Genomic DNA, 60,328 nt, shown 5'->3' on the forward strand with positions numbered 1-60,328 from the left:
GTCTGATCATGGCTCCCAGGGCACATGCCAGGAGCTGGGAGCAGCCCAGGGGCGTCGAGGGCTATTACTGTGCCCTTCCAGGCAGCCTCCCGGGCCACCCCGTCAGGTCAGGGTCCAGCCATGCGACCCCCGTGATGTGGTGCACGGCACGGCAATTGCCCATCAGATTGGTTCAATCAGCGCAGGTGCATTGAGGACGCCCGGAGGGGAGGGGGCGTGGATCCCCTCGGAGGACCTGGGGGATGTCGCCCTCTCATCTCATAGACGTAAATGCCCACATTGGGGGGGGGGGGGGCATTTACTGGCCTCCCAAGGGTGGGCAGCAGACAGATCGCTGTCCACACCCAGGGCCAGCTAAGGGCCGTTGTCCAGATCTGGAAGGCTTGGGGGTCCACCTCAGCCTTGAGAACCCCCCAGCTGCTGTGCACCCTCGAGAGACGGGACCCCAACCCAGTACAGGGCGCCCCTACCCACGCCCCCCAGCCCCTCAAGAACGCAACAATGTGGCGTAGGCCTCCGGGGCGCACGCGGGCGGTGACCCCACAGAGGGGGGCCACGCCCGTGGGAGAGGCCGGGTGGGGTCCGCGGGCCGCGCCCGCAGCTCGCCCAGCGCTGGCCCTCGGTGCGCGCGGCCCCCCAAGCCTCTGCAGCCTCCAGCCAGCCGGCCCCACGGACACGCGCAAGGGCAAGGGGGCGGCCTCGCGGCGGCGGGCCGGTCGTCGGAGGGCGCCCTTCACGTCCAAGCCGCCTCCCAGGGGCCCCGCCATGGCCCGGGGCGGCTCCAGCCAGACCTGGCGCTCCGGGGAGGCGGAAGGGCGGCCGGCGGAGCAGGCGGCCGAGGACTCGGGGTGAGCGGGCCGCCGCCGCCGCCGGAACCTCCGCGAAGGTTCTGGGCCTCTGTGGCGTCACCGGCTCCTTGCGGAACCTTCCGCCGGCGCCCAATAAAACCCGCGCGGAGGCGCCGGCGGCTCGAGTGCGGCGGTGCCGGGCGCGGAGGTCGGCCCGGCGGGCGGGCGGGCGGGCGGCTGAGGGGCGGCGGCCGCGACCGTGACCGCGACCGCGACCGCGACCGCGACCGTGACCGTGAGGCGCGGGCGGGCGGGCGGCGCGGGCCAGGGCCCCGGCGGGCGTCCCGGCCGCGCTGACCGGCCTCGCCCGCCCCGGCCCGCAGAGACAAGATGGTGAAGGAGACCCAGTACTATGACATCCTGGGGGTGAAGCCCAGCGCCTCCCCGGAGGAGATCAAGAAGGCCTATCGCAAGCTGGCGCTCAAGTACCACCCGGACAAGAACCCGGATGAGGGCGAGAAGGTGCGGGCGGCGGGGCCGGGCCGGGCGGCGGGGGCGGGCGAGGCGCCGCGGGAGCCCCTGCGCGGCCGGCCCCCGCTGCGGTCCGCTCGTCCAGCGAGCGCGGGTCGCCGGGGCTGAGCCCTGGGAGCCCGTGCTGGGCATCGCTGCGGGAGAGGCAGCCGGCGAACGGGGAAACTGAGGCACCCGGGGCCAGAAGTTGTGTCCTTGCCCGGGGACGCGCGGGATGGAAGGCGTTTTGTGCTCCTGGTCCCAGTGGGTGCGGAAACCCTAGGGCTGAGCCTGTGCCTGGGACCAACCCGGGGTCTCTTTTGAGAAGGTCAGGGTGCGAAGGGCCCCGACCTATCAGCGCATCGCATTCGAGGCTTCCTGTGGATCCTGGGTACCAAAAATAAGCCGCAAAGGGCTCCGCGTTGTAGGCGACTGGATTAATCTTTTTCACCGTGTTTTCAGGAAGTCTGCTTTTTGTCCCAAAGGAGGCACTCGAGCCACCTGAACAGGTGACTTGAAGGTGCCTCCCGGCTCCTTCTTCCGCCTGACGTTTTCCTGTGAAACTGTGGATGTCCCAGATGGGTTTTGAGAGGTGGGGCGGTTGCAGTAGCTGACAAGGTCCGCTCCCCACCCCCCACCCCCACCTGCCTGGTGTGGAGAGCCGATGGAAGCACCTGTCCTGGTGGTTATCCCAGCTGGAGGAAGCTTGGAGGGTGGTAGCAGTGATCAAATATTTATATTTAGCCACATCTGCCGATTGTGGCCATCACCAGGTTGAAATGCTTCCCTCCCAGACCGTGTGCCTGCCCCCACCCCCTCCAGCCCTTTCTCATCTATATTTAGGTGGGTTACTGTAGCTTTTAAAGCCCTTGGCTTTCTCCCTCGGGTTGGTGATTCATAGACACATTGCGTGCGTGCATCGTAGTTGGTTTCTCACCAGCTCCTGTAAGGAAAGAGCCTGGGCTGGTCGTGGCCTGAACAGCTGGCTCGTGGCTGCCTGTGGGCCAGCCTTGTGACCCTGGGCTCAGGTCAGACCTCATGCTCGCCAGGAGTTCGTGCCTGGCTGTGTGCGTGCACGGGTGTGTGTTTTTGGTGTTCCAAAGTTTGTCTGTTTACACTAGACTTGTTTTAAACTGAAAATTATTTATAACCAAGCAGCGAATTAGTGTCACATAAATGAGGCTCTTAGGAGTGGGGACTTTCAGGTCTCTCCTGGATTTTTTTTTTTTTTTTGGAGGGGGGACATGCTACTGCCAGGCGTATTCTCCTCTGCCTGTGTTTATGAAAGTAATAAACCTGTTAGTGTAGTTGTCAGGAGGTGGGTTCTGAAACACCGGTCCACTGCTTAGCCTCCGTGGACACTGGTTGCTCGTGTGATACCCGTATTCCATGCTGTGATGTGCCCAGGCCAGAGGCTGTGTCCCCACGCCTGCTCCTGAGCCGAGGGTCCCACTGTGCAGGGTCGGTGTTGGGAGGGTCCCTGGCTGGCCATGGGACTGAATGGCAATGTGATGAGAAGAAGTGAACTTTAAGAAATGTCGGGTGGGACCGGAGGGCAGAGAGCCCGGTACAGGTGCAGACAGGCAGGGGATTGGGGGGAGGTCTGCAGAAATCAACGGGGAGGGGGTGACGAGATGAGACGGGGGCTCCTCCTCTGCTCCTACTGTGTGCCGGGCGCTTTGCAGGCCTCTGCTTTTCTGTGTGTCTGTATGTGGCTCTTTGCGCTTTGCCTGTCTCAGGTGGAACCTTGGGGTTTTTTTCCTCCTGAGTTTGTCACTGTATTATTCATGTCTCTTCAAAAATAGACTCAGCCAGTCCCGTCCCCCTTGTTCTGGGACAGCTGAGACGGCCGTTGGGGTGCCGGTCTTTGTTTTCTGCTCTGTTGTCCCCCGTTGCTAGGCACTGGGTCGCCCGCATTTGTTGTCAGACGCGCTGCTCTGCTCGGTGTGGAGTCGCTACTTGTCTGGTCTGCGTGTGGTTGGTTTTCTGCAAGACACGGTGGGTGGCCAGTGGCCGGTCAGCAAGGCAGTCCCTTTCCGGGGCCAGCGATCAGGGGAGTGTTCTGGGCTGTGGCTCTGTTGAGATGAATTTGGTCTTTTGATTGATTTCGTTGTAACTTTTAGTTTGCATAATAGAGTTTGATGTTAAAGGGTCTTGAAAGAGCCCAACAGTGCAGGAAATCCCAAAATCCGAAGGCGAGCCCACCCTGGACACATCCGCTACACGCACCCTGGGTTCTGCCTTCCAGGCTTTTCCCGGCGGGGAGCCTGCGTGGTCGTCCTGTGCATAGACTTTAGTTTTCCTCTCTTTGCTTGGTATTTGATCACAAGTCAGGACGCAGCCTTCAGACCGTTTGCCCTGGCTGCAGAGCGAGCGCTTCCAGTGCCGGTCACGGGCAGGGCACTGGTTAGACTCGGAGGGCGGGGTCCCTGGAGGTTGAGGGGCCCCTGCTCTGGGTGGTCAGTGCCCCCACCCCTGCGGGATCTGATCGAACCCATCCCCGGGGTGTTCTTTTTCCACCCTTAGAGGGCTTCTGGCAAGTGCGAGTGCTGTGCATGTCCAGGTATTTGGTGAGTGTGTCTAGTGGACACTGTTATCTGTGTGTGCCCTGAGCTACACAGGGGCCCAGGAACGTTCCAGGGGCCTCCTTGTCCCGTTGCTTTCCGATCTGGGGGTGCAGAGACTACCTGCACCCCAAATTTGCTGCGGGGGGAGGGGGCCTAGTGACTGAGACCTACGCAGCAGAAGTGGTACGGAGAATTAATGTATCCAAAGACCGTGTGCCTTGTGCAGGGCGAGACTGAATTTCCTGGCCGGCTACTTTGGCGGGTGGGCTCTGCTTCTCAGATGTTGATCAGCTCCCTGGCAGGGGCCGGGGGCCAGGGGCGCTCCAGCACCTTGGTCAGTGTCGGTGTTTGGTCCTCGTGGCCTGGGCTGCACTGTTGGTCAGACCGAGCTGGACCCCTCTCCTTCATGTCTCAGTTTTCAGGACCCAGCCATTTGTTTACCAAATACATCCCCAGTGCCTTCTGTGGACTGCACACGGTTCTAGGCTCAGGGCTGACAGAGCCCCCAGCCCCGTGGTCATGAGGCTCGGGTCGCAGTGGGCACGCGGCATAAGCAGTGAGGATGGGAGTGGGCTTAGCTGTGGCCTTGGTCAGGGCGATGGCAGTGATGGGCAGAAGGGTGGTTGGCGTAGGTCAGTGTGCTGGTGTTTATACCTGTGGAGGAGATGGGTGTGGCACAGTGAGCACCTGCAGACCCTCCCCTCAGCTTTGCATGTTGGCTTCAATCATCTCTACAATGGATTGCACATCCCTGCCCATCGGAAGCTTCTAGAGCCTGGATTTTCAGATTGGGGTGCTCAGCTACTAACATCTATGCAAATATTCCAAAGTCCAAGAAAACCCCAATCCTGAAATGCACGTTTAAGACAAGTGTCTAACACAAGGGGTGCTCAGCCTTAAAGCAAGCTGCGCATGTCACAACCATGCAGCCCCAAACACATTTCTCCTGGGAGCAAGCGTCCTTGTATTTAACCATCGTGTAGATACTACAGCCAAAACGTCTAACGTGGAGAAAGTCACATTTCTTCCGTCGTCCCAGCAGCCATTGTCTCCCAAGCGTGGAGCCAGCACAGGACCCAGGCGGATCCAGCTTCCTTGTGTAGCAGTGGTAGGAGGCAGCATTGCAGTGTTCAAGGTGGGGTAGTAGGGAGCTGCTTGGGTTTGACCTGGAGGCTGGGATGCCACGTGGGACACGGGGTGCCTGGGTTCGAGTCCCGGCTCTGCGCCTGGTCCCTGGAAGGCCTCGGGTGACGGCTCAGTTGGTTGGGTCCAGGTCATTCACACGCAGACCTAGATCGAGCGCCTGACTCCTGGCTTCAGCCTGGCCCAGCCCTGTGCATCGTGGGTGTTTGAGAAGTGAACCAGCGGGTAGGACATCTCTTTCTCTCTGCCTTTCAAATTAAGTAAAATAAATGAATTTTAAAGTTTATGGAAAATTGAATTAAAAGAAGCTTATTTTGGTGCAAAAATGTTTTAAAATCCACGCGTCGTTGTTTTTTCATGATGCAATTTTTTCCCCACGAACTTTTTGACTCCCCTCACACGTTTCGGCGGGAGGCTGCACGTGGTGTTGTGTCCGCTTCGGTTCCTCCGGGCACAGGCTTGAAGGCAGAGGCAGTAGCAGGAGGCCAGGTGCGGAGAGGCGAGATCGGCGCCCGAGGCCGGGTCTGCAGCAGCACCTGGCCGGCCCGTGGACGCTCACAGGTGCCGGTAGTGGAAGTCCACGCGGTAAACCGGCAGAGCAGCCGTAGCCCCCGCGGCCCTATTTGGCTTTAGACTTGGGCCCTGGCACCACCTCAGTGCATCGGAACCGGGCTCTGCTGCTTCCTGCCGGCTGCAGCCAGAGGGGGGCGGCACCCCTCCCCGCTGCTTTCTCTCCCTGCGCCCCTTCCCCAGGGAGTAGGTGGGAAAGGTGGTCCCAGGGGACCAACTCTAGCCCGGGCCTGCCCGTTACTGTTTTGTATTTCTGTCACAGGCTTGCTTAGTGACACAACCCAAACCCCTCCGTGTCATAACCTCTCTCCTCTCTTTTCTCTTGCGAAGTTTAAACTCATATCCCAGGCATATGAGGTGCTTTCCGATCCAAAGAAAAGGGACATTTATGACCAGGGCGGAGAGCAGGCCATCAAAGAAGGCGGCTCGGGCAGCCCCAGCTTCTCGTCGCCCATGGACATCTTTGACATGTTCTTCGGCGGCGGCGGACGGATGGCCAGAGAGAGGAGAGGTAAACGCGGGGCCGATCTGGGTGCTGGCGCGGCGGGGGACCGTGCTTCGCGGGCATCGTCACGTCCAGGGTTCCTTGGCTTTGACCATTTTGCCACCTGTCTGGCGTCCAGGCAGCCTGCGAACTCTGAGTGTGCTTCGGGGTTGTGGGACACCCTCCAGACGCCACGTGGGAGGGGGTGTGGCAGTGGGTACAGAGGTTGGCTTCACCTTGTCCTCTTTCCCTCTGTGGTTGGCGCCAGCACCCGCGTGTCCGGGTGGGCGGCCGTGGCACCTGCTGGGGTCCTTTGCGATGCCTCTGCCGAGAGTGCCTCTCTCCTCCTCCCCAGCCCCTCCTTGTGACAGGGCGCCAGGGCCGGCGACCCCTCTGGGGCTGATGGGCTTGGCTGGGCTCCGTGTGGCCTGGTTCTCTCAGCCTTCCACGGCAGCTTCGTGCCATTGATTGGGCACTGGGTTTGCACAGCTGCCCCTCCCCCCGGCCTCTGCCCCGTCTGCCGTACTCCTCCTTGGGATCCAGAAGCCAAGTGGGGGACCAGGCTGGGTGGAACTCTAGACAAAGGCAGGCAACATCAGCTGTGCAGGGGGTTTTGGAAGTCTGGTTTTGGTCACTGAGGGGCCCCTGGATAAATGAAGCTATGTTTGTTCTCACACTGTAATTCGCTTTGGGCTTTGAAAACCCGGGGTGCCAATGCTGTGGACGTGGTGTGCGACAGCGGCCAGGCGAGCGGCAGGGCCCAGTCTTCCCTGGCCTCTGATCTGCTGCCTGCGCCTGTCATCAGTGCTGTGGCCGTGCTGTGTCCTACCCAGCTCTCTCACCGACTTGAGATGGAAAACTTCACGCCGTTAATTACATCATCTCTCAAAGGTGGCAGCCAGTCAGCCAGGACAGCTTGTACCAGAGACCGGGAGAGCCACGGGCCGTGTGGGGAGGGTCCTCATGCCTCCTGGCCGGACAGAAGGGCAGAGCCCGGAGCAGACAGACCCCCAACCTGGGACAAATGCAGAAACCAGATCTCGGCAGAGGAGAGCACTCCTGCATGGCCGCGAGCCACCAGAGGGCCCCCGAGAGGGAAGCACCTGCCGGCCCGAGGAGGAGCCGCAGGACACCCTGGGCCGCCCCTGCTATGTGGCCTTCATCCCCCTACTGGGACAGGGCCGGCCTCTCCCTGGGAGGTCTCGGACAGACGGGGGGTGGGGGGGGGTGGGGGTGGGGGTGGGGTGTCCCTGCGCGGCCCGCCTTCGCCTTCTCCCCGTGTGAGCGCTCTGTCCTCAGATTTGATAAAGACCTCGATAAATGACTAATTGGCTCATAGCAAGAGAGGCCGAGAGCTCTGGTGGCTGGCGCAGGGCCAGGCTGCGGCCATGGAACCCGCTTCCAGCCGGGAGACCAGCCGGGACCCAGCGCGGGGCTCTCTGGAGGCCCCCAGGCACGGGGCGGGTGGGCGATGTTCACGCGGCAGGCCGTTTATCGTGCGAATACTAACCCGGTTTTTTTCTCCCTTGGCAAGGCAAGAATGTTGTGCACCAGCTGTCTGTAACCCTTGAAGATTTGTATAATGGAGTTACAAAGAAATTGGCCCTCCAGAAAAATGTAATTTGTGAGAAATGCGAAGGTAAGGTAATTAATTAATTAAGTAAGTTTTGAGTGACTCTCACAGTCCCGAGCCCTAGATCCAGGGACGTGTGTGTTTTATGATTCACAGAAAACTTATTTCTCTTTTCACTTGTGGGCCTCAGGCAGAGATTGAGTGGGGCCCGAGGCCCGGGGCTTTCTGTCCCAGGGCAGGGTTGATTCCGGCCGGCCGCATAGTCCCTCCGTGTGTTGACAGTTATTTGAAGCGTTTAAAAACCAAGTCAGGGCCGGCGCCGTGGCTCAACAGGCTAATCCTCCGCCTTGCAGTGCCGGCACACCGGGTTCTAGTCCCGGTTGGGGCACCGGATTCTATCCCGGTTGCCCCTCTTCCAGGCCAGCTCTCTGCTATGGCCCGGGAGTGCAGTGGAGGATGGCCCAAGTCCTTGGGCCCTGCACCTGCATGGGAGACCAGGAGAAGCACCTGGCTCCTGGCTTCGGATCAGCACGATGCGCCGGCCGCAGTGGCCATTGGAGGGTTAACCAACGGCAAAGGAAGACCTTTCTCTCTCTCTCTCTCACTATCTACTCTGCCTGTCAAAAAAAAAAAACCTTAAAAACCGAGTCAGTCCACCTGGCCCCACGGTTGGCAAACCCTCCTGTCAAGGGCCGGGCAGTTAAGCGTCCCAGGCTCTGTGGCCCTCCCTGTGCTGCCATGGCCCGGATCTGCCATCTCAAGGCTCAACCGGCCCTTGAGTTTTCATGAAAATTCCGGTCTGGTGACGTCAGACCAGAGCACCCCATGGAGGGACGGCTGAGCCACGCCCCGCGGCCCCGGTGGACAGGCCCCCACGGCCCCTGCCGCTGCAGGCACTGGTGGGCATGGATGGCTTCACCTGCGGGAGCGGGAGTGGAATACAACACGTGTGATGAGGCTGACACAGCCCAGACCACACGTGCTTGTGAGCGGATGCCGTCATCCGGAGGTGGTCCGCCGGCCAGGCTCAGCCAGAGCCTCCCACGTGAGGACCCCTGCCCCAGGGCCCGGGCTCGGCTCGCTGCCCTTCCGCCCGGTGCACAGGGAAGCCGCAGCTGTGTTCCTGTGGTCTGTGCAGGCGTCGGCGGGAAGAAGGGGTCGGTGGAGAAGTGCCCGCTGTGCAAGGGCCGGGGCATGCAGATCCACATCCAGCAGATCGGGCCGGGCATGGTGCAGCAGATCCAGACGGTCTGCATCGAGTGCAAGGGCCAGGGCGAGCGCATCAACCCCAAGGACCGCTGCGAGAGCTGCAGCGGCGCCAGGGTGACCCGCGAGAAGAAGATCATCGAGGTCCACGTGGAGAAAGGTGAGGCCGTGTGGGCCCCGCCTCCCGCCGCCCGCTGCTGCAGCGCGGTGGGGGACAGGGGGTGAGCCGCGTCACCGCCCCGGCCTCTTGCCGTCCTGCGTCCTGAGACCACAAACAGCCTCTGTCTAAGCGTTTCCGGGGCTCAGGGTGTCACGTGGCCCCGTTGTGGAAAGGGCCCTCCTCCATCTCAGAGATCCCCTGGGACCCTTGGGGCGCTCTTGCTGAGCTGGGTTGTCCCGTGACTGAGGGGACACGGTCGGTTCTGTCCTCCGCCTCTCTCCCCACTGCGGTCCCTCCTCCATGCAGCGCCTCCTGCCCCAGTCCCCGTGGCTTCCTAACCTGGTGAACAAGAGAGAATCCACACCCGCCGCCGCGGGCGCTGTGGAGGGATTTCACGCACACGCGTGTGCCCACGCCAGCTCTCGGAGGGGGCCCGGGCTGGCCGCCCCGCAGCCGTGGCCAGAGCCGTGCGCTGAGAGTGGGTGGTGGCAGGAGGCAGCAGCGGGCCAGGGCAGGCACACCGTGTGACCGTGCTGCCTGGCCGCTCGGGACCCCGGCCCCCGCCTCTTTCCTCGGCCCCTGCCGCCCCAGGCCTGGCTGCGGGTGGGAGGCTGGCCGACTGCGACCCCCGAGCCCGTGAGGCGCTAACCGCGGGGCGTGCTGTTCCGTAGGTATGAAGGATGGGCAAAAGATTCTGTTTCACGGCGAAGGCGACCAGGAGCCTGAGCTGGAGCCTGGCGATGTCATAATTGTGCTTGATCAGAAGGATCATAGTGTCTTTCAGAGGCGAGGCCACGACCTGATCATGAAAATGAAAATCCAGCTCTCTGAAGCTCTGTGTGGCTTCAAGAAGACGATAAAGACGCTGGACGATCGGACCCTGGTCATTACGTCCAAGTCAGGTGAGGCCCGGGCGCCGCGGGCCCCCAGCCCAGCTCCGGGGCACCGCAGCATCAGGAGTTCTTTATTCTCTCCCAGAACAAAACAGCCAGTGTCAGCGGGGAGGGGCCGCGGCGGGAGTCTTGGGAGTCGCAGATTTGAGCTGAATCTGCCCATCAAACTTGTAAAAAAATGTGTTTTTGAACCAAACAGCTGAGGACAGGCACAGCACGCGGCTCAGCAGTGGGCGGCAGCGTCCGCGGGCGCGGCGGTGGCTGGGCCGTGAGCAGTGCTGCTGGGCGGGGTTGCTGTGCCTCTGGCCGTCCGAGGGTGGAGGCCACGGCAGGTCCGGGAGGGCACGGCAGCGTGCTGGCTTGGGCCGGTGCTGAGGGTGGACAGGCCATCAGGCACAGGGGCCGCCGTGCCCCCTGCCCTCCCTGCCTGCACCCCCCTTTCTGGCCTGGCTCCCTCTGTCGCCCACCTCTTTTGTTCTTCTTCCGCCCCCCTTTCCTGGGGATAATGTGAGATGACATTTTAGATCCAGGCCTTGAGCTTGTGGGGGTTTTTAAAACTTGGGCTCTCCAGTTTGGGGCAGAGTCTGACATTTGCAGAGCGTGTGCGTGTGTGTGCGTGTGCACACGTGTGTGCGTGCTTCATCGAGGACTGGAGGAGGGCCGCTGTGGGCGGGACTCGCTCCAGCATTTACAGCAGACACCTAGGGCCGCAGTCCACACGCCTCCCAGGTGCCCGCTTTCTCCCTCGCGGGAGGAGGAGTTCGAGGCCACAGGCTGCCCGTGCGCGGTGTGGGGCCCAGGCCCCCATGTGTCAGCGGCACTGTAGGCCGTGGGGGCTGGGCCACGTCTGCGTGCAGCTTCTGTGGGAAGGCCCGTCCCGGGCCATGCGTGGATGCTGAGGTCTTGGGTCAGCCTGCGGGACTGGAGCCCGGCACCTCCACCGGAACCAGGGAGCGGCAAACCCCGAGGGCCCTGCTCTGGCTGCAGCGCAGGAGGGGCTGGGTATCCCCAAACTTCCTGCTGCAGGCACTTTCTGGGGCGATTCTCTGCTTTTTCTGGGCTCTCTCTTCACCCTTTCCTGTCTGCGCTCCCCCCCCCCCCCCCCATTCCTGCTCCTTCCTCTCCTCTCCCCCTCTGCCGCCTCCTACTGGTGGCCTGCCACGCCTGCTGGAGCCCGGCTTCTCCCCCAGCACCAGTCTTCCCTGCGTGGTCTCACAGCTTCCCCTGAGCAGCAGCAGGTGCCCGACAGGGACTGAGAACAAACTCAATTCCAGAGACGGACCAAGGACACAGAGCCCTGGCCGCCGCGGCTCCTTAGCCCTGGCCGCCCTGCCCTCTGCTGTCCCCCGCCCAGCCTTTCTGTCCCTGTGTGCGTCCAGACCCTTCCGTCCGTCCTGGGAGGTCTCGAGGCCTCAGAAACCGAGTGGGGGGGCCACTTGCTCCCCTGCAGAGGAGCCCCCCCAAGGAGCCAGGGAGGAGCCTGCAGGTGGCCCCCAGCAGCTCTCAGGAGGGTCCCCGTCGTCGTGGGTGGGATCCTGTTTGGCAGGTCATGGGGACGGAGCGGGGGCCCTGGCGCAGAGGCCCCGCCCGTCTGACAGCCGCCCTCCCCCCCCCCCCCCCCCCGCAGGTGAGGTGGTAAAGCATGGGGACCTGAAGTGCGTGCGCAACGAGGGCATGCCGGTCTACAAGGCGCCCCTGGAGAAGGGCATGCTGATCATCCAGTTCCTTGTAAGTGCGTGACCCCGCGACCCCGCGACCCCGCAGCCTCAGCCTTGGCCCAGGCAACCAGCAACTCCGTGCGCGCTCTCCCGCAGGTGGTCTTTCCCGAGAAGCACTGGCTTTCCCCAGAGAAGCTGCCCCAGCTGGAGGCCTTGCTCCCGCCCCGGCAGAAGGTCCGGATCACGGACGACATGGAGCAGGTGGAGCTGAAGGAGTTCAACCCCGGCGAGCAGAGCTGGCGCCAGCACCGGGAGGCCTACGACGAGGAGGACGACGGGCCCCGGGCCGGAGTGCAGTGCCAGACGGCCTGATGGGCGCCAGCGCCGCGGCGTGGCCAGCACGTGGTGAATGTAACGTTGGCACAATGAAAATGGCCTCGCTTTCACGGCCTCGTGTTTGGGGTGTCCTGTGTATGTGTTCAGCATCCTCCACTGCTGAGTGTCCTCTTGGTTTTTTTTTTTTTTTTTGGTTGTAACTTAAGTTATAGCTTAATTTATATTTAAATGTTTTAAGTGTCAATCACCTCTCGTCTCCATATGCAATCTGTTCATTTCCATCCTCAGGATCTCCGCTTCCTGCGGCCGTGCCGACCGGTTCTGGCTCTGCCGGGGAAGCACAGCCCGGGCCAGCACAGCCCGGGCTGTGGGGCCTGCGGCCCGGCCCATCCCTGGCTCTGTGGCTCCCCCTCGCCCGCCCTGCCTCCGTGGAGGGCGTGGTCTCGGGGCTGCGGCTAGGACACTGGGAACCTCCATTCTAGGGGACCCTGGGTGGGACTTGCTTCGCCGTGCCCGGTTCTCACCATACGGGCTCTGCCCCCGGAGTCTCAGGCGCCTTAGTTCTGCTCTCTGGGCCCTGCCTGGAATGGCTTTGGCCGACCGTCTCCTGGCGGTTTTGGAACCTGCCAGGTCCTGCGGTGAGGACAGACCGTGTTCTCAGTGGTGGCCCCGCACGTGTTCTGTGTGTTTGATGACTTTCTGTTGACAGCCTTTGCGATGCTCTCCCACCCAAGTGCTTACTTGTAAACATGAAACGTGCCCACGCGCCCAGCAACCTGAGGGCCCAGCAGAGGCCCTGGGCGCAGGCTGGTGTCGGCCCCACAGCACCGCCAGCCTCCTGACCGGTGTCCCGGGTGGCTGCGGGGTCTGGTGTTGTCACCTCTCTCCCAGACTCTCCCTCCCAAGGGATAGTTGCCCATTGCACAGCCGTATCACCCGGGGCTTCCTGCACACTAGGCGCTGCGCGCCGGGCCTGTCTCCGAGAGCTCGCTGGGGGACAGGTCTCTCCTCTGGGCGGGCAGGCGACAGCTTGAGTTGGGGTGACCTCAGCCTTAGCCATTACTCTTTCCCTCACTCATGAAGAGCTCACTGCCTTCGAGAGGTGGGACCACCTGCCAGGTGTACCCTGGATTCCTCACGTGGCCCAGACCTTGGTGGGGGCGGTCAGAGGGCAGCTGAGATGGGCGGGTGGGGCGAGCCGGCCGCATGGACAGTGCTAGCAGTGGGCTGCCGTTTGCTCCAAGCACGGAGCCCACCTGCGCCCACGTGGACCCCCAGTCAGCACAGACAGAACCCACTCCTCCAGCTGAGCCCGGGTGAACGCCCGCCCCCCGTGGCCCACGGCTCCAGGCTGTCGTCTGTGCTGTGCCTTCCTAATAATTGTTGCTAAAGAATACTGTCTGGCTGGCGCTGGAGCAGTTACGTGCAGCTCCTTCCTGTCCGAGCGGAACCTGGAGGGGTTGTGATTGACTTACTCCACCTGTGCACCTGTCACTTCCGAATTAAAATGGAGCTGGATGAGACACAGCGGCTCTGCCTCTTCTTCCTGGGAACACAGACGAGCAGCGTTCAGGGCAGCCACCTCCACTCAGGGCCGGCGGGGAAGCTCCCACCCTTGAGGAGCTCATGTGGGGGGGTGGGCTGACCGCACGCACGGGCCGCTCGTCCTGGGAAGAACCAGAGGAGCGAGAGGGGCAGGGGGGAGGGAGGAGCCAGGGTGGGAAGGAGGCTCGCTCGGCCTGACAACGAGCTGAAGCGAGCTGCCCACTGATGGCAGCCCGGGCGGCGCCAGGTGAGGCAGCGAGACAGGTGAGGCACGCCCAGTCCCTGGCTGCCCAGAGGACAGTGCGGCCGCTGGACCGCGCCAACTCCTCTCGCTGTCCCGGCAGCCACAGGGTAGGTGAACAACGAGCGTTTTCAAGAAGGCGCTGTTTGCATTAAGAATGCTTTATTCACGTTAGGGTACGGACAGCATTCCCAATGCAATGGAAAGATTTGCACTGTATCTACAAAACTCGAGTCTCGGCGGTATTTCTGTACGGAGAGCCTGGCAAGGACGGGAATGTCATGGCGGAGCCTTCTCGGCGCAGCCCGGGCGCGCGGGCTCCGCTCACACGGGACAGTCGTAGACGTGGATCTCCTGGTCATCACCAACAGACACGACCTTGGAGCCATTTCCGTTGTACTTTACTCCCCAGACCTAAAATAAAACAAGAAACACAAAATGTGCCCTGCTGAGGCCTTCATTCCTCACTCGGGAGCTTGTGAACAGCAGCCTCGCTGTCTGCCCACTCTGAGTCTAGATGTTCCTGCGCTCTCCGCACCGGAGAGAACAGAGCCCGCGCCAGCCCCGTCCCTGTCAGCCCACAGGAAGGGCTGTGCCGCAGCAGAGACCACATCCGGGAGGAAGCCTGCCAGGCCCCGAGCTGCTGCCTGCGCTCCTCACCCAGCCCTGTGCCCCGGCCACAGCGTCCAAGGCCCGGCGGCTCAGGTGCTTTGTGGGCCACCGACTGTACCTGCCACGTGAGTGAGCAGGTTCACACCTGCTCCCCAGACAGCACTGCCGTGGCCACAGTTTCCCTCAGGAGTAACAGGTGGTCGGCCTGTCACCTTGACCTTGGTGTCCAGCCCTGAATTCACATGATGGCCTCACTGCCACACTGGCCCCTGCGTCCAAGGTGAACAGCCAGGACTGTGCCAGGCAAGACTCCAGGAACAACCCTGCTAACTTTAAGCTGCACTCTGCTAAGTTCCCCAGGGCCTCTGCGGCTCAGTGGCTGGGACCAGCAGCCCCGGCGTCACCTGGGAGCTGGTGAGAAATTCACCATCTTAGACCACGTCAGCCCCGGCGAGTCGGACTGCCCCCAGCCCAGCGCCCCGGACACAGAAGTTAGCAAGGCCAAGGATGGCGAACGAGCTCCAGTGTCTACTAGCTTAAAAAAAAAAAAATTTCAATCTCCTATTTAAAAAAAAAAAAGTGACGGGGTCAGAGCAGCAGAGCCCAGAGGGCAGGCCCCTCCCGAGCTGCCTGGCTGGTGGTGCGCCAGGGCCTGCGGCGGCAGTCTCTCGAGCAGACACTTGAAGGCTGTGCTGCTAGGGACAGGCCTCATGGGTCACTAGGCTGACGCCACCCACCCACCCCGCCACTGCACAGGAACATGGCAGTGGCCAGAGCAGTCAGGGTCTGCCACCCTCGACTCTATAGCAAGGCGGGGAGAGGAAGCTGCTGGCACCGCGGCTGAGCGCGCCAGCCACCCAGACAAAGGAACGTCAGGGTGCTTACGTCATACCTGATCCTGGTGATCAAAGAAGGTGTGCACGCAGGTCCTCGTGCCAACGTCCCAGACCTTCACACTCTTGTCAGAGGAGCTGTTTAACAGAGCGAGTGGCGCTATCAGACAGCAGCTTGGCAGATCTGAGGCTGGAAGGCGTTCGACCCGGAGGCTCCTGCTCGCTCCCTCCCTGGCTTACCCCTCCCCCCCAGCTCGCTGGGCTGGAGCAGGTGGCTCCCTCCCCATGCGGCAGCCGCGTGCCTGACCAGACCGCCTGCCCTGCCCGGCCTCTCACTCCATGCCCTGGCCGGCTCAGACACCCACCTGCTCCCCAGCGGGGGGAGGTCTGCTTGAGCTTCACAGTTTCAGGGTGTGGCCCCCAAGGCAGCAAACTACTGAGCAACTTTTTTTTCCTTTTTTTTTTAAGATTTATTTGAAAGGCAGAGCAACAGAGAGAGGATGAGAGGGAAAGAGAGAGATTCTGATGCACTGGCTCACGCCCCAGATGGCCACAAGAGGTCTGGGCCAGGCTGAAGCCAGGAGCCTGGAGCCAGGAGCCCGGCCTCCCACAGGGCTGCGGGGAACCAGGCACGTGGGCCATCCGCCACTGCCTTGTCGGGGCGGTTCTCTGACACAGGATGCTGGTGTCGCAGGTAGCGGCGTACGCCAGTGTCTTCCTGTTTCCAGCTGTGCCGACCGCCCTGGGCCGGAGCAGCAGTGAACACGAGGTCTATCGGGGTGGGCGATGTGGCACGGTAGGGGTGGGTGATGGGGTACAGTAGGTTACACCGCCACTAGGGACACCCGTCAGGTCCCGCCTCAGCTTGCAATCCAGATTCCTGCTGAAGCGCCTGGGAGGCAGCAGATGGCACAAGTGCTTGGGTTTCTGCCAACCCCAGGGAGACGCTGAGGGAGTTCTTGGCTCCTGGTTTTGGCCTGGCTCAGCTCCTGCTGTGGCAGGCATTTGGGGAGTGAACCAGCGGACGGAAGATCTTTTCATCCTTCGTCTCTCCCTCCATCTCTGTTGCTTCGCCTTTCAAATAGTAAAATTTCAAAACCACTGCATCTATCCACGTGCACAACACCTTACAAAGAGATCTGTATGTACCGCTGGAACACAGGTGCGTCTTAGAGTATCTGTAGGTAGAACCTAGATTTCTAAGAAAAAGCGGAGGCTGTGCTAGAGAATGGGGCTTTATCCTAGTTATGGACGACCGACCTCACGGCTGAAGCTGCAGAGGACAAAGGCTCCCTGGGTTTTAAAGAGTCCCACAGCTTTCAAATCTGAGGGCGACCGACACAGAAGCCAGGCCTCCTCGCCCTAGCGCTCAGACGCAGCTGAGAACTTTCCGTACCTGGAAACAAAGTGCGTGTCGTCGGGACAAAAGGCGACGTTCAGCACCCAGGAGGCGTGTCCGCTCAGCGTGCCAGCCAGGTTGGCGTGCTGCCTGCAAGGGGAGAGGCGCCAGCAACTCAGACCCGTCAGCACGTGCATGTGCTCACACAGTGAGTGATCACTGACCCTGCCCAGACCCCTGGGCCGCACCTGCGCTCCTTCTCACGCACGACGCAACACCAGGAACCCCACTCCCAGTGCAGTGGCGTCATGGCTGGCAGAGACCAATTTTCCTGCAGCACCAAGCCTGCCAGGGCTGACTGATGCTGCCGAGAGTTGGATCCAGGTCAGGCAGTGCCCAGGCGCCCAGGGCCACTGAGCAGGGTGTGCGTGGGCCGTTCTGTGATGCCAGCACCCTGTGCACAGGGCCCACAGCCTCCCAGCCAGGCAGAGCGCCAAGAGGGACTCTACTGCCCACGTGGCCTGGCCTGGCCCACGCGCACAGTGCATTTTCTAGGACAGGGAAACCAATACCTATGGCAGGAGCGCAGCCCGGGGCCCAGCTAGGTCAGCAGTTTTGACTGGGTCAGGCCTCGAGGGAGGAAAGGGGGCCCACCTTCCGCTGGACCCCTCGTCTACAGATGGGGCCGGCTCTCTGGCTGTTGGAGGAGCAGTGCCACGGTGGCAGCCAGCGGCATGAACGGAAGCCAGACATCTGGGAACCGCCACCATCCATGCTGGCCCCGCCGCCGAGCGAGTACGAGCCCAGACGCTGTCCGTGTGGCCAGCGCCCTCCTCAGCTCTAACTGCCCACGCTCAGTTCCACTCCATGCTACTGGACAACTTCCGGCCAGCAGCGGGCGCCCACACGCAGGGCAGCAGCGCCGTGCTCGGTGGGCATCCCTTAGTGTGAAGAGCAGAGGGCGGGGCACAGCGGGGAGGGGGGGCTGCACAGGCTCCCCGGGAAGAGCCCTCAATGCTCAGGGACGACCCCTCCCTCTGACCCCAACAGGCAGGAGCCTGCACAAAGAGGCCCCACCAGACCGAGGGCACACACGCAGGCACGGAGTGTCCCTGCCACCGGAGGCCGGCGATAGCCCACGCTCCATTTCCTCGAGCGCACAGCACTGCCTCACCCAGAGAACGCGGTCGGTGAGAGCCTCGGCCGAGGATGAGCGCCGCCGGCCCCTCACCTCCCAGGCACCTGTGCTCGGCCCCCTGCACAAGCCCTGAGCGCCAGACTCCAGCAGGCCGGGGGGAGGGGGGGGCGCTCCTGCTACCAGTAAGAGCGCAAGGCGGGCACCAGAGCGAAGGGAGACACCGCGACCCGCACAAGGCCACTTACACATCATAGATCTTGATGTAGCCGTCGTCTGAGGCCGTGACGAGGAGCTGCGAGTCCGGGGAAAAGGTTAAGGAGCGAATGGGCATGGCGTGGCCTGGAATCGAGAAGCCCGTTAATCTGGGTGGTCGCCTCCGCACAGCCCCTGCGCCTCACCCCTTTCCACGGGTCTCCAGCCGGCGCCCTGCCTCCTGCAGAAGCGGCAGCTCACCCTCCACTCCCTGCCCGGGCCCACGGGCCTCCACACACGGGCAGACGGGGCCTCCACGGAGCGCCACACGGCTGCTGGGGCACGAGATGCGCCTTCCCGGCCCAGTCCTCTGTGGCAGGACACGGGGGCTGGGATCCCCCCGCCAGAGGCCAGCAGAGTGGACAGCAGCGCGACGCCTCCATCGGCTTTCACAGCCTCGGCAAAGAGGGCTGTGTTGCAGCCACAGAGTTCTCTCGAACCAAGAAACAAGCCGCTCGGCAGCTGAGACAGGCCAACACGTCAATCAAAAGCAAGCTAAATCACGAAAACCCACAGTTCACGCTGCCCTAACTACGGATCTGTCTACTGCAAACTACGCTGACAACACTGAGACGTGGAGGCCTTCCGGCTTCCCCAGACTGACGACAATCCGTGGACCTAAGGCGTGGAGCCAGCAGGAGGCCGCCCGCCCCGGCGACCCGGTCTGCACAGAGACACGGAGCGATACCTTCCAGCGTGTGCAGAAGCTTCCCGGTGGCAATGTCAAAAATATTGATGATGCCGTCGATGGCTCCGCTGGCCAGGTACTTCCCGTCGGGACTCTGTTCAGAGAACACAGGAAGGCGCTGAGACCCCGTGTGTTACGCTTTCCCCATCAGACCCAGGCGAGCCTCCTGCGGGCTCCAGGCCCAACGGGCTGGCTGGCAAACGCCAGCAGTGGACAGCGGCTGCCCCACGAGACCCCTGCCCGGTCTGCGCCAGGGGCCAGAGCAACCTGAAGACGCAGCCAGAGAGAAGAAGGCAGAGCTTCCTTACGTAAGCAATACTGAGAATGAATTTTCCTCTTGTGTCCAAGGAATACTCCTTCTTCCCACTTTCCACACCAAAAATGTTCACTTTCCCTACGTGAGTTCCTGTGGCCAGATACTGGGAGTCGGGAGAGAAGGCCAAAGTCCAGGCATCCACTGCACAGAGAAAAGAGAAAATATGGAAAGAAGAGATCCGACCCGAAGACACAAATTGTTTTTAAACTGCAGAAATGACGTCTTGCTTTAGAAAACAGTTGGGAAGATGTTAATTTTTTTCTTTTTTTTTTTTTTACCAAGTTTAATTTTAGCCTAAGTTAGTCTATATTCTGTTAGTTTTAACAGAAACAGGACAACACCAAGTGCTAACAAGTACGTGGACAACAGGGCTGGCACCTTGTAGCTCAGCAGGTTAAGCTGTCTCCTGGACGCCACGCCAGCGTCCCACGAGTGAGGGCGGGTCCAAGTCCCGGCTGCTGTACTTCCAAGCCAGTTCCCTGTTAATACCCCAGGAAAGCAGTGGAAGTTGGCCCAAGTGCTTGGGCCTCTGTTCCCATGTAGGAGACCCAGATGGAGTTCCAGGCTCCTGGTTTGACCCAGTTGAGCCCTGGCTGTTGCAGCCATTTGGGGAGTGAACTAGCGGATGGAGGACCTCTCTCTGTAATTCTACGAATAATTCTCTGTAATTCTTTCAAATAAGTAAATACATATTAAAAATAAAAAAAGACAGACAGACTATGGACCAACAGAGCCCCCCCTACGCTGGCGAGAACGCACAGAAGGGCGGCCCCTCTGAACACGGGCCCACGGTGTCTTCAGCGGAAACACTCCCCCGACACCCAGCAGCTCCACTCCCCGGCAGCGAGGGGAACAGGAACAAGCGCCACACGGAGAAGAGTCCACCGGCGTCCCGGCGGCTCTACTCAGAGCAGCCCCACCCTGGAACCGGGCAGCGAGTGGAGCCCAGAGCGGGCTAGCCCACCCGTGGACACCACCCGGCAACCGAAGGCAGGCCGGGCTCCACCCAGATGCTGCAGGACAGGAGCCCCAGGGCAGCACAATTCCACGCCGCGTGATTTCACACAAGGCAGGGCTGCAGCGGCACAGGGCAGACCCGCGGCTGCCGGAGGCGGCGAGGGAGGGGAGCGTGGGGAACTTGGGGAGCACGGAGGTGTCTAACACCGCGCTGGGGCAGCGACGGCACAACCGCGGAAATTAGGAATCACGCCGCCACGGCGGGCTTCACGGTGCACGCGCAGGGCCCATCTGACCCCAGTTAGGCCACAACAGGGTAGGTGCAGCAGAAACACCCCAGGCGGGGGTGACTGACAGAGGTTTGCCACAGAAGAGGGGAGAGCAGCTGTCTAACAGGGCTCGTGCCCAGTGATGCGGCACTGCCAACTGTCGCCTCCCATCCAGGCCTCCGGGGGCACCAGGGCACCTCGGAGAGCTCGCGGAAGCCACCACCAAGATGCCACTGGTGGTCTGGAGCCACGGCCTCTCTTCAGTCCTCTCCTGCGCTTCTCTCCGGCCCACTGGTTCACTCCCTCAGATGAGAGACAACCCAGGGCTGGGCCAGGCTGAAGCCAGGAGCCAGGAGCTTCTTCCGGGTCTCCCACGCAGGTGCAGGGCCCAAGCTCTCGGGCCGTCTTCTGCTTTTCCTGTCCTGCATTAGCAGACAACTGCACAGGAAGTGGAGCAGCTGGGACACGAACCAGTGCCCATGTGGGATGCCCGCGTCCCAGGCAGTACCTTAACCTGCTGCGGCCAAGAAGCCGGCCCCTTGAGTTCTCTTTAAAATAAAATTTTCCTGAAAAATGTTACACACATACTCAATAATAAGTCATTTATCTTTTCGTTTTACTTATGAATAGTTTGTTTCACAATTGAAATTTACTTCAAAGGTGCGCAATTAACCAGCAAGACCTAAAAATGACGTATCTACCTGTCAGAGAGCTGCTTTTTAACTTTTATATTTATTCCCAAATGAAGGCGCGTTTATGCCAACAGGAATATGTTTTCCTTTAGTCCTATTGTAACTAGTCACTTGCAGGAGTAACAGTTTTTGTTCTGCAAAGTTTAAAAACCCCTTCTAAATTATTTTTACATTTCCCAACTGTTTGGCGATACAGAACTTTTAGTACCAAATGTTCTTATGCTCAAAATAGAAGGAACAAATTTTATCCCTCAGTTAAACCTTGCACTCTAAGATTTCAGAATCTGATAATATGTTAACTTTTTTATCTGAGAGGCAGACAGAAGGACAAAGACAGAGCTCTCTCTGCTCGTTCAGTCCACGACAGCTTGGGATGGGCTGGGCTGAAGCCAGGACCTGGGAACGCCCTCCAGGTCTCCCATGTGTGTGGCACAGAGCCAGCTACCGGAGCCGTCACTGCCTGCCGCCTGCAAGGCCGTGCGTTAGCAAGCAGGAAGCTGCAGCCGGGAACTGGAGCCAGGACTTGAACCCAAAGCCCGGCACTCTGAGCAGGGAGGCAGGTGTTCCCACCGGCACAGCACGCAGTGAGCACCTCGATGACTGAGCTCGTTGATCATGGAGTGGCCGTCCTGAACCACCTGGCACTCGGGGCTCTCTGCTCCCACCTCATTTCTTCAGGGTGGCCGCTGGGCAGCTCCAGCCTGGCTCAGGGCCCCGGCAGGATCTCCCTCATCTCGGCTTTCTGGTCCTCACTTTCTTCAGATCTGGGGCGGTTCTCTTCCTTTTGGCGAGCTCACATCCTCCACACGTTCAAGTCGGGTGTTCAGTGTCCACCTCCCCACTTGGACGAGACCCAGGGTCCTGAAAGGGCCCATCAGATGAATCCAGCGGCCTGCAAGCTGTCCCAGGCAGCGCCCGCTCCTGTCACTCAACCAAGGAACTGTTTACTGTTTAACGGCCTGGTCTAGCCTCGCGGACCATCTAAAAAGAAAATGAACCCGAGCCCTTCGCCCTGCTCAGCGTCTTGTTCAGTGCTAGCAGCAGCGTCCCCAGCCTTGCCTCAAGACGTCCAGGACAGGGCGCTGCTGTAGGACACACGCACCAGCCTTGCACTCGGACCAACCCAGCACTCACACCTTCGGCCGCGGTGTGCCCACACAGGGACATGGCCTCACAGGCCCTGGGCCTCAGGGGCCCAGACGAAAGCATAGTAACTGGGCAGCCTCTTCGGAGCAGAGCCTTAGGAGTCTGTCCAGGACAGTGTGGGGCCCAAGCGCCTTGGAAGCCATCAGCAGGACAAGGGCACAGGGGATGATGGCAAGTCTCTGGGGAGCCAGTGTCTGGGTCGCTCTTCCAAATACACAACCCAGCAGATGCTTGGAAAACTGTGTCAGTGGATCCCAACCAGGGACCGGAGAGGCATATTCTTTAAAAAAAAAACAAAACCCTCTATAGGAGTCAGAGTCACAGATAAGGACCCTGCTTTGAGGGAAAATGAACTTGGTTTCCAGAGCTCCCGGCCTCCTTGCCAACTCTGGGAACTTTTCTGTCAATACAGGGAGAGCCTCGAGTGGCCACTGGGCACGCCTGGCGGGAGGCAGACCACAGTGTTCCCGAGACACCAGGCAGCCCGGTGGGCTCTGTGCGCCCTCCACAGCCGCCCCCGCTTGGGCAGAACGTGCCCTGCAGTCCCTCAGAAAGCGACCAGAGGCTGAAGGCTCCAGGAAACACAATGCCGCGTGCTCCACGCTGACCCGGCCCACTGAACTCGCTCATGCCCATACAGACGCCAGACCAGAGGATGCGACCCTGCAGCACTCAAAAGTCACTGACATTGTTTCTTGCGAAGTGTCCCTCCCACCACAAACTAGAACTCAGAACCTGAACCGTGGTGAGCAGTGTGACCACAACACACAGCCGTGAGGACGCAGGTTTGACATCCCAGCTTCTGCCAGCAGTGAAAGTTTGACTCGGAACAGCGTGAGCGGGGGCAGGCACCCGTGAGTGGCTGAAACGCCACGCGGGATGCCCACTCCCGTGTCAGAGTGGCCGCGTGCCAGTCTCGGTTCTGCCCTGGATTCCAGCTTCTGGCTAATGTGCACCTGGGAGGCAGCAGATGACCGCTCAAGTGGTTGGGTCCCTGCCACCATGTGAGACCTGGACTGATTTCCCAGCTCCTGGTTTAGGCCTGGCCCAGCCCCAGCTACTGCAGCCATCCGGGCAGTGAGTCAGCAAAGAGGAGCCTTTTTTGCTTTGTCTCTCTAATAATTAATAATAATAATAATAATACAGCCGGTGTGGTGGTGCAGTGGGTAAAAGCCACCACATGTGACACTGGCATCCCATATGGGCACTGGTTCATGACCCGGCTGCTCCACTTCTGATCCAGCTCCCTGCTAATGTGCCTGGGAAGGTAGCAGAGGATGGCCCAAGTGCTTGGGCCCCAACGCCCACATAGGAGACCCAGACGGAGTTCCAGGCCCCTGGCTTTGGCCTGGCCCAGTCCTGGCTGTTGTGGCCACCTGGGAGTGAACACCAGATGGAAGGTCTCTGTCTCTCTTTCTCTCTCTGTAACTTTTTCAAATATCAATCTTAATGGAGGCCCTCTGGGCCATCCAAATACAGGTTTACAATCTACACTGGCAGTTCTGAGACAGGAAGCTTTGAAAACCACAATGCCTAAGGTTAGAGCCAATTTTCAGTAAGCAGCAAGGCGTGATCGTCAGCGACATAAGGCTGTCTGCAGCCTGCACGTCCCTCACTCGGCACAGATGAGCCCGGCCCTGCTCCGGGGCACTCGCCACCGTGCCAGGCCGGCGCTGTGCCCAGCCCCACTGAAGGTATGAAATGAGACCCGGTTCAGAAACCCACACCAGGTCAAGAACCTCTCTTATTGCCCCTAAAAGTAAAACTCTTACCAGGTCCTGCATCTATAGACTTTATCTGTTTGCCATTTTCTAAGTCCCAGAGACGGATGTGCGCGTCGAGAGAACTGGACGCAGCAATGGGCAGGGTGTGGCTGATGTCCACGGACACCACCCCCAGCTGATGTCCCTCCAGGCTCCACTGCAGGTCCAGCCGCTCATCACACCTTCAACGGGGGACAGAGAAACACATGTCTTCACACCCGACACTGAACCCGGCACCTGCGATCCTGGGTGCCTGGAGCTACGCTTTCCCCAAGGCCTCGGTGAGGCAGAAGCAACTGCAGAGCTACGGGCCGCCAGATGCAGCCAGGTTTCCACTCGGGACTTTATTTTACCCCCACACCGCTGCTGCTTTCTGGCCGCGGAAGGGCGAATGCTTCCCGGGCTGCAACCCGAGAGCCCCGGGGTCACCTTCCCAGGCCGGCGGGGGCAGGGGCGGGCGCTCACCATTTCCAGACCTTCACCAGGTCGTCCAGGGAGCCCGTCACCACCGTCTCAGTGTTCTCCTTCTTGTTTGTCCCCCAGGCAACTGACCAAATGGCATCGTCGTGGGCTAGAACGGAAAGTGCTTTGTTTACCCAGTCTCTGGCGGCAACCGCAGAGTTTACTGGGACAAAATGCTCTTCAACATGGCAAGGCATCCGCCGCCCACGTCTGCTTCCTTGTGCTGAAGGGGCTTTCCCACAGGCTTGCCCTGGCACTGTGGGCACACAGGAAAGCTGCAGGCTGTGCCGGGGCCCTGGTCCCCAGGTGGTCAGGCACACACAGAACAAGCCTCTGAGCTCCAAGCCCCACGCCCCACGGCCCTGCCTCTCGCGTGCTGTCGGGCCTGCAGCAGACTGCAATGGAAGCTGCTTGGCTACAAGGGAGACCACTAAGGAACACCCGTGTCCCCACCCGGCCCCGCCCTGCCGAAATCCTAAACTTGGTGAAAGACAAGTCCTACAGCTTCTCAGGGACCAACAGCCACTCGACTGGAAAACGTACAGGTCTAAACACCAGACACGGCCTCCGCACGTGGCTGCCTGTCACAGGCGCCCTCAGTGTGCTCAGTGGGCAGTGCGGGCATCAGTCAGCCTCACACCCGTGGTCTCACGATCCTTCACGACCACCTATGGAGCAGGCACCATCAGCATGGCCTGCACGCCAGACAAGGAAGCAGGGCTGGCGCTGCGAGTAGTGGGTAAAGCCGCCCCCTGTAGGGCCAGCATCCCAAATGGGCGCCAGTTCTAGTTCCTGCTGCTCCACTTTCGATCCAGCTCTCTGCTATGGCCTGGGAAAGCAGTGGAAGATGGCCCAAGTGCTTGGGCCCCTGCACCCATGTGGGAGACCCAGAAGAAGCTCCTGGCTCTTGGCTTCGGATTAGCCCAGCTCTGGCCATTGCAGCCATTTGGGGAGTGAACCAGCGGATAGACGATCTCTCTCTCTCTCAGCCTCTCTCTAACTCTGCCTTTCAAATAAATTGATCTGTAAAAATAAATAAGTAAAAGGAGCCCAGAAGCCCACCCGAGGTCACAGAGGTAAGAAGGGGCAGAGCTAGGGTTCCAAGTCCATCCTCCACGAACTCAAGTCCTCCCTAAATGCAGGAGAGCAGGCCACACTGCTGGGCCTGCAGCGCTGTTGTGGACACACAAATGTGCCAAGTGCACAGGGGGGCGCTCGCCACGCCTGGCAGCCGTTCTCCAGGGCCACAAAACTAAACAGCTGCACACACAGCAGCAGTCGGCGCGCAAACTCGTCACCTGGACTGGCTGGCTGGGAAGAAAGCTTCGGCTTAACCGCCACACCACCTGCACGCCACCTCGCTGGAGTGGAGCAGCGCCACTGGATATGCCAGAGTTCTGGGCCTCCCTAGCCCCCTTAGGCTGCAGTTAGAAACGAGACGTACGTGGGCAGCCCACACATGAGCGCTGCCCCTTCCAGGTGAGCCCTGTGCTCCTGGTGAGCCAGCCCACACTGCACCTGCCTCCTGCTCCCCTTCATGCCTCTGCCCCTGCCCTCCCACGCGCCCAGGGGCCTCGACAGAAACCCAGCTCACTCTCACACTGTCTGTCTTCACTACGGGGCAAAGGTCCTGGGTGGGCGTCCCTGCACTGGCTGCAAGTGCTCAGCCCTGGGGACTGACGTCAGGTTCTGAGTTCAAGTGTCCCCCCCCCCCCCCCCCCAGAGGAGCCGGCATCCACCGCGTTCTACAGCCGGGGCTGCCGTCTTCCTCACGTGGGAAAGCCCTCCTCGGCCCGAGTCCCCGGTCTGCCATCTGACTCCTGCTTTCTCTCTTTCGTTCCTTTTGTCACGTGTGTGTTAGGTGTCTGCTTTCAGCTGCCCCTGCCGACTCTTCAATGAGGGTGAGCACACCTGGGCACCGCCTGTCTGGTGCACACGGCCGTTCAGAGCAGAATCTGCTGGAGCTGGCAGGCCCTTACCTTGCTCCTGTTTGAAGAGAATGCTGTACTAGAAGAGAACAGAAGCCAGGTTAACTGCCGCCCGACCCGACTCCAGCTGTCCCGACCCCCCGGAAGCGCGCTCCCCATGAGGTGCGGTCGCCAGGGTCAGCCACTTCCTCTGCTGTCGCCCTGTCCCCCTCAAGCTCCCCGACTTGCACTCACACAAGATGTGTCCAGTCGCACCAGGGAAAAATTAGTTCTGGAAGAAAGTGATACCCTCTCCTCCCCTTCCATCACCCTGTTGCCCAGCGAGGGACTAATAAATAAATGATGTTTTCTCTCTCTGCGCTGGCCACCAGGAAGCTCGCAGGACACAGCGTGGTTCCACAGCTGTGTGGATGGCACAGCCTGTTAACTCTGCCCTTCAGTGCATCATAGACACGTTTCCCTAATTCATCTGCTCTGACCGCTTTCTCACGGTTTGTTGTGAACCTATGCTTTTAAGCTTTCTTGATTCCTCTCTAAACTGTGGCCTTAGATAAGCAAACCTTTCCCCGGTGCTACCTGACCCTAGCTAGGTGAGCAGGTGCCCAGGGCCATCCAGCTCTTTAAGAGCAGAGCGAGAATTAGGGCTGGCTTCCCGACCACACACCCAGACACCTGCTGGCCAACCTGCCAGAGCAGCCGACACAGGCCCTACCCGCCTGCCCCGACATGGGCCTTACCTGGTTGGTCATCTCCTTAAGCAGGGGTGAAGGGCTAAAGGCCGACAGCTCTGTGGAAACAACACCAGGACTTCAGTCAGGGGGTGTCATCGGGACAGAGGGGGCTACAGCTGGCTCCCCTCGACCAAGAAGATAAAGCAACCCTTCGTGAATGGCACTGTTCGAACATCTCGCTAAGGGTTGGTCCCTGGGGGCCCCCCTCAAGAGCCCAGCCAAGTGGGGGGCTCCTCTCTCCCTGCTGAACCCCGGGACTCAACAACACCCACTCCCATCACACGGTTTCTTCTCCCCACATCCGACTGCGGGGACCATTCTCTGTCTCTGGCTGCTCTTTGCAGAGACAAAAGCACAGGCCGCTCTCATTTGAAACATTCATTCAAAACCCAACAGGAAAAGCATGGGGAAACCCAAAGGTAGCCAAGTTCTTACAGCCCATGCAGAGGTCTCCACCCAGCATGCCCTGGAGACAACAAGCGTGCAAACAGCGCAGGGGCTGCAGGGAGGCAAGCATCTTCAAGAAATCAGCTCTGCTAAACACAGCAAAGTCACTTCATGAACAGATTTGGGGCTGGCGCTGTGGCGTGGTGGGCTAAGCCTCTGCCTGCCCTGCCAGCATCCCATGTGGGCACGTTTGTGTCCCAGCTGCTCCTCTTCTGATCGAGCTCTCTGCTGTGGCCTGGGAAAGCAGCAGAAGATGGCCCAAGTGCTTGGGCCCCTGGACCCACGTGGGAGACCTGGAAGAAGCTCCTGGCTTCAGCTCAGCTCAGCTCCAGCAGTTGCGGCCATCTGGGGAGTGAACCAGTGGATGGAAGACCCTCTGTCTGTTTCTCCCTCTCAATGTTGTAGCTCAGTGCATTAAGCCTTGGCCTACAATACCAGCATCTGATATCAGAGGGCCTGTTAAAGTGCTATCCACTTCTTTTTTTTTTTTTTTTTTTAAGATTTTATTTATTCACTTGAGAGGTAGAGTTACAGACAGTGAGAGGAAGAGACAGAGAGATAGGTCTTCCTTCCGTTGGTTCACTCCCCAAATGGCCACAACGGCCGGAGCCGTGCCGATCCGAAGCCAGGAGCCAGGAGCTTCTTCCAGGTCTCCCACCCGGGTGCAGGGGCCCAAGCACTTGGGCCATCTTCCACTGCTGTCCCAGGAAATAGCAGAGAGCTGGACCGGAAGTGGAGCAGGCGGGACTCGAACCAGCGCTCATACAGGATGCTGGCACCGCAGGCGGCGGCTCTACCTGCTACACCACAGTGCTTGCCCCCTGTGCTATCCACTTCTAATCCAGCTGTCCACTAAGGAGCCTGGGAAAGGAGCCTTGGAAGATGGACCAAGTGCGTAGGTCCCTGCCACCCATGTGGGGGATGAGAATGGGAGTTCCTGGGTGCTGGCTGCAGGCCACCCAGTGCTGGTTGTTGCGGGCATTTGGGGAGTGAACTCTCTGTTTGTCACTCTTCAAACAAAAGGCAGTGGCTTTAATTTCTCAGCTACACTAAGCGTCCTTAGTATTCTGTGTATGACAGACCCCTCCAGCAGCCTGGTAGAGCGCATCGCCCTTGTCAGGAGGTCGTTAGGACATGAACATGCAGGAGCAGAAAGCAAACCAAGCAGTGGGCTCTCGTGACTCAGGTGTTCTCCGAAGTCGCCCCAAACACTCAGCAAAGTGAGCCACTGCTCTTCAGAGCCTCCGGGCGCACCCTCCCCGTCAACTGAACACACAGCGTGCGTCAGGTGTGGCTGTGGAAGGGCACAGACTGGACAGACGGTACAACGTCACTAATCCCGGGTCAGGCCTGACCACAGCTTACAGAACACACGGCTATTCAGAAGACACCGCACAGCCTTCCTGCGCTTAGCGGCCCCCGGCGCCACGGCTCCAAACAAGGTGACACCTGCTGACAGGGTGAGGACAGACAAGGAGGCAGGGTGTCACCTGCCGGGCCTCATCTGAGAACAGGCCCATCAGCCTGCGACTTGTCACCACCCTATACATGTCCAAGACAGCAAAGGCATTGCAAGTGCTGACTTTAGGGACTTTAGAGTCCTGCCCAGGACAGTAGGGCTGGCGCAGCATTCCACCCTCTTTGCTGCCAACCTCGGCCTCACAATTAGCAACGGGAAGGGATCAAGCATCAAAAAGTAGGAGGGCTCGCAGAAAGACAACTCCCAAAAAGCTTGCATGCCCAGGCTGCTCCACTTCCGGTCCAGCTCCCGTCGATGGCCTGGGAAAGCCGTGGATGATGGCCCAATGCTTGGGCCCCTGCCACGCACGTGGGAGACCTGGATGGAGTTCCCGGCTCCCAGCGACGGATCGGCCCAGCCCGGGCTGTTGTGGCCATGTGGGGCGTGAACCAGCGGGTGGAAGACCTCTCTCTCTGTAACTCTGCCTTTCAAATCAATAAGTCAGTCTGCACACAGATGCGCTCACTGGACGCTCACAGCCCCATGTCAGTAGGCAGTCTTACTTCAGCTGCACTTTCCTTGGTGGGAACAGCGAGGTTTAGGTCAAGGGCGCTGCCCCGAGGCTGGCCTGACGCTAAAGGATGCACGGTCCAGGACGGCGGAGACAACTCCGCTTGCTCCACTCTCTCACCCCCTAACGCAATGTCAGAGCTAAGCGACGCCCCCTCCCCTCGCCACCTGATCTCTTTAGGAAACTTTCTCAGCCAGAATTCACGGTTCACCCCTCAGTGCTCCAGACACCAGCACCAGCGGACGCCGGTAACGCCAAATAACGCGAAGCCAGCCTCCCGCCGCACCTGCCCGATGCCGGGGCGGCTGCCACCTAAGCCGGCGTGCTCCGCTCCTGGAAAAACTTCCGTTAAGACGGGCTTTCCATCCAGGGGGACCTCGGGGCTGCACACAGGATGCAAGAGCGGCCACCGATCAGCCTTGTCGCTCCCCTGGTGGCCCGGGGCTCCGAGGGGCAGCCGGGGTGAATGGAGTCACGGACGCCGCCCTCCAGCCTCGCGGCCTGCGGCATCCTCGCACAAATCTGCTCAAAGGCAGCCGCGGGGCCACCCTCGCTCAGCCACCGGCCGTCAGCGACCCCCACAACCGCCCCTGCCAACGGCCACGAGTACCAACTCACCACCGCACTGCCCGGCTGCACGACTGACGCCGGGTTCGACGCGACCGCGGCGCACAATGATGTGCTCACGAAGGGGCGGGGCATCCGGGCCGTCCCGCCCCCAGGGCGCCTAGCTCGCGTCGCAGCGCCCCCTACCGTCACTATGCCGCACGTGCGGCAGACAGGGAGGTGAGGGGGCGGGGAGAGGGGAGAAAGCCACGCCCCGTTCCCAGCAGAGGAGAGGGCGGGGCCTGCTCCCGGAAACGCGGTTGTTAGCTTCCGGCAGGCGGCGGCCTGGGATTCTGCCTTCCAGGTTGTCCATTTGTACTGAGTTTGGACTGGACTTGATGACTTCTAGGGTTCTTCTTTTTTTTTTTTTTTTGACAGGCAGAGTGGACAGAGAGAGAGAGAGAAAGGTCTTCCTTTGCTGTTGGTTCACCCTCCAATGGCCGCCACGGCCAGCGCTCTGCGCCGATCCAAAGCCAGGAGCCAGGTGCTTCTCCTGGTCTCCCATGCAGGTGCAGGGCCCAAGCACTTGGGCCATCCTCCACTGCCTTCCCGGGCCACAGCAGAGAGCTGGACTGGAAGAGGGGCAACCGGGACAGAATCTGGCGCCCCAACCAGGACTAGAACCCGGTGTGCCGGCGCCACAAGGTGGAGGATTAGCCTGTTGAGCCACAGCGCCGGCCTGGGTTCTGTTGTTTTTGCGACGTCCCTTGAGTGTGACAGATGTGCAACCGAGTCGGACGGGAGGAGGCCCTGCCGCTCCTGCTCGCTGGCCCCCCCGCCCAGGAGGGACGAGGTTTTGTGGGGTAGTGGAATGTGCAGAGCGGGCCCTGACGGGGTAAATCCTGGTTCAGCTAGGTCCTGGGAGAGACCACAGCCTCTCTTGCTTAGAACTTGAAGTTCCAAAGGATTCTGGGAGGTGACAGTGCTGGGCGGTGGGCAGTGGGCGGTGCACCTCCAAGTCTCTCTCAGCTTCCCTCCCCCTCGTAGCTAATACTAAATAAGATCCCGTCTGTTAGGACCATCTATCTCCCTCTTTTCAAGATTTATTCATTTGCAAGGCAGAGTTAGAGAGAGAGGTCTTCCATCCGCTGGTTCACTCCCCAAATGGCCGCAACTGCTGGGCCTGGGTCTCCCACGTGGGTGCAGGGGCCCAAGCCCTTGGGCCATCTTCTGCTTCCCACAGGGAGCTGGGTCAGAGGTGGATCCGCTGGGTTTCCATTGGCGCCCGCGTGGGCTGGCGGCGGCCCTGGCTACGCCACCCCTCCCTGGATGTCCTGGGTGGAAGTGAGCAGGTTTCAAGACTGAATTGTCAGAATTCTCAACACGGCATCTCCTAAAAGTCAGGAGAGCCTTGTGCCCATTTTGGGTGCACCTGGCCAGAGGCATTGGCCCTGGGTTTGAGGCCAGGCAGTGCCCCTCACATGGGCCTAAGCGCCGAGTGGGCCCTGCTGTTCAGGCACTTTACACAGAGCTGAGCGCACAGACACCCCACCCTGGCCGGGCCCTGGGCTCCCCAAGTGCGGGAAACAGTTAACACCAGCCCCGCAGAGCAATGGTTTCTGGGAGTTACGAGATGAGAGATCTCCCTCCCTGACTTGGTCTCGTGTGTGCGGCCCCTTTGTTTTTGTTGGTGAAGTTTGTAGGTTTCAGAAATAGAGGGATTATAACGTGAATTCCCCCAACCTGAGGATACAGGGACATTTTTTAAAAGTTATTTATTTGAGAGGCAGAGACAGAACTGCCGGCCACTGGTTCACGCCTCACATGCCTGCAGTGGCTGAAGCTGGCCCAGGGCACAGCCAGGAGCCGGGCACTCAATCCAGGCTTCTGCTACGGGTAGCAGGGACCGAGCACTCGGGCCGTTACCAGCTGCCTCACAAGGTGCAACACTGGCAGGACGTTGGGGTTAGGGAAGCAGCCAGGGCCCAAACCCAGGTGCTGCGATATGCGCTGTGGGCCTCCCACAGGTGTCTAAACTGCCAGGCCAACAGCTGTCCTGTCGCTCCATCCGGGTCTCCTACGTGGGCGACAGGGGCCCAAGCACTCGGGCCATCTTCCATTGCTTTCTTAGGCTCCTTAGCAGAGATCTGGATGGGAAGTGGAGCAGCCAGGACTTGAACCGGTGCCCATGTGGTTGGGATATGGGATGCCAGCATTGCAGATGGCAGTTTAACCCATTGAGCCACAATGCTGACCCCAACGAAGGCTTTCTGAAGACATTCCAGTTCTGTAATTAAGAAATCCAAATCCTTCACTTAAAAACAACACTTTAGGGGCAGGCGCTGTGGCGCAGCAGGTTAACGCCCTGGCCTGAAGCGCTGGCATCCCATATGGGCACCGGTTCAAGACCCAGCTGCTCCACTTCGATCCAGCTCTCTGCTATGGCCTGGGAAAGCAGTGGAAGATGGCCCAAGTCCTTGGGTCCCTGCACCCGCGTGGGAGACCCGGAAGAAGCTCCTGGCTTCAGATCGGTGCAGTTCTGGCTGTTGCAGCCAATTGGGGAGAGAACCATCGCATGGAAGACCTCTCTCTCTCTCTCTTTCTCTCTCTCTCTCCCTCTCCTCTCTCTCTCTAACTCTTTCAAATAAATAAATAAATCTTTAAAAACAACGCTTTAAACACCTGCTTCCACCCCTTGTCCCCCAAGAAGTAGGCACGTGGCCTTAACAGTGCAGCTATGAAGCAGTGATAATTAGCCTTTTTGGGGCCATGAATGGTTTTGGCATTTGATGAAGTCTAGGAATCTTCTCTGTTCCCATGCATACAAACAGGGCTGGCCCCGTGGGGCAGTGGGTTAAGCTGCCGCTTGCAACGCTGGCATCCCATACCGAAGTACAGCTGGTCTTTCAATTCAGCTCCCTGCTAACGTGCCTGGGAGAGCTGCAGATGATGGCCGAGCGGCCGGGCCTCCAGACAGGGGCTGTACCATCACTGGCCAGAGGGTGGCAGTCACGGCCCGCACAGCGCAGGCGCCGGCCCCTCCCTGGCTGCTCTGCACACGGAGGCCGTGGCTGCCCGCTGTTGAGGGCTACTGGAACTTAGCCCAGGACCTCTGGGGCCTCGAGGTCATCACCCTAACCCCTAGGGGTTTTCAGAGTGTGTTCCCAGACCAGCAGCTGCTGCCGCCCCTGGACTCAAAACATGACACCTACAGATCCAGAAACGCTGGGGGTGGGGCTGGCACTCTGCAGGCACAGCCTGTAATGGGGAAGTTGCCAGCCCCATGTTGCTCGCTCGGAGGCCCTGCAGATGGAGCTGCAGGGGTCCCACCTGTGACCTCACAGGTCCTGCCATTGAGATGCCCCGGAGAGCTAGAGAGAGAGGAGTGTGGGTTAAAAGGCTTGTAGTGGGGAGGTGGGGCTGGGGACAGCTGAGGCCTCCACCCTGGGCACACACCTTGCACAGGGCTGCAGCCTGCAGGCACGGCCGGCTGGACGGACTTCCTTGCACCCAGCCACTGTTCAGGGTCAGGTTGCAATTCTACGCCGGCTACCAGCTGCTGGCCATGGCTCGGTGGCTATTACCAGCCCATGACTGCTCTGCCGGTGTCCACTCTCTAGGCTTCTGTGGGGTCAGGCTGGGATGCTCTAAGGAACGGGGTGGAAGATTCCTGCCACGGAGCTCAGGCTGGCTCTTTCTTGCCAGGGCTCCAGGGCTCCCTCAACAGCAAAGGACCTTCTGGTCCAAGAAGCCCCCGCCCATCTGATTCTCCCCACACCAGAGCCCTGGGGGGTGGAGTTGGCCCAGCAAGAGGATGGCTAATCCAGAGCAGGGTGGGGACTATAAACAGGCCCTAGGAGTCCCCACGTAGGCCACGTAGGCAAAGTGTAGCTGGAGGGAGCCAGGCCTGTTCCAGGGGGCAGGTGGATGGGGGGCTTGATGAGATAGGAGAGGCTGGCAGGTGAATGTGCCCGGGAGGGTGGAGGAGGGTCTGCCTGGCCTGGGAGGGCCTCTGAAGAGCAGGTGCCAGCGGTGTGCTGGGAGGCCTTTAACAGGCTGTCTGCTGGGGCAAAACTGAACTGGTTAATAGCAGGTTCCTCTTCTCTGATGTGGACCCCGCTCCCAAGGGCAATGGAAGCTGCTGACTTGATGCTGTTGGTCCATGCCCGCATGGGGCACTAGGAAGCTGTGTGGGCCAGCTCCAGCACCCCCAGAATGCATGGGGGCATCCACACCCTGTGGAGTCCACTCTGGAGGCCGCCAGGAGGTGGTATCCTCTGGGGACAGCTGGGAGCGATGGTGGCAGTAGGATTGAAGTAAGGGCCAGGGTGGGGACGTCAGGGAGATGCTGGCCAGAGGGCACTGGGCTCAAGGGGGCGAGGTGGGCTCGGGGCAGAGTGCCCACGGCCTTGAGGTTCCGGTTGGAGCTTGGAAATTCCCTTCCCGCCGCAGTGAGGCCCAGAGGGGCTGGCCAGGGGCACCAGCTTGCCAGAGCAGCAGGGAGTTTGCATCCAGCACACCTGTCAAGGTGGCTTTAGAGCAGCTCCCTTGAGTGAGCAGACGGTGAGCCGGGACCAGAGCCTGTGTCACCAGCTGCAGGCACCGCCTTTCTCTGGCAGGATGAGACCACGTGGAGAACTTGCTGTGCCCGGGAGGTGGCCAGAACACGGGACCTCAGGTCAGCAGCCGCAGTGTCATTGTCACTGTTGCCGCTTTCATTCCTACTGTGTGCAGTGAAACTGGGCCCTCGCCCACACTGCCTCCCTGGCTGTGAAAGGGGCCATCTCGAGCCCCCCGCCCCTGCCCTCCCTGGGCCCCGGGTCAGCCGTCCGTCCTGTGAGGCCGCTGGCTCTGCGCTCCTCCCAGGGTTCACCTTCTGACCCCCACATGCTGCTCTTGCCCGTGGGGTCCCCAGCACTCGTCTTGTGGGCTGTGAGCTGCCTGTGGGCCCGCAGTCCAGCAGCATTTTCACAGCCTCCGGGGCTTTTGCTGTGTCCCTGCACCTCCCTTCTGCCTCTCCTCCTAGTGTAGCCTCAACCCGGTGATCGGTTCCGCGTGAGTGTCCACCAGCTTGGGTCTAGCAGTTAGGGCGCCCGTAAAGACACCCACACAATCACGTCAGACTGCCTGAGTTCTAGCCACTCCAGCTTCCTCAGATGTGCGCTCTGGAGGCAGCAGGGCCCACGGGGGAGCCTGGCTGGAGTTCCCAGCTCCTGGATCCAGCCCTGGTCCAGCCTGGCAGTTGTAGGCATTTGGGAAGTGAGCCAGCAGGTGGAAGCCCTCTCACTTTCTCTTTCTCTCCCCCACCCCTTTCTCTCTGTCTCTCTGTCCCCCATCACCACCCCCAGGCATCTTAAATGAAAGAAAATACTAGGTGACATTCACACAGAGGGAGGGCACTACTGCCCGGGGGGCAGCCTTGACCAGTGGGGCCTGGAAGCTGCAGGGACAGTTCTGAGACAGCTGACACGGGGCTTTGGGGCACTGGTGGCCAATCAACAAGGCATCCTTGGGGCCGCCGCTGTGGCGTTGCGGGTGAAGCCGCCACCTGTGACGCTGGCATCCCATACGGGCGCCTGTTCAAATTTTGGCTGCTCCGCTTCCAATCCAGCTCCCTGCTATGGCCTGGGAAAGTAGAAGATTGCCCAAGTCCTTGTGCCCCTGCACCCACGTGGGAGACCTGAAAGAAGCTCCTGGCTCCTGGCTTCGGATCAGCCCAGCTCTGGCCATTTGGTCATCTGGGGAGCGAACCAGCAGGTGAAAGATTCTGTCTGTCTCTCTCTAACTCTTTCAGAATAAATAAATAAACAAACAAACAAATAAATAAATCCTCTATGTGGCTTTTTCCTCCTTTGTTTCATGCTCTCCCCCATTCCGCTCCCGGGGGTCACCTCCCTGAATTGGCCTCTATGCAGCGGGCTTGGTCTCAGGTAGGGACAGTTTCCAAGCACCCATGACTGCCAATAATCTACCTGCTGGAGAAAGTGGGCCGGGTTTTTGTATGATACGTTTTCAATCCCTTGCATTCACAGATGATTTTTTTCTTTTGAAAAAATTTTGTTTTCATTTTATTTGAAGGTCAGACACACACAGAGATCTCCTCAAATGCCCACCACAGCCAGGGCTGGGCCAGGATGAAGCCAGGAGCCAGGAACTCCATCTGAGTCTCCCACGTGGGTGTAGGGACTCAACTACTTGAGCCGTGGCCTGCTGCCTGTGGGGTGTGCATTAGCAGGAAGCTGGCTTGCCAGTGAGGAGCTGGGACTTGAACCAGGCACTCTGTGCGTATACCACTCTGTGGGTATCCCTGGCGGCAATGTAACCGCCATACGCCCGCCCCCAGAGATGATTTCTTGGGAAGAGGCTGCATGTGGGTAGGGTACGCTCTGCAGGGCCTTGCTCAGCCCGGGGGGAGGGATACAGAAGGCTGGGACCCCAGGCCCTCTGCGGACTCCAGTTCCAGGCTCCTGCAGAATCGGCGCGGTCCACTCTGGGTCTGTGTTTAAGAAGGCCCTTCAGTGTCTGCACCGTGGAGGAGCAGCCCAGGCCCGGGGCTGGCTCTAGGGGAGGACACGGGCTGGAGGCAGGGTCCAGGTGATCAGAGCTCTCTGCGGCACTCAGGGCCTTGCCCCACTGTGTGCTGCCTGCTCGCAGCTCCCCACAGCTCTGCCTGCGACCCCGTTCCCCTGATCGCATGATCACACGTACGAGGGGCCCTCTGCCCTGGCCAGGGGCCCAGGCAGCCCAGAAGGGCGCTCAGCTCCGGCCTGGCAGGGCACAATTCTGTCCTGAAAGATGATGGCTCCTGGGGCCAGGGCTGTGGGGCTGAGGGTTCCTGCTCTATAGGAGCTGCCTCCCAGGGCCCCACGGCAATTAATTTGGCAGCTCTGTGTCCAGGGGTAAGTGGTCTTTGAGCAGCTTAATGTGTGCACGTCAGGAATGAGTTATGGGATTCGCCGCGGGCTGTGACCGTGCCTCCCCCCGGCCCCTCGTCCCCCTGCTTTGTCATCCGGGCTCTGTGTTTGCACGTGTCATTGCCCGGCCACCCCCTGGTCAGCGGGCGGTCACAGGAGACTCATTGGAGACCCATTATCGGCCAGCGGTTGTGAGGGATGAGGCAGGAGCTGGCCCATCTGCCGCACATTAGGCCTTTGTCTCGGGGCCGGCTGGGAAGATGAATGAGGTCTGCATTCGGCCTCCCCTGCCTGGGGGACAGCAGGGGCCCGGGGCAGAGCTCGGGCTGGGGGACGCCCGTGCCCACTGTGTTCTGTAGACACGAGGGCTCCAAGAGGCTTGTTTTGGGGGTCTGGAAGGATGCAGAAGGGGAGAGGAGCCTTGCGCGACAGGTGTATGGGATTTTGGCTTGATTCCCCCCACCGCGTCCCCAGTACAGTCGAGGCTTGGCTTTGTGGGGCTGGAGTTTACTTGCCTTGGGCAAGCGTGGCCAGCCCGTGTCCTAGCCCTTACTCTTACTCACTCACTCCTTACTCTGCCCTGGGGGCCTGAGGCTCGGGGAAGCCGGGGAGCTGTCTGGGATCATCGTGGGTGTGAGCAGCAGGGTGGGGACCAGCTCGGAGGTGCTGAGCTCCCACACACCCCCGGCGCCCAGTCTGCTGGGCGCAGATCCATCTAGCACCCCCTCAGTGAATCTGGACAAGCTGCGGGTCTCTAAGGGACAGGCCAGGGCCAGCAGAGACCCTTGTTCCTGTGGGGGCTGGGCTGGCCTCTGCGGGTAGAGAGACAGGCTTGGTGGAGAGGGTCACTCAGAGCAGCAATGTGATAGGGAAAACCCAGATTGGCCAGAGCCATGTGAAGGCCCGGGAACTCAGCGGCTCACCAGCCTTCCGGGGCTGCATCCCAACTCCTTGGGCTGGTACCCGATGTCCTCTTGGGTTCTACCCCGAGAAGGCAGCCGCGTCTGAGCTCCTGGGGAGCCTTCCTCCGCGCCCGCACAGCCCAGCTCCAGGCACTCCCACGCTACGCCACTCACACTCCCTGGTTTTGGAAAGTGGCATTCCCAGTCTCTCCTCCGATGGCCTTTCTGTGCCAAGCGGGACCTGGGTTCCCAGCCAGGACACCCAGCCCCCATAGGAGCTCCGTGGAGGATGGAGGGAATGAAACAGCCATAGGCCCTTGGTCCTGCTTGCCAAGGTGTTCCTGTGCACCTGCCCTCTGCCCCAGCAACCCCGCCCCAGGACAATTCCTAAAGGACAAATCCAAAAGCAGAAGAAAAAAAGGACCTTGGGGCCGGCGCCATGGCTTAACAGGCTAATCCTCCGCCTTGCAGTGCCGGCACACCGGGTTCTAGTCCCGGTCGGGGCACCGATCCTGTCCCGGTTGCCTCTCTTCCAGGCCAGCTCTCTGCTGTGGCCCGGGAGTGCAGTGGAGGATGGCCCAAGTCCTTGACCGGCATGGGAGACCAGGATAAGTACCTGGCTCCTGCCATCGGATCAGCGCGGTGCGCCGGCCGCAGCGTGCCTACTGCGGTGGCCATTGGAGGGGGAACCAACAGCAAAAGGAAGACCTTTCTCTCTGTCTCTCACTGTCCACTCTGCCTGTCAAAAAAATAAATTAATTAATTAAAAAAAAAAAAAGGACCTTGGGAGACACAGATGTGTCCCCATGCCCCTTGATGCATTAGAATGGTCAAACCCAAAGTGTCCAGTGGAAGGGGACTGTGTGACATAAATTAGCATATGAGAGGTCCTCAAAAAATTCACAGAAAATGTGTATAAGGAAAACTGTACGTGAACTAAAACCAATTTTTTTCAATATTTATTTACGTGTTTGGAAGGCAGAGTGACAGAGACAGGGAGAGAGAGAGAGAGAGAATGAGAAAGAGGTCTTCCATCTGCTGGTTCACCCCCCAAATGTCCTCAACGATCAGGGCTGGGCCAGGCTGAAGCCAGGAGCCTGGGCCTCCATCCGGGTCTCCCAGGTGGGTGCAGAGGGCCAAGGGCTGTCTTCTGCTGCTTTCCCAGGTACGTTCTGGATCAGAACAGCTGGAGCCACCGGGACTTGAACCTGCACCCATATGGGATGCCGGCATTGTAGGTCACAGCTTAACCCGCTGTGCCACAAAGCCAGGAGGGGCCTCTGTTTTACATTCTGCCTTTCCAGTCCAGCAGCCGTGTCCCCACTCTCAATGCTGTTCTGTTCATCTGTTTACTCCCCTGCGAATGCCTATGGTTTTAAAGTGCTGAGGCTTGAAGACAACCTTCTGCATCTGGTTTGCCAATTTCCCTTCTCCTCTTTCTCCTTTCTGGTCCTAGTTTTCTTGATGATTTACCCATTCGCATGAGGGTATTTCAAAAAGTTCATGGAAATGGAATTAAAAGATACGTTTATTTTGGTGCAAACAACCTGGCATCTCTGCATACGAGGGGTCTTTAAGAAGTTCATGGAAAAAGCTTGTTATGCAAAAAGCTATGCTTTTTTTGCACTGAAATAAACATACCCTTTAATTCTATTTTCCACAAATTGGCTGAAGTAGCCTAGTAAAAACTTAGAGCCCACTTGCCAACTATGAAAAGTCTTGTCAGTGTTTGGATGGCTATTGAATCGCATAGAGCATTTGAGGGGAGGATGAACAGTGTCAAACTATTGAATCATCCCATTGCATTATTTAAAAAAAAAAAAAAAACCATGGTGCTGGCATTTGGTGCAATTAAGCTAATGCTGTGGCATTGGCAACCATATTGGAGTGCCGGTTCGAGTCTCAGCTATTCTGCTTCTGCTAAGGCAACTAGGAAAGCAATGGGAGATAGCCCAAGTACCTGGGTCCCTGCCACCCACGTGGGACACCCAGATTGAGTTCTTGGTTCCTGGCTGTTGTAGCCATAGGGAAGATTCTCTCTCTCTCTCTCTCTCTCTCTCTCTCTCTCGGTTACCCTGACTTTCGAATAAATAAATAAATATACCTTCTAAAAAAAAGTAAAGCAAATATCCTACCTCTGCATGGAAAGTGCTTTTGTTAGGAAACTAAGAAAAAATGGGGTTCACATTTGTCTGATGCCGTGTGGTCACCCCATAACAGCTGTGGAGGTGAAACACGAAGAAAGTATAAACACACAAATAGTGGACTTGGGGGGGCTCCATTTTCTAATTTTTCTATAAAATATTGTTACTTAGGGACGGGTGTTTGGTTCAGTGGTTAAAAGACACCGCTGTGCCATCCACATCCTATACCAGAGGGCCTGGGTTCAAGTCCCAGCTCTGTTTCCGATTCCTGCTAATACACACCCTGAGAGGCAGCAGTGATGGGCCAGTGGCTGGGTCCCTGCCACCCACGGGGGAGACCCAGATGGAGCTGTGTCCTTCTGGCTTCAGCCTGGCCCAGCCCTGGCTGTTGTGGGCATTTGAGGAGTGGACCAGCAGATGGAAGATCACTCTGTATCTGTCTGCCTTTCAAATACAATGAAAATAGGTTGAAAAAAATTTCAATTAATTTTACTTAAAAAATTTGTGCTCGCATTTTCCCAAAGAGGGGCACTGACAAACCAAAACACATTCTCAGAGGGAGCGCAGCCTTGGGGGGGACTCCGGTGCATCCCCTTGAAACAGGCTCGCTCCGTCACCCTCCCCATCTGACCCATATCCACCCGCAACTCCAAACCAGCCTGGAGCAAAACACATTCAGGCAGCAATTACTGACCTGTACGCACTCCGAGAATTGCCCAGTGAGACCAATCTGTGACCTCTCTGGGCTGGCAGCAGTGAGCCACACCACCGTTTTGAGCGTGTGGTGCATAAAAAATCCCAACAGAAGACTGAGCTGGGTGCAGAGCCTTCTGATCCAGCTCCCTGCTAATGCACCTGGGAAAGCAGTGGAGGATGGCCCACGTGCTTGGGCCCCAGCACCCACGTGGGAGATCTGGAAGAAGCTCCTGGCTCCTGGCTTTGGCCTAGCCCAACCCAACCCGGGCTGTCAGGGCCATCTAGGGAGTGAACCAGTGGATGGAAGATTTTCTCTCTCTCTCTCTCTTTCTCCCCTCCATAACTCTGCCTTTAAAATAAAATGAAATAAATCTTTAAAAAAAGATAAGTCACAGGCTGTGAACGGTGGGGAGGTGGCCATCCCACAGTCTCACCCAACCTCACAAATGCCCCTCAAGGGCCAGAGTGGTCTCCCAGTCATACAGAGGAGGACACGGTGACTCCGGGGGGTGGGGCGGGGAGAGTACATCCTGTGATTTCCCAAAGACTTCTCCCAGCCACACGGAGGGCAGCACCCCTGCCCTGCTGTCAGCCCAGTGGAGATGGATGGGCCGTCGTTAATGAGTGAGGGAGTGGGATCCCCTCGCATGGCCGCTGGGCCTGGCCTCCTGGAGTCCCACAGCTCGGTGACTGCCTTCCTTCATCTGTGCCCTCCAGGTGACCGTGCAGGAAGCGTCCCCGCCCCCTGTAAGGCCGCCTCCTCCCGTCTCTGGGACGCCCAGGCCAGCTAGAAACAGGGCGTCAGGAATGAGGCTAGGGCACTCAGGAATGGCAGGGGAGAGGCAGGAGGCAGGTGGCGGCCTCCTCCACCTGGGGGTGAGCTCACCTGGGACCCCCACCCCCATCAGCACCACCACCTCACACAGCCCACTACCCACTGCTTCCTACGGAATGTTCTAGGATTTTATCCTTACACCTCTCTAGCCAGGGGAAGGCGGGACACACCATCTGATCAAAGGCCTTAGACAAAGGCCCCCTGCCCGCCCCACCAGAGGGGGATGGGTAAGGAGCCTGCCAAGCTATTACCATTCAGATCCCAGGCTCCAGATGCATGGTGCCCCCAGCTCCACCTCTCCTGACTCCTCCCCAGGCCGACTGCCAAAGCCCCTTGGCTCTGGGCCCCAAGGAGGAGGGCACACAAAGGCCCGGGGTGGGGGAGAGGGAGGAGGGACGAGCCCCAACAGCAGCTGCTGTGTGGCCGTTGTGTGTCCGTGCGCAGCCAGCTGCAGAACCTGCTGGACAACCCCACCCTCACTCACAACACCAGGGGCATCTCTGACGTCTCCTGTGCGTGGCCCTGGGCTAGGCCTGGACACTTGGGATGTGCGCGCTGGGGGTGCGCGGATGAAGGCCTGGAGGGCCGAGGGAACTGCCAGAGTTGGGGACGAGCGGGGAGGCACTTTGCGCTGTCTGAACGAGGTTGTTCTAGGCAGAGAGACGGGAGGGAGAGCGGGACAGAGCTAAAGACACGTCCAGGGCCTGTGTTGTCCTAGCAGCAGCTGTGGGGGAAATGAGGCAAGGCGGACCCAGGCCATGAAGTCCTCCGAGCCGGGAGGGTCCCACCTGGTGCCACAGCTGCCTGGGAGGCTGGGAGGTCAGGGGAGGCTGTGGGACAGATGCTCAGGAAATCCAGGGGCGTCTGTGCCGGGCAGCATCCCCAGGGCCTGCTGGGGTGTGGGAATGGGCACCCACAAGATCCGCACTTCCAGGGATCTCAGGGAGGTGCAGGCCCCTCCACCCCCGGGGCCAGCTCTCCATGGTAGATCCCCAGCCTGGTCCCACTCCAAGCAGCCAGCAGGCACCCACATCCCCAGAGCTGGAAGAACAGTGCCGTCCGTGGGCAGACTGTGGCTGAGAAAGCCCCCCACCCCCACCCAGGAAGGCAGCTCTGACTGTGCCAGGGGCCATGCCAGCCGCTCTTGGGACCTCGGTTCCCCCAGCTGCACAGTGAGAGATTGAAGCCCTGCCACACCCACCTTCCATTTCTGAAATGTGTGCAGAACCTGGTGGCTTCCCCTGCACTGCCCCACCCCCACCCCACCCGGTCATGGCCGAAATGGAACAGGAATATCATGTATGCCATGAGGACGTTCAGACTGGGGCCCACGGGCTGCCCCCGGCCAGGAAGTCCAGACAAGGACTTGGGGCTGCCCTGTGCCCTGCCTTTGCCTCAGAGCCATGGCTTGGGCCTCGGCCACACTGGAAGGCAGGTGCTGTTTTCTTACGTTTGTTTCTAAGTGGGCGTGGGAAGGGGACATTCCTTACTCCCTATCCTGGGAGGTTGAAAGGCCCCATAACTAACTCCCAGGCCTGTGATCCAAACACAAAGTGAGGGCTGGCGTTGTGGCGCAGCAGGGTAAGCCACCACCTGTGATGCCGGCATCCTATGTGGTGCTGGTTCGAGTCCCGGCTGCTCCACTTCTGATCCAGCTCCCTGCTAATATGCCTGGGAAGGCAGTAGAAGATGGCCCAAGTGCTTGGGCCCCTGCCACTCGTGTGGGAGACCTGGATGGAGTTTCTGGCTTTGTCACGGCCAAACTCTGGCCACTGAGCCATTTGGGGAGTGAACCAGTGGATGGGAGATCTCTCTCTCTCTCTCTCCCTCCCTCCCTCCTTCTCTCCCCTCTCTCTCTCCCTCCCTCCCTCTCTCTCTCTCTCTCCCCCCCCCATAAGCCTTTAAAAAGAAAATCACAAGGTGAAAACATGGCCTCTGATTTTCACCCTGGGTTCTATGGAAGGGATGGTGGGCTGTATCCAGGTCCCAGGCCCCAGTCACTGGACACGGCGGAGGGCGGGTGGAGAGCTGCCAGGAGGCTGGCCGTGCCCGGGAGCTGCTGGCAGCTGAGGGGGCGGAGGTAGCAACAGAGCCCATGAATCATATTTACAAACCCCCAGGCGCGGAGAGAGCGTTAATTAAATATTCACATCCTGCGGGGCCTCTGGGAGCCGTGGAGAGGAGGACATGATCGCGGCTCCGCAGGAAGCCCGGTGCCGCCGGAATGCGGTGCGGGCCCCAGGTCTGCGGCAGCAGCCAGACAGGTCTTATTACGATGATGAATTTCTGTGTTATCTGTGCTCATGCAATCACCCCCACAAGGCTGGAGGGTTCTCTTCATCACTCACAGCCCAGGCTGGCGCAGCCTCGGCAGGAAGAAGGGGGGCGGGGTGGAGGGGAGAGGCGTCCCCTGCTCTCATGCCAAAGCTTTCCTGAGTCGGGGCCATTAGGTCTGGTGACCTGGCCCGGTGGAGGCCTGAGGCTGGGGGCAGCCTCAGGTGGGGCTCTCGGGGTCACCCAGCTGCCTCATTGATCGGGAGGAGAGAATGGATTCCCGGGACATCTGGGAAGGCCGAGGTAGCTGCACTGCCCCCCGCCCCCAGGAGGCACAGCTCTGGCTTCTGCAGGAGCCCGGGGCCTTCTGTGCACCACATGCCCCACATCCGTCATTCTCGATTAAGGAACGCCACCGCGGCATTGTCCTGGAGACGCCCGGCCTGGGGACCAGGGGGAAGGAGGTGGGCGTGGCTCTCAGCTGAAAAACCATTCATCCCGGCCCGGTGATGGAGCACCCGTGACCGATCGGCATTGTGCCGCGCCCCGCACGTGCCGCAAGGGGCCGGCCCGAGGTGATTGCTCAGGGAAGAATGAGTGTCGCTTTCTTTATGGACTTTCAAAGGCACCATTTGGCATCCCGAGCAGGGCGATCGATGAGAGCCAGCTGACCCCCCTGTGGCCACCTTCAGGCAGCAGGTGGATGGGCAGCCGTGGTCGGAGTCCCCGTCACGTGCTGTGTGCGCTGTCAGCACAGAGCCGGGCAGCCACCCTCCAGGCCCTTCCCCGGTGCTGGGCTGTTGGACATCAATTTAGCTTCTCTTGCACGGAAAGGGGAGCTGGAACAGTTGCCGTGTTTGCTGATAAATTATGGCCACGCGCCCCAGCTTTGCAGGCTGGAGGATCCCAGCGCGGGCATAAATCAGAGTAGTGAAAGCGAAGGCTGTCGATGGCCGGGGCAGGCATTCACTCAGCAAACCTCTGCGGAGCTCCCGCGAGTACACGGGCCCGTACGGAGGCAAATCAGGGACAGGCTCAGCCTGCAGAAGTTCCACAGGCCAGTGGGGCTGGCAGCTCTCACAGAAGAGGGTGATGAGCCCGGCGGGAGCCTGGGCTTTGGAGCCAGTCCCACTACCACCTGGCTGTGCGGCCTTGGGCCAGCGCCTTAGCCTCTCTGAGCTGCTGTTTCCTCGCAGCCATGAGGACATCCACCTCACTGGATGGTTGTGAGAATTAAATGCCGGGGGCTGACATTGTTAAGCCGCTGTTCACAGTGCTGGCATCTCATATCGGGAGCGCCGGTCGAGTCCCGGCTGCTCTACTTCCGATCTAGCTCTCTGCCAATGTGCCTGGGAGGCAGCAGGTGATGGTTCAAGTTCTCGGGGCCCCTGCCACCCACGTGGGAGATGTGGATGGAGCTCCTGGCTCCTGGCTTCAGCCTGGCCCAGCCCTGGCTGTTGTGGACATTTGGGGAGTGAACGAGCAGACGGAAGATTCTCTCCTCTCTCTGTCCCTCCCTCTCCCTCACTCTGCCCTCCAAATGAATAAATCTTAGAAGAGAAAGGAAATCAATGCAGTGCAGCCCAGCACCTGGCACCCAGGAGCGTCAGTCCCCGCAGGCCCCCTCTCATGGGGAACACTGAGGGCTGTGGGGGCCGGAAGTGGCCGTGCTTGCCCTTGCCCGGGGTGGGGGGAGGGAAGGAGGAGGTGAGGCGTCACAGAGCAGGTGCTGCCGGGCTGAGTCTGCAAGAACAGAGGCTGGGGCTGGTGCAGTGGGCGCCGGTTCAAGTCCCGGCTGCTCCTCTTCCGACCCCGCTCCCTGCTAATGCGCCTGCGAAAGCAGCAGAGGATGGCCCGAGTGCCCAGGGCCCCTGTACCCACGTGGGAGACCTGGATGGAGTTCCAGGCTTCAGCCTGGCCCGATCCTAGCTGTTGTAGCCATTTGGTGAGCCAGCGGATGGAAGATCTCTCTCTGTGTCTCTCCCTCTCTCTCTGTATCTTTGCATTAAAAAAAAAAGAATAAAGAGCAGAGGTGAGAGGGAAGTTTTGCCGGGAAGGACTGGGAAGCACAGGTCCCCCCGCCCTGCTGGCCCTGCCCAGCACTGGGACAGATAGCACCTTCAGGTGGGGGCTCCGAGGCCACGCCCACCACGTGCAGATCGGGCGGCGCTACGAATCCCCGTGCAGCCGCTCCGGGCTGGAGCCAGGCCCGAGGATGGAGAGGGACTGGATTCAGAAAGAAATGTGCGTGGGAACCCAGGATGGAGGCGAGGGCAGCTTGGCCGCAGCAGGGACACCCCCCATACGGGTTCCGGGCAGAGCGATTCTCAGCCCCACGGAGAGGTCACTCCAGGGCGTGCAGATGCAGGCAGGTGGAACTGAGATGCAGGCGCACGCAGGTGTGGACGACACACGCCGGAGAGGTGCGGACAGCTGGCGGGGAGCGGTCACACAGGCTCACGCCTCCCGGGGAGGAGGCCCTAGAGAGCACGCATGCGCAGTGAGCAGGCTCACACGCTACGGCACAGGGGGTGCAGGCACGCGGAGAGAGTCACAGGCCATGGAGACCCGGGTGGTCAGAGTACACGGCCTACAGGAAGGCCCATGTCCTAGGAACCCCTCGGCCCCAGGCAGTTTGGGGCAGCTGGCCACCCTAGCTCAGAGAAACACAGCCACACAAAGGTGTAGACACACACGGAGCAGGTACACCCTCTGCACCCCAGAGATGGGCTCACTCCAGATGCAGACACACGAAGACCACCCCCCCCCCCCCCCCCGATGCCTACAGAGCAAACGAAAGGGCAAAACTCCAGCCCTGGAAACAAACACAGGCCAGGCAAATTTTTTTTTTTTTTTTTGACAGGCAGAGTGGACAGTGAGAGAGAGAGAGAGAGAAAGGTCTTCCTTTTGCCGTTGGTTCACCCTCCAATGGCCGCCGCGGTAGCGCGCTGCGGCCGGCGCACCGCGCTGTTCCGATGGCAGGAGCCAGGTGCTTCTCCTGGTCTCCCATGGGGTGCAGAGCCCAAACACTTGGGCCATCCTCCACTGCACTCCCTGGCCACAGCAGAGAGCTGGCCTGGAAGAGGGGCAACCGGGACAGGATCGGTGCCCCGACCGGGACTAGAACCTGGTGTGCCGGCGCCGCAAGGCGGAGGATTAGCCTGTTGAGCCACGGCGCCGGCAGGCCAGGCAAATTTTAAAGAAAGAACAAAAGCAGCCAGTTGAATCACTAGGCTAATGGGAAGGGGGGGGGGGGATCAGAATGAGTGACAGTGGCAGGGCGGGGCGGGGGGCGGGGCGGATGTCCTCAGAGCCTAGGCTTGTTCTCCGACCTGACTCTGCAGGTGGATTAACCGTTAGCAGCCAGGTCTACAGAGGTCCTGCATGGACTCTCCCCCAGCTGGCAACCCCTCCCATCCCCAGAGGGCTGGGGAGAATTCAGTGATGTGTGACTCCAGCCTCCCGTCAGGCACACACTCAGCTCATCTGTGCTGTCACCACACACACCCAGCATTCTTTTCTTTTCTTTTCTTTTTTTGACAGGCAGAGTTAGACAGTGAGAGAGAGAGAGAGAGAGAGAGGTCTTCCATCCACTGGTTCACTCCCCAGATGACTGCAACAGCTAGGGCTGAGCCAGGCCAAAGCCAAGAGCCAGGAGCTTCTTCTGGGTCTCCCACGTGGGTGCAGGGGCCCACACACTTAGGGTCTTACTCCTGTTTCCTCTGCTGGTCCCTTGCTGGCTTCCGAGAAGTGGTTTCCCTCCGCCCTGGTTAAAGCCGTCTGGCCCGAGAGTTGGCAGCAGCCCGTGTGTCCTCCCCGAGGTTCATCGGGATGGGGTGCATCTTGGGTTTTGTCTGGGGACCCAAGGCTCGCCCTCTGCTCTCAGGCTGTGGCCTCTCCCATAGCCACCTGCAGGACAGTGTGTTCCAGGCCCCAGGGAACCAGCTGCACCCAAGACTTTCAGCAACACAGTGCTCCCAATGGAGACCCAAAGACCCACCCACAGGCCCAGCTCTGTCACGAACAGTTATGGGACCTCGGGTAAAGTCATGGAACATGTTGGAGCATTGGGCACAATTTCCAAGTTCCTCCCAGCACTTAAATGCCACAGTCTAAGGACAGGAACCTTTCTCAACTCACCCACGCAGGGCTCCAACCGTGCCTTTCCCTGGCCAGAGGTCGCTGGCACAGGCCCCTCCCGAGACAGCCGGAGACATCGGTGGGGGGAGGAGTGGAGGAGTATGTTGAGACCCCCCCCCCCAGCTCTATTTTGTTCTCTGCTATAGAAGTTTTCTGATGGGGGCTGGCATTGCAGTATAGCAGGTTAAGATGCGGTTTGCAATGCCGGCAGTCCATACCAGAGTCCTGGTTGCTCCACTTCTGATGCAGCTCCCTGCTCATGGCCTGGGAAGGCAGCAGATGATGGCCCAAGTGCTTGGGCCCCTGCCACGTAGGAGACCCGGATGGAGCTCCAGGCTTTCTCTGTATGTGTGTGTGTGTGTGTCCCCTTTTCTCCCCCTCTCTCTGTCACTCTACCATTCAAATAAATAAAAATAAATCTTGAAAAGATGAAACAGCTTCCTAGCGGGCCAGGGGGTCGGTGTGAATTCCTGGAGTGGACCCACGGTTTCCAATCCTGGCTGTGCGTTGCAGTTTTCCATACAGCTCTTCAAAGTCTGCTGCTCCAAGCCACGCTCAGGGACGGTTACGTCATAGTCTCTGGCAGAGGCAACCAGGGTTAGTGTGCGCCTGGAACTCCTGGTCATTCCCACAGGTAGCCGGGTTTAAGAAGAGCGAGTCTCGCCGGCGCCGCAGCTCAATAGGCTAATCCTCCACCTAGCGGCGCCGGCACACCGGGTTCTAGTCCCGGTCGGGGCACCAGATTCTGTCCCGGTTGCCCCTCTTCCAGGCCAGCTCTCTGCTGTGGCCAGGTGGTGCAGTGGAGGATGGCCCAAGTGCTTGGGCCCCGCACCCCATGGGAGACCGGGAGAAGCACCTGGCTCCTGGCTTTGGATCAGCACGGTGCGCCAGCCGCAGCGTGCCACTCGCGGCGGCCATTGGAGGGTGAACCAACGGCAAAAGGAAGACCTTTCTCTCTGTCTCTCTCTCTCTCACTGTCCACTCTGCCTGTCAAAAAAAAAAAAAGAGCGAGTTCTCACACTTGGGTGCGATGCAAAGCAACTGGGATCCTGGCGACGCAGCAGAGGGCCTGGGGCCTGGGGCTCTGCATCCCTAACAAGCTCCAGGTACACCTGAGTGCTGGGTCTTAGTCCACCTGTACAAGGATGGACTGGGTCTGAGGAAAGGTAAGTGCGCCGCTCGCCCGTTCCCCAGCCTCCCCAGCCTCCCGATCCCGGAGACAATCAGACGCAGTGGGGAGCCAAGTCTAGCAAGGACTCATTTACTTCGTGCGAAACAGAACCTTTTATAGTACAAAACTGCAGAGTCATTGGGGCAGGGCTAAGGGCCAACCAATCACTTAAAAAAATCACCTTACGGGGGGATTTCTATAGGACTAGCCCTATGTCTATACACTTGTTACTAGTTTTGTTACCTCCCCTGATGTTGCACAGCCAATTAGTTTTAGTGGTAAACAACTTTGGATTCCGCCCACCTTACTTCCTTTGGGCACCATCATGTAACTAATTTCCCCACACCTGAGGGAACTGGTGCACAGACCACAGGGCCCAGCCAACCGGGAACTCCCTCCGGTCAGGGGACCCAGGGGCTGATGCCTCCTGAGGCCTGGCTGTGGTTCTCAAACCTCACCAAGGTGGGAGGGGTCTCCTGCCAGCCTCCTGGGTTTCTCTGCCCTCTGTAGCTTGCGCCCAAGCAGGGTTCGGAGCACCTGCCTCTCAGTAGGCCAGACTCACGTCCACAGCCTTCAAGGCCGAATGAGAGCAGAGAAGCCTGGCAGGGCGGGGGCAGGAGGCCTGGACCATGCCCTCCACCAGCTCTCACTCCTGGCTCGACCGGGCTCCTGTCCTCATTTTGGTAGGGATGGGCGGCTTTAACAAGACAGAATGATTGTCTCATGGCCCCAGAGGCCGGAAGACAGAGAGCGAAAGGTCGCAGGGCTGGTTCCTTCCGAGGGCCCTGAGGGAGGGGTCTGCTCCAGGCCCCCCTCCGAGGCTGCGGATGCTGCGCGCCTACCTGCGACTCTGCTCACTGTGGTTCTTCCGTGGGTGTCTTGTGTCCTGGTTTCCCCCCTTTCACACGGGGTGAGGGCCCACCCTGATGACCTCCCCTCGACTGGATGACTTCTGTGTCCAAATAAGGTCACTTTGGGTGATGCTGGGTGTTAGGACTTCAACATGTGAGTTGGGTGTGTGTGCATGTGTCTCTGTGTGTGTGCAGGTGTCTTTCTGTGTGTGCAGGTGTCTATGTGTGCACGTGTCTCTATGTGTGTACTCACGTTGTGTGCACATATGTTTCTGTGCATGTGTTTGTGTATGCATGTTTATGTGTGTGCACGTGTCTGTGTGTACGTGTCTCTGTGCACCGTGTGTATGTGCATGTGTTTCTATGTGTGCACGTCTCTGTGTGTATGCATATGTTTGTGTGTGTGCATTTGTGTGTATGTGTCTCTCTGTGTGCCTGTTTCTGTATATGTGCACATGTCTCTGTGTGTACATGTCTCTGTGTGTGCACGTGTTTCTGTGCGCACGTGTTTGTGTGTGCATGTGTCCGTGTGTGTGCACTGTTTGTGTGTTCATGTGTTTCTCTGTGTGTGCACATGCAGAATTCAACGTGCACGAGGTTGTCCTGCAGGAGGTCGGTCCCAGGAGCAGTCAGAAGTCCGCTCTGGCCGGGAAACCACCGGAATTCTCAGGCTTGCTGGCGTTTAGCACCTTGGCTCACGCAGTGCCACTGCGCATGGCATCTGTCCTGCCCTGGGGCAGTGCCACCCTCTGGTGAGCTGCAGCACGCGCCCTCCAGCAGGTGTAACAGCTCCCCAGGCCCCTCCCTGCCTCCTGTCCAGGTCACCTCCCAGCTCTCAGTGCTCCTAGCTCCCCCACTGCACCCCAGGACACAGACCCTCTCCATCACTTCCTTTTCCCGGACTTGCACATTGTCAGGGGGCACCCCTTCCCAGGAGTCCTCCTGGACTGCCCTGGCATGGTCACTCCTTCCTGCTGATGCTGAATCTCTCCGTCTCTCTCCCATCACAGTGCCTGCGACAGGGCGCTAATTAGGGCTTCCTTACCGCTCTGCTTTCCCTCGTCCCCCCTGCCCTGTGGCCCGTGGGAGTTGGAAGCAGCCTCACTCATCAGCTCGCTCAGACCCCGGAGTGAGACTCGTCCTGGATTCAAATCCTGGCTCTGCCTGTTCGTCCACCGTGACCCTGGGCCAGTCAACTGACCCTTGACACTCAGTTTAAAAATCTGAAAAATGTGGGGCCGCCGCTGTGGTGTAGTAGGTTAAGCCTCCGACTGTGGCGCCAGCTTCCTATATGGGTGACAGTTCGAGACCCGGCTGCTCCACTTCCGAGCCAGCTCTCTGCTGTGGCCTGGGAAAGCAGTGGAGGATGGCCCAAGTGCTTTAGCCCCTGCACTCACGTGGGAGACCTGGATGAAGCACCCTGGCTCCTGGCTTTGGATTGGCTCAGCTCCAACCATTGTGGTCATTTTGGGAATGAACCAGCAGATGGAAAACCTCTCTCTGTGTCTCTCTCTCTGAAATTCTGCCTTTCAGGTAAATAAATACATCTTTTTAAAAAATATGCAGAATGTATATAGGAGCAAAACCCAGAGGGTTTGTTGAGGTCTCCGTGGGTGCTGCTAAGCATGGGGTGGATAAATGAAGCAGTCACTCGGAGAAGCCAGGCTCCCGTGGGGGTGGGTAGACAGGCCAGGAGGGATTGGAGCACGGAGTACAGTGTTTACTAACTCGTTTTCCCTGTCCATGCGTGGGTGCTATTTTCATTTCCATTTACAGAGGAGGGAGACATGGAAGGCCCCTCTGATCATGGCTGGCCCCATCTCAGTGGCTTCTCAGGACGGAAGCACCCGGCCCACAGAGACGCGGCTCCACCACGGCCCTTTCTCCTGGCCCGGGGATGAAGCAGCTGCCCAAGCAGGTGGCCGGACATCCCAGGCTCCAGAGATGGCCCAGGAGCCAGAGATCCCTGGGGCTGCCCCTTGCTCCTCGGTGCAGCCTGCAGCCAGCCACCTCCTCCTCCCTGGGCCCCTAGGGGCCCATATGTATAATCAAAACCCAAGGAGTGGGGCAGCCGGGCAGCCAGAGCCTGGCTTCACCTGCCAGCCCAGTCACCTTGCGCCTGGCACTTCCTGTCGTGCAAATGAGCGTGCGCCTCACAGGTAAAGAATCGAGGAGGACGCGTGGAGCACGCAGCAGAAGCGCAATAAACGCGAGCCCCTGGCATGCATTTGGCCCTCTGACTCCTTCCCCAGTGCCCCTTCCAGTCCGTTAGTCGAGAAGAAGCCCACCATCAGGGCAAGCACAGCCCCACGCCCATCTCTCCTGGGACTCCAGCTCCTCTTTGTGGTGTTTCGCTGACTCCCAGATTGTCCCAGCCCCGTGCCCCAAAGACCCCCACTGGGACCCTCTTCAGAGCCCCGGGGTCTGGAGACTGAACTCTGACCTCCATTCTTCCCGCATAAATGGAGCCAGCCTAAGGGCGTGGGGCCAGGCCAGCTTGGGGGGAGGGGGCCCTGGTAGGGGGCTGAGGCCCTGGCCTGGCGTGCCTCCAGGCGAAAGTGCAAAGCTCAGCAGAAACATGGGGGCCAGGGCTGCAGGTCGGTGGCCCGGGAGGCACTGGCAGTGCGCAGCGTGCAAAGGCTGCCAGCCGGGGAACAAAGAGGAGTCTTGGAGAGAGAGGGCCTTGGCCTGGGCGCCTGGCTCTGAGGACGCCACATCGGGAGAGGATACACCGGAGGTGGCCACACCCCATGGGTCAGGGCGGCCAGCCTGGGAGGTTCTTGGTGGTGAGGGGGCTAGGGGATACAGAGGTCCCAGACGGGGATCCCTGGATCCCTTCTACAGACCCTTGCAGACCGTCAGCCCCGGGCCTCTGCCTCTACCACGTCCTCTGCCACGATGCCCCTCCGCTTGGTCTCTGTGCACAGAGCCCCGCCTAGGCCTGGCGTTATATTCTCAGGAAGTTCGGAGCAGCCAGAAGTCAGAGAGCTTCGCCTGAGCTCCCCCACATGACCCCTGGCCCCTCCTAGCCATCTCCACGGGGGCCCAAACTGGATGTGGAGGACTTCATTCTTCCCGGGGCCATGGCCTCTGACTTCCGACCCTGCGTCCTCGCCAAACACGGCGAGAGCGTGGATCTGCCCGAGGAGCTCATTGCCCCGAGTCCTGGTGCTGCAGAGGCATGGAGCAGCTTTTCCAGTCCAATAATGAGGGGGTTCTTTCTTTTTTAAGATTCATTTACTTATTTGAAAGTCCGAGTTACACAGAGAGAGGAGAGGCAAAGAGAGAGAGAGAGAGAGAGAGAGAGAGAGAGAGAGAGGTCTTCCATTTGATGGTTCACTCCCTAATTGGTCGCAATGGCCAGAGCTGGGCCGATCCGAAGCCAGGAGCCAGGAGCTTCTTCGGGGTCTCCCACGTGGGTGCAGGGGCCATCCTCCACTGCTTTCCCAGGCCATAGCAGAGAGCTGGATCGGAAGTGGAGCAGCCAGGACTAGAACTAGTGCCCATATGGGATGGCGCTTCAGGCCAGGGCGTTAACCTGCTGTGCCACAGTGCCGGCCCCATGAGGGGGTTCTGAAGGGAAGTGCACATGCGCCCGGCACTCTGGAACGTGCTAGAATCCCACAGACACAGAACTGAATGGTGCCTGTGCAGCCATGGGCGGCCAAGAGGGGCCAGCTGCAGGTCGGTCAGACACGCCTCTACAGCAGTCTGAACAGACCATAGTGTCTCGCAGCTGGCTTGTAGCTGTAGTTGCTAGCGCCAACTCCCAGTGTCTTGCTGTCCGCCCGCGGCAGCCTGGCCGGCCCTGCACACGGGTCCTTCCACCTCAAAGCCTCCTGGCCTTCCGACCCCTCCCCTGTCCCCCTGCCCAAGCCCTGTCCTGCTCCACCTCCCTCCCTGTCCGCCCGGGGCCGGTCCTCCCCACCCCCCCCTTTCCCACCTCCTTCCCTGTGTACTCCACTCCTCCCTCTCTCTCTGCCTCGTCTCCCATGTCCACCAGGCCGTCTCCTGTGCATGTGTGTGAGTCCCACTGGGGGCTGGCAGCCGGCACTGCCCTGCTCCCGACCTCTGCGGAGGCTAGCGCCATGGCTCTGCACCTGGAGTTGGCCCCTCCCAGTGCCAGCGACCCTCCCTCGTTCTAGGCAGGAAGCACAGGGCACAGAGACGACATGGAGAGCTGCCTTCTGTCTTCGGGCTTCCTTGCCTGGCCGGCAGACACTGTCACCTGCACTCCGGCTCCCCGGGCTCCCACCTGGGCCCGCCTTCCCTGTGGCATCAGCCATCAGCCCGTGACTATCTTGACACCCAAGCCCACGCGAAAGGCAGGCAAACAAAATTCTGGACACTGCATTGCCGCTCCCTCCTCCCTTCCCCCACCCAGTCAAGCTTTCCAAAAGCCGTCCTGGAGTTCTGATTCCAGTTGCACCCTTTCCTCTCCCGACTCAAGCCCCTGCAGCCCTCCCGGCCTTCCCGCCGCCCCCGAAAACCGCTCCAGCCATTGCTTCCGTGACCGCCTCTGGAGCAGGTGTCACTGCTTTGTGCTGTGTCCCTTACTGTGTCTGCCCCCCGCACACCTCACCCATCCTCACGTCTACAGCTGCCTGCTGGCCCGGGGTGGCCTCACACCCCTGCCTTTATCTCAGACCTCCCAACCCACCCCAGGTAGAACTCATCTCCTGCTCAGGGGCTCCCCACAGCAGCAAATGAGAGCACCTGCGGCACCCCCAGAGCCTCCAGCTGCCCCTCCCCACCCCTGTCAGTAGTGTCATGTTGGGGGGCCAGGGAGACGCCTAGGATGGCTTCCTAGGCCCCACGCAGGACCCACTGCATCCAAACCTGTGGGGCTAGGGCCTAGGAATCGGAATTTCTGGACGGTTCCCTGCCACTCCGGGCTTCTCTGAGCCAGGTTGGAATTGAAGCCTGGCTCGCTCACCCAGCCCTTCCCAACGCTCACCTCTTGGCCCCTTTCTGCCCACAGCAGCGGCCACTGCAGGAGGACCTGGCTCGCCTCCACTCGGCGTGTTCCGTGGGCTCCCTCAAGTCCCACCTTCCGTGTCCCTCCCTTCCGGCTCTGCACTCCAGCCAAGCAGAAGGACACTTGGGCCCTGTCCCCCGCAGCCCGCGTTCCCTCTGCCCCACCAGATCCAGGACTGCGTGTGACCCCCAAGTTTCTAGATTTCTCCCCTGGTTAAGCAGTGAACTCCCAAGACAGGATCTGGGCCTGGACTGGTCACTGGCCTGGGAAAGCAGTGGAGGATGGCCCAGGTGCTTGGGCCCCTGCACTGTGTGGGAGACTCAGAAGAAGCTCCTGGCTCCTGGCTTCGGATCGGCGCAGCTCTGGCAGTTGTGGCCATGTGGGACTCCAGTGAACCAGTGGATGGAAGACCTCTTTCTGTTTCTTCCTCTCTGTCACTCTTTCAAAAAAAAAAAAAAAAAAAAAAAAGACGACTTCGGTGCAGGCTCTCAGCTTAGCTGCCCTCCTCCGCCGCCTGCCCCGGCCTTCCCTGCCCTGCGTGGCCCCCAGGTCCCCCTGTGAAGTGGGGGGCTTGCCTGCAGGGCAGCCCCCGCCTCAGCCCCTGCCCCCTACAGCAGCTATTTGATCTGCAGATCTCGGCACTAAATGGAAACGCAGGGCCCCTTGTTAAAAACCCATTAAGAATCTCAAGATGACAATAGCAGAGCCTTCCTGCTTTTCCATTCCCCCATCCAAGCAGGCCCTGTGAGCTCACAGCCCTGTGTGACTGCACAGGTCCCACAGCCATGAGGCCGGCTTGGCTCATGCACCCTCCGGCCAGGGCCGGCCCCTTGCCCAGCCTAAGCTGCTTTCTTAGCTCCCTGGGGGCTCCGTGCAAAAGCCCAGCCCCGGCCAGGACCAGAAGGCATTAGCCTGGGCTCCCCCTCCCCCGGGCCCTGGGGGATCCTCACCCCCACACTTCCATCTTTCTCAAATCAATGCGGGGTTATTGGGCTCACCTGGCTGAGCCTGAGGCTGGGGACAAATCGACAAACGCTCCATCACTGCCTTCCAGGAGTTCCGGGGGTAGCAGTGAGCTGAGTTACGACTCAGAAAAGAGCAGGACCAAGCAAAGACCCTGCCGGTGCCAGGAAATTAGGAAACCACTTTCCACCAGAGAGGCGGCACAAGCACGGGTTTTGATGAGTCAGCAAGATTTTCTTTGTTTGAATTCTTTTTTTTAATCAACAAGATCAAATTTATTCTAATTTCTTTAAATTATTTCCACAACAGCATACTTGAGGTAACACTTCTGCAACACTGTTAGTGAGCCTTTTTCTCTTTTTTAAAGATTTGTTTATTTATTTGAAAAGCAGAGTTACAGAGAGACAAAGAAAGAGATCTTCCATGCACTGGTTCACTCCTCAAATGGCCACAACAGCTAGGGCTGAGCCAGGTTGAAGCCAGGAGCCTGGAACTCCACCCGGGTCTCCTACGTGGATGGCAGGGGCTCAAGGACTTGGCCCATCCTCTGCCGCCTTCCCAGGTGCATTAGCAGGGAGCTGGTTCGGAAGCAGAGCAGCCGGGATTCGAACCAGTGCTCACATGGGATGCTGGCATTGCAGGTGGCAGCTTAACCCACTGTGCCATGATACCAGACCTAGTGAGCTTTTCACTGTCCCTACATCATAGAGCACACCCTATGCCTATGTCGTCACGGGTTGACATCACGCGTTTCAAAAGATGTCCATCCATGATACAACATTTCCAACTCTTGGGGAATATCCTTAGGTAATTAATTATTCTGGTCAAGAAGAAAGCTTTATAAAGACAGAGACATCTTTTGTGTGTAACAATGTAGAATTGACAAGTGAGATCCCACTATAGGGACATGATTGTGGCTAAATAACCTACAGTTTCCTTAGATGAGGGCTAATTTATGTGACAAATTGAAGCTAGAAAAGGTTAGGAAATATTTATGAAATTAAGAAAAAGAGGGGCTGGCGCTGTGGCACAATAGGTTAATCCTTCACCTGTGGCGCCAGCATCCCATATGGGCGGCGGTTGGAATCCCGGCTGGTCCTCTTCCCATCCAGCTCTCTGCTATGGCCTGGGAAAGCAGCAGAAGATGGCCCAAGTCCTTGGGCCCCTGTACCTGGGTGGGAGATCCAGAGGAGGCTCCTGGCTCCTGGCTCCTGGCTTCGGATTGGCACAGCTCCGACCATTGCGGCCATCTGGGGAGTGAACCAGTGTATAGAAGACCTTTCTGTTGTTCCCTCTCAATGCCTGCAACTCTACCTGTTAAATAAATGAATGAAATCTTAAAAAAAAAGAAATCACAGTTACTGATGAGTATATATATATATATATATATCCATATGCAAGTAAATATATATGTGTGTTCCAAAGAAACACAGATTGAAATACAGTTAGTGAAAAACAGTTGTGCTAGTTTCCAGTTTTTTGTTTTGTTTTAGATTTATTTATTTGAAAGGCAGAGAGAGGGAGGTCTTCTATCTGCTGGTTCACTCCCCAAATGGCTGCAATGGCCAGGGCTGGGCCAGGCCCAAGCCAGGAGCCAGGAGCCTCTTCCAGGTCTTCTGTGTGGGTGCAGGGGCCCAAGCACTTGGGCCATCTTCCACTGCTATCCCAGGCCACAGCAGAGAGCTGGATGGGAAGTGGAGCAGCTGAGACTTAACCTGCTACGCCACAGCACGGGGGGGTGGGGGGGTGGGGGGGGTTCTGCAGTCTTCTTTAATGACATCGCACAGGATGAAAATGAACAAAGGAAACAAGTTTTAGGGCGAATTTGAATTTTAAAGGGAATTTATTTAATTTGAAGGTTCAGTTTTTAACACTCTGCCATGTTCACACCATAGGTAGATACTCCGTATGTACACAGACACACTATTTTTTTCCCTTGGCAACAGGGATGGCAATGTTACAAAACCTGGGATTCATGACAACAGTTGTGGAAGGAAGGATGTATTGTCCCATACCGTTCAGTGAGGCGGGATTTTCTTAATCAGAGATGAAAGAGAGCTCCTGGGGAGGAAGGCTTGGAGAGGAAGAGATGGAGAAGATTCTAGAATGCTGCGCTGCCGTGGGAGGAGCGGGGTGCAAAGCCCGAGGTCTGCCCGGAGAGCTGTGTAAGAGCCGCTGGGTAGGTGCTGTGTAAGAGCCGCTGGGCACGTGCTGGTCCTCCTGGAGCGAGACTCGGGCTTCAGCCACGGTGCCTCCAGGCAGCACCCGAGAAGCCGGGCGCAGCCTCCCCTCTGCCTTCCTGGCCTGGGGCCCCTGCCCGGTCTCAGCGCTGCCAAACAGGAGCACCTGCCCGGCCTGGGGCTCGCTCAGTGCGCCCCTCCCCACCGCACTCACAAAGGTGCAGTGTGGCCTGGGCTCCCTCCTGCCCGGCCTGGGGGACCCGCAATCTCCCGCAATTCTCCCCAGTGCCCAGGCCCGCATTGGACCGGGCAGGGAGAGGAAGGCTGGGCGCACAGGGGAAAGGTACGAACCGGGGATGAGCAGAGAGTGTCCCCCGTCCCCCAACGGCCCCACTCCCACCCCCCCACTTGAACTTCACATTGTGGATATTTTCAAACACACACACACACACACACAGTGATCCCCTAAGTTCCCACCGCCCAGTTCCCCCAGCTCTCTCCCAGCACGCCTCTGCAAAGCAGGATGTGTCGCCGGCCTAAGCGCACAGGCCTGCACCCCGGGAGGCTAGGGGACCGAGAGGGGCGCGGGTGGGCGGGGACCCGGGCCGGGGCCGCGGGGGGCGGGGGCGGGGCCTGAGGGGCGGGCCCGGGGCCGGGCGCGGCGGGGGGCGCTCTCCCCGTGACTCAAGGCGCGCGCGGCCGGGCGCACCGCGCCAGTCTCCGCCTCGCAGCTCCCAGTGCGCCCGCCGCGCCGCCGCTGCCCGAGCCCGCGCCGCCTTCCCGCCGCCGCCGCCACCACCGCCACCATGCCCAACTTCGCCGGCACCTGGAAGATGCGCAGCAGCGAGAATTTCGACGAGCTCCTCAAGGCGCTGGGTGAGCGGGCGCCGGGGGAGGCGCGGGAAGCGGCCCCGAGGTGCCCCGCACGCGGAGAGGGTGGGCGTTGGGGAACCCCGGGGGAGGGGGCGATCGCGCGCTCCGTTTCCAGGCTTACCGGGTGCCGGAGCGGCGCGCGGAGCCCAGGACCCCCGACGCTGGGCGCGCGTTCGCTGCAGGGGCGGCGCCTCCCCCGACGGCTCGGCCTTTATCCCGTGCCAGACAGGCGGCTTTAACTCGGGGAACCCCGTTTTGAGAACAGGCTCTGCCCCGAATGCACCGTGCGGCTCGCTTCTCCGAACCTCAGTTTCGTAGCCCGAAGGAAACCGAGCGAGGGCGCGGGGGCGCGTGGATCCCCGGTGCCAAGTCGGACGGCGCGGGGACCGGAACCTAACGGGTCCGGGGCTGGGCGGCGGACGGGGGCCAAGACCCTGGGGCCCGAACCAGCGGCGCCGCCTGCCCTTGCCCGCTCAGGTGTGAACGCCATGCTGAGGAAGGTGGCCGTGGCGGCCGCGTCCAAGCCGCACGTGGAGATCCGCCAGGACGGAGACCAGTTCTACATCAAGACCTCCACCACGGTGCGCACCACCGAGATCAACTTCAAGGTCGGAGAAGGCTTCGAGGAGGAGACGGTGGACGGGCGCAAGTGCAGGGTGAGGCCCCCGCGGAGCCCGCGCGCCGTGCCTGGGGCCCGCTGCGGCCGCGGGAAGCCGTGGCCCGGCGCCGCCCGCCCGTGGCGCGCCCTCATTTTGCAGGGCGTGTGCACCGGCTGCCGATTGTGGAACCTGGCTGTCCAGGGCTCAGGAGAACGCCCCACCCCCGTTCGCCCGCCGCCGCGTCCCTAAGCCGCCTCCTAGGAACTGCGAGCGGCTCGGCGCCCCGCGCTGCGTCTTTGCGGGGTGCGGGAGCAGGAGGGCGGCGGGTGCCGCGGGGCTCCCGGGACGCGCTCTCGCCTCCGTTTCCTGTCGCAGGTGGAGCCTCGGCTCTCGCGTCCCGCCCCGCGGGTCCCCGGGGCCGCCAGGGACCGCTCGGCTTCCATTTCCAGCGGTCTCGACGGCCCCAGCACGCCTCCCAGCTCGCCCGCAGTCAGGTTCCTTAAAAGAATGGTGCAATCGTTGCGAAAGCGACTGCGGCTTCTGGCTGGGAAGATGGGCTCAGGGCCCCTCTCTGAGTGGTCAAGGGTAGGGTCATTACATTTCTGCAGAGGGCTGAGCCAGTGGGCTGAAGCAAGGGGGTGTAGAATCCTTTTTTTTTTTTTTTTTAATTGTAAGAGCAAACATTGCATTTGGTGAGGTCCAGGCAGAAATCATCTCTCCTGGGGTCACTTATTTTAAAAGCAACAGCACCTCTCCGTGCCTTTCCCTGGGGCTTTAAGTCTCAATTCCACAGTAGTAGATAGCTCCTCTATCCTCTCCTGAGTGGTGTCAGTCTGCCCTGGTCCGCCCCGGGCCTGGGGCCTCCTGGAGACACAGCCCGCAGGAGCAGGCTGACCCCCGGGGGCCGTCCTCTTTGGCTCCTGGAATTGGTGTGACCTGAAAATGATGTCCAGGCTGCGGGGTCTGAGGCCGGCGTCTCTGTGGT

At 59.8% G+C, this 60,328-nt stretch overlaps 3 protein-coding genes across 5 annotated transcripts in view; 2 read left to right on the forward strand and 1 right to left on the reverse strand.

The window, feature by feature from the left end:
• The first annotated feature begins 764 nt into the window (after positions 1–764).
• DNAJA4 (DnaJ heat shock protein family (Hsp40) member A4) lies at positions 765–12,135 on the forward strand. 2 transcript variants are annotated; one of them, XM_062206367.1, is made up of 8 exons: positions 765–848; positions 1,172–1,310; positions 5,909–6,089; positions 7,597–7,701; positions 8,774–9,001; positions 9,673–9,903; positions 11,522–11,622; positions 11,709–12,135. In XM_062206367.1, exons 1-8 carry the CDS (start codon positions 766–768, stop codon positions 11,922–11,924), a joined length of 1,284 nt encoding a protein of 427 aa, XP_062062351.1. In that variant the 5' UTR covers position 765; the 3' UTR covers positions 11,925–12,135. The 2 variants fall into 2 exon arrangements, with proteins under 2 accessions (XP_062062351.1, XP_062062352.1); XM_062206368.1 differs by lacking the exon at positions 765–848 and adding an exon at positions 1,043–1,083.
• A 1,680-nt stretch (positions 12,136–13,815) lies between these two features.
• Positions 13,816–29,952, reverse strand: SKIC8 (SKI8 subunit of superkiller complex). Of its 2 annotated transcripts, none has more exons than XM_062206369.1 (11): positions 29,896–29,952; positions 26,807–26,856; positions 26,121–26,148; positions 24,145–24,250; positions 23,689–23,861; positions 18,845–18,993; positions 18,537–18,630; positions 17,842–17,935; positions 16,516–16,608; positions 15,179–15,257; positions 13,816–14,088 (listed from the first exon to the last, which is right to left on the reverse strand). In XM_062206369.1, exons 2-11 carry the CDS (start codon positions 26,816–26,818, stop codon positions 13,999–14,001), a joined length of 918 nt encoding a protein of 305 aa, XP_062062353.1. In that variant the 5' UTR covers positions 26,819–26,856; positions 29,896–29,952; the 3' UTR covers positions 13,816–13,998. The 2 variants fall into 2 exon arrangements, with proteins under 2 accessions (XP_062062353.1, XP_062062354.1); XM_062206370.1 differs by lacking the exon at positions 29,896–29,952 and adding an exon at positions 29,564–29,649.
• A 28,675-nt stretch (positions 29,953–58,627) lies between these two features.
• CRABP1 (cellular retinoic acid binding protein 1) overlaps positions 58,628–60,328 on the forward strand; it is a 6,439-nt gene continuing 4,738 nt past the window's right edge. Inside the window, exons 1-2 of the mRNA XM_062204857.1 lie at positions 58,628–58,747; positions 59,222–59,400. Coding sequence (XP_062060841.1) covers positions 58,678–58,747; positions 59,222–59,400 — 249 coding nt within the window. The 5' untranslated portion in view covers positions 58,628–58,677. The remainder of the gene's footprint in view (positions 58,748–59,221; positions 59,401–60,328) is intronic.

Source organism: Lepus europaeus, chromosome 11, assembly GCF_033115175.1.
Source record: "Lepus europaeus isolate LE1 chromosome 11, mLepTim1.pri, whole genome shotgun sequence".
Taxonomy (NCBI): domain Eukaryota; kingdom Metazoa; phylum Chordata; class Mammalia; order Lagomorpha; family Leporidae; genus Lepus; species Lepus europaeus.

Coding starts and splice junctions, on each gene's coding strand:
- DNAJA4 (XM_062206367.1), top strand. CDS start 766: ATGGCCCGGGGCGGCTCCAGCCAGACCTGGCGCTCCGGGGAGGCGGAA. Junction 1,311..5,908: donor ACCCGGATGAGGGCGAGAAG/GTGCGGGCGGCG, acceptor TCTCTTGCGAAG/TTTAAACTCATATCCCAGGC. Junction 9,002..9,672: donor CGAGGTCCACGTGGAGAAAG/GTGAGGCCGTGT, acceptor GCTGTTCCGTAG/GTATGAAGGATGGGCAAAAG.
- SKIC8 (XM_062206369.1), bottom strand. Junction 24,251..26,120: donor TCTCTTCAAACAGGAGCAAG/GTAAGGGCCTGC, acceptor TTTCCGTTCTAG/CCCACGACGATGCCATTTGG. Junction 18,994..23,688: donor GTCTATAGATGCAGGACCTG/GTAAGAGTTTTA, acceptor TTCTCTGTGCAG/TGGATGCCTGGACTTTGGCC.